The 72,089-nt window shown below is 30.6% G+C and overlaps 5 protein-coding genes and 1 non-coding gene across 10 annotated transcripts; 3 read left to right on the top strand and 3 right to left on the bottom strand.

Annotated features, from left to right (window-relative positions):
• Positions 1–1,727: 1,727 nt before the first annotated feature.
• Positions 1,728–7,152, top strand: LOC109802476 (AT-hook motif nuclear-localized protein 7). Of its 3 annotated transcripts, XM_020363862.3 has the most exons (7): positions 1,728–1,832; positions 1,976–2,106; positions 3,270–3,675; positions 4,467–4,522; positions 5,331–5,462; positions 6,042–6,203; positions 6,527–7,152. In XM_020363862.3, exons 3-7 carry the CDS (start codon positions 3,318–3,320, stop codon positions 6,824–6,826), a joined length of 1,008 nt encoding a protein of 335 aa, XP_020219451.1. In that variant the 5' UTR covers positions 1,728–1,832; positions 1,976–2,106; positions 3,270–3,317; the 3' UTR covers positions 6,827–7,152. The 3 variants fall into 3 exon arrangements, with proteins under 3 accessions (XP_020219451.1, XP_020219452.1, XP_020219453.1); XM_020363863.2 differs by lacking the exon at positions 1,976–2,106 and having other exon boundaries at positions 1,743–1,832; XM_020363864.3 differs by lacking the exons at positions 1,728–1,832; positions 1,976–2,106 and adding an exon at positions 2,582–2,763.
• Positions 7,153–16,330: 9,178 nt separating this feature from the next.
• On the bottom strand, positions 16,331–21,662 carry LOC109803057 (protein cornichon homolog 4). 3 transcript variants are annotated; one of them, XM_020364520.3, is made up of 5 exons: positions 21,420–21,662; positions 19,059–19,240; positions 17,465–17,587; positions 17,309–17,368; positions 16,331–16,745 (listed from the first exon to the last, which is right to left on the bottom strand). In XM_020364520.3, exons 1-4 carry the CDS (start codon positions 21,489–21,491, stop codon positions 17,335–17,337), a joined length of 411 nt encoding a protein of 136 aa, XP_020220109.1. In that variant the 5' UTR covers positions 21,492–21,662; the 3' UTR covers positions 16,331–16,745; positions 17,309–17,334. The 3 variants fall into 3 exon arrangements, with proteins under 3 accessions (XP_020220109.1, XP_020220108.1, XP_020220111.1); XM_020364519.3 differs by having other exon boundaries at positions 16,331–16,742; XM_020364522.3 differs by having other exon boundaries at positions 16,331–16,736.
• A 20,676-nt stretch (positions 21,663–42,338) lies between these two features.
• Positions 42,339–46,776, top strand: LOC109802330 (methylsterol monooxygenase 1-2). The gene is made up of 4 exons (XM_020363650.3): positions 42,339–42,731; positions 45,610–45,932; positions 46,179–46,326; positions 46,481–46,776. Exons 1-4 carry the CDS (start codon positions 42,402–42,404, stop codon positions 46,553–46,555), a joined length of 876 nt encoding a protein of 291 aa, XP_020219239.1. The 5' UTR covers positions 42,339–42,401; the 3' UTR covers positions 46,556–46,776.
• A 1,399-nt stretch (positions 46,777–48,175) lies between these two features.
• Positions 48,176–48,248, top strand: TRNAK-CUU (transfer RNA lysine (anticodon CUU)). The gene has a single exon. It is a non-coding gene; the product is annotated as a tRNA-Lys (tRNA).
• Positions 48,249–49,511: 1,263 nt separating this feature from the next.
• LOC109802560 (Transducin/WD40 repeat-like superfamily protein) lies at positions 49,512–57,518 on the bottom strand. Its single transcript, XM_020363965.3, has 10 exons — positions 57,136–57,518; positions 56,913–57,018; positions 55,425–55,485; positions 55,035–55,327; positions 54,376–54,515; positions 52,227–52,301; positions 51,685–51,775; positions 50,879–51,082; positions 50,727–50,771; positions 49,512–50,038 (listed from the first exon to the last, which is right to left on the bottom strand). Exons 1-10 carry the CDS (start codon positions 57,313–57,315, stop codon positions 49,953–49,955), a joined length of 1,281 nt encoding a protein of 426 aa, XP_020219554.1. The 5' UTR covers positions 57,316–57,518; the 3' UTR covers positions 49,512–49,952.
• Positions 57,519–66,083: 8,565 nt separating this feature from the next.
• On the bottom strand, positions 66,084–69,540 carry LOC109802944 (vestitone reductase). Its single transcript, XM_020364374.3, has 4 exons — positions 69,370–69,540; positions 68,284–68,811; positions 66,591–66,786; positions 66,084–66,383 (listed from the first exon to the last, which is right to left on the bottom strand). The coding sequence occupies exons 1-4, from the start codon at positions 69,488–69,490 to the stop codon at positions 66,242–66,244; spliced, it is 987 nt and encodes a 328-aa protein (XP_020219963.1). The 5' UTR covers positions 69,491–69,540; the 3' UTR covers positions 66,084–66,241.
• Positions 69,541–72,089: the final 2,549 nt, after the last annotated feature.

Genomic DNA, 72,089 nt, shown 5'->3' with positions numbered 1-72,089 from the left:
TTAATGGATATAATACTAACGTGTATGAGATTATGTAGATTCATAAACATATAATTCAATTCAAATATTATTAAATATTAATTATTATATTTTTTTACATATTGTCAAGTCATAATTAGTGTTATATTTTTTTTATGATTAACAAATCATTATATTTTATAAAATTTAAAGACTAAAATTACATCACATAATTAAAAAAATATAATAAATAAAATATTTTGATATTTAATATATAAAACTAAATCCAAAATTTAGCTTATATATTAAATATAAAAATATTCAAAAAAATATCATGTAAATTTTTTGAACCTTTTTCTTTTTTAATATGTAGAAATCAAATTCAAGAGAGTTTATAACAAATCATTCTACTCTATTCAACTAATTGAAAAATATTTTCTTGATAAAGGTTGTGAACTAATTGCTGTTAGTTTATAATATGGATTTAATGATGATATATTATTGATATAAATTTTTTTATACTATTAATCAATTAAAATTTATATTTTGATGATTTTTAAGATAATTAGTTTTTATATATTAAATATGAATTTTTATTTTATACAAAAATATTTCAGACTTTTTTTCAACACGATGATTTGCAAGATTTTTTTTGATTTTTTTTTCTAAATTGATTTTTATTTATCAAAAATAATTATAAATTAAATATTAATATTTAAATAAATTATCAATAAATAAAAATATATATTTTTTATTACAATACAAATTATTTATCATAAATCTAAAATACAATTTATATATTTAAAAATATTTATTTATATTAATTTTAAATAAAATTTATATATTTAAACATAATATTTATTTATATATATAATTTATTATAAATTTTAATTATATATAATAAATATGTCTCTACATTCACAAGCTAAAATATCAATTATATAAAAATAAAAAATTTACTATTTATGTAAAATTATAAATTATGGTTAAATAATAGTGTAAAGATCATCATTAAACTCTTATAATATATAACGTTTAAATGTTGGGAATTAAATACTTATAGTGTAAGGCATTAGTTTATATTTTTTTAAAAGAAAAAAAGACAAAAAGCAGGTTACCCGCCGTAGGAAGGTTGGCCATCCAACACTGACCTTGTATTGCAGCCTTACATGGAAAATCATATTAGTTTGTTAAAAATAAAAGGAAAATAGTTTTATTTATTTTTATTATTTTTCTAAACAAAATTACACTTTTTTTAAAAACAAATTTACCATATTAGCTACTAATAAAAATAGAATTTAGTCCCCCTTTATGGAGATAAAATTCCTGTATTTTGAGTTTAATTTTTATATATCATTCAAGAAAAGATTTATATTATTAAATAAATGGAAATAATTTTATATAATCTTAAAATGATTTTTATAAAATTTAATGATTTTTAAATATATGATAACTTATAATTAAATAATAATGCTATTAATGTATGCTATTTAAATTTAACGTATTCATGGGGTTTAGCAATTTATTTAAAATAAGGTTTTAAATATTTACCTACTTTATTGCCCTTGATTTGTTTTTATTTTTTTATTATTTTTATTTGATTTGTGATAACGAGGGTTTTAAGAAATTGATTAAAAGATAATAAATAAATAGATTGTTTAAAATTATGATAAAAGTACATTAAAATATTAAATATTTTATTGATATTTTTAACTTTGTAACTAATATACAACATTTCTATAATAATAATAATAACAATTATTATTATTTTAATGTTGCTGTTGCAGTATTTATTTTGAGCTTTACCAAATTTTTCCATTAAAAATTTTCAACTTTCAATTCAAGGTGCTTTGGAAAACTCAACCAGCCAACAGGTTTTTTTCAACTCTCGAAATTTCTATGTTGTTTTAAATTTCTGGAGCAAACGATTTTTAACTTTTTCTACTCTTTGGTTTTTCTTTTTTCTGTATTCCTTCTTTTTTATTTTTTCCTTTTAATTTTCACTTTCTGGGTTGAGTGTTCTGGAGGGAGCTGAAAAGAAATCTTAATAGAAGATTACAGCTTCAGAAGAGTGTTGCTGAAGTGTGTGGAATCTTTGTGACATGTCATGATCTTTGCATTCTGAACACTATTCAGAGTTTCACGTTGGTATGTAAAAAATAAGAGTTTTTCTCATTATTTTTTAAGAATTTTTTCCCTTTTATGTATTTTTCCCTGTTGAGTTTCAGCTGTCTGTCTTTTAAAAGTTTAGGTAAATGCTGGGTATGAAGCAGATTTATGCAAAAAGTGGAGTTTATTTATTTATTTTTTATTACTCTTTTTGAAAAGCCTTTGAAATTTTTGGATGTTTTTTTGGTTTGTTTAGAATCCAGGGCCAAGAAATATTTGAAGTTAATGATTGGTTTTTAACCATAAATTTTTTTATGATGCGTAGTTTGAGTTTGTTTGTTAGTTTTAAACATGTTTTCGAAGTTTTCTTACCCAAGTTTGCTTAAATATTGTAAAAACATTGCAAAATATTTACTATTTTTTCTTTTCCTTTTAATGGCTAATATATTTGTCGTCCTTTTTTGTTACAAATCTAATTTCTGGTTTCAGTACAAGAAAGTTGAAAACTTGTAACTGCGCCAGTACCCATTTTTCAGATATGAAACAGAAAAGGAAAAAATATTAGAAAATAACTGCATTTTTTTTCCTAGTGATTTTCCACCCAAACCCTAGAGCGCTGTGAATTTTGCAATTTAATACAAAGTTAAAGTTATAAGTGGATCTGCTAATTCAAGCTAAACAGCATGAAAATCCAAAGTATATGTCTTTGTTTTCTTTCTTCCTAGTTGGTGGGAATCCTTTGATGGGTTTTCACTTTGGTTTCTTAACATGTTCAAATTTTTGGTTTTGCTTAGATACTCAAATTTTTGAAATGGCATGTGGAATCTGTTTGGATACTATCTAGAAGTGTTTTTGAGAGTTTTTTTTTTTTGTTGGAAAAATCTCTTTATTTTTAGTAGAGAAACTCTAAAAAGCTTTTCAAAAACTTGTATCCAAATAGACTGTTTGATGAGCCATTTTGGTTTCTAAGTACAATGATTATTGATTTCTGGTTAAGATGCTCGAATTTTTGTAATGGCATGTGGAGCCCTTATGAATACAAGTTAGAAATTCTTTTGAGATTTTTCTTACTAGGTGAAACTCTTTATTTTCAGTAAAGAATCTCTAAAAGAACTCTTTAAAAGCTTTTATCGAAACAGACTGGAAATCTAATGCGCCATTTTGCTTTCTAAGTACATTGTTTGTTGATTTCTGGCTTGCAGATGTTGGCTTAATTGTGTGCACATAGGAGGGGATAGTTTGGTATATGCATGGAAGGAAGAGAAGGGATGAGTTCTGGGGTTACAGTGATAGGGGCAGAAGCTCCATCAGCCTATCAGATGGCACCAAGGAGTGAGGTTCCAAGCCAGGGTGGTCCTGTTCCCCCTGAAGCAGCAACTGGAACTATGGGTGTCTCCCCAGTGAGTGTGGGATTGGATGGAACAGCAGTTAAGAAGAAAAGGGGTAGACCAAGGAAATATGGGCCTGATGGGTCTGTCACTATGGCATTGTCTCCCATGCCAATCTCATCTTCAGCTCCATTTTCTAATGACTTCTCATCTGGGAAGCGGGGGAAGCCGCGGGGGATGGAGTACAAGCTGCAGAAGAAATTTGGAGTGGATCATTTTGGTAATGGAATTTGATGATTTTTATGCTAATTTGCATTGCTAGCAGATAGCTTAATTATGTGTCACTAACATGTTTTATTGTAAAATTACTTTTTGTTGTTAATGTTAAGTCTTAACATTTTGTTGAGTTTAGTTGTATCTTTCTGTTTTTGATTGTGAAATTACTTTTTATGCTTCTTAAAGTTTGTTTCTTGTCAAATTTTTAAACTTCTATGCTTGAATGCATTAAATAGCCCTCCTTTTTTTATTTGCAAATATTTAAAAGAAGTCATTCTTTTTGTGCTGTAGAATTTTTTTGAAGTAAGGTAAAACGATTTAGTTTTCTAACTTTGATGATGGTTCTATGCTTAGAAATCACAATTGTTGTTTGTTGCAATACTAAGGTTTTGGAGGTCTCCACAAACACATAAACTGCATTTGCATGCAATTTGTTTTTGCAATTTGAGGGTTTTGGAAGTTTCTGCTACTGCCACTGCAATGGCAAACTAAAACCTTCAATGCATTGTTTATTCTCTAAATATATTTTATATTAGTCGAATTTAATGTGTCTGATAAAGTACTCAACATAGGAAAATATCAACATGCTAATTGGATTTGGTTTGTGTTTAAATTTGCTTACACTGCTAGAAGATAATTCATAATTTATATTTATATCCAGTGACAAATATATGATTGGTTTTTGTAGATATTTTTATATTACTACATTTTGTTATTATATGACTACTATTAATAGAAATGATTAATTACTTTTCAACTAATTTCTGTTCATATCTATTATTGTTACTTCTGCAGGTGACTCTATTGGTACAAACTTTATGCCTCATATCATTACCGTCAATGCTGGTGAGGTATGCTTGAGGGAGGGGGAAAACATTTATTTTAACTTATTTTGGTACATGAGTTTGCTTTTAATTTATCTCTCAAAACTATCCTGTAGTATATATGGGTGTATAAATTTCTGTCATCTGTCATGTGTAATTGGTTAAGTCATAAAGTGTATATCAACTATGTGGAGAGGTTTACTTTGTTCAGTTTGTGTTTGGCAGGAAGTCTGTTTTTCTTCACAAAAAAAAATGCTAATTTCTTTGTTTGTTAAATGGATATACAGTATGTAACTAGGACTGAAATAGAAGACCTTTATAGATGCAAACTGACTGCTGTTCATTATAATTTGTTGTATCTTTTAACCCCTTTACATTTTCTTTTTCGTTTTTTGGGTTGGTGTATTGTGATATAAAAACATTGTTTTTTTAATAATGATCAAACATGCTGTTCTAGTTCCATCCATGTTTGGGTTTACCCCTTTTCTTTTGTCCTTGTTATTAACTTCTGTTTCATGTATGTACACCGACTGTTTTCTTCTAGATCTGTGTATAGTTTGATGAACAAACAATAATTGTACATGATTCTATCAATATAGGAGTTTCACCTATGAAGTCACTGCAAATTTAGCTATAGTTATTAAATTTCAAAACAAATTGATTGAGTAAAAGAGAGAAAGCTTCAAGTGTTTGCATGCTATTCTCCATTCTACAAGAAAAAATATTTATTTTGATGCTCTCCCTAGCATGTTTTATATATATTGTAATGCTAATTCTTCTAGCAGAAGAGACAATTTAATACAGTTATTTTTGCTCTACACTGTTGTTGTTTCAGGACATTACTATGAAGGTTATATCTTTTTCCCAACAAGGACCCCGTGCTATATGCATCCTATCTGCTAATGGTGTAATATCAAATGTTACACTTCGTCAGCCTGATTCTTCTGGGGGAACTTTGACATATGAGGTGCTGCAGTAAATCATCTCATTAGTACATATTTATTTTTTAATTTTCAAACCTTCCTTTTTGGCAATTACATTTTCGATATGTTGACGCTTCCGTCTTAATTTGTTTTTGGAAAACATGAATTAAGTAGGCATTATATGCACTATTTGGCACTCCTCTTTTTATGTTAAAATAGTTGCCCCAGGCGGGACTTTTGAATGCTTGACCAGACATACAAGGGAAACTAGATTTTGAGTCTAGCAGAAAATACACTAAATTTAGGCATGAAAAATGATAAACAGAGGCTTTTGGTGAAACCTTTGGTTGTTATGAAAATAATAATCAGATAGGAGGCTTAGGACGTCAAAATCAGGATAGAATTGCAAGGATAGAGGTTCATCGTTACACGGTTAGTTTGGCTGAGGATGTCAGAAACAAAATTGTGGTTCTAGAATTATGTTTTTGGTGGTATGTTATGGCAATTTGTAATAATGTATACATTCATCGTTCATTTGGGAAGTGTAGTTTTTCATTTGATTACTGGTACGAGGTTCATCATTTGTGCTATAAGATCTTATGTTTCACTTTTTTTTTTTCTAGGGCCGGTTCGAGATACTTTCATTGTCCGGATCATTCATGCCTACTGACAACCAAGGAACAAGAAGCAGGTCCGGTGGGATGAGTGTGTCATTGTCAAGCCCAGATGGTCGTGTCGTAGGTGGTGGAGTTGCTGGACTCCTTGTAGCTGCCGGTCCTGTGCAGGTAAACATTCCTCTCTCAATGATTCATGTGATCATGTGCATGGCTTGGGTGGTGGTAAGGACTATGAGGTTGGATCCAAAGTAGTCTTCAACATATCCCATATTTTCTGTGATGTTGAAAACTTTGCCAAATAACATTCCTCAAATACATCCTCAGGCAATTGAGGGTTGACAAATGAAAGAGGCCAACTTGCACGCCTTGATAAAAGGCACAGCACAAGGGAATTACCATAGTGTAGCATCTGGTGCAACATACTTTGAACTAGTTAGACATAACATTTTGTTCCTCAAATGAAGGATCATTTAGATACTTTATGTTATCAGGTGGTGGTGGGAAGCTTTTTGCCAAGCAACCATCAAGATCAGAAACCAAAGAAACCAAAGTCCGATTATCCACCAACTACTGTTACACCTGCCATTGCAGTGTCTTCTGCACCACCCCCTACTAATGGCGAAAAAGAGGATGTCATGGGTGGACACCTGCTGCACAACTCAGGAACAACCGTCAACTCAAACCTCACTCCCCCCTCGTCCTTTCGCCGAGATAACTGGGTTAACATGCACTCAATGACCGACTCGATGAAGTCGGCCACTGATATTAACATATCTCTACCTGATAGTTAAGTTGACGAACAACCTGCAGTGGCGGATCCTCTAGTGTTGCTGACAACATTCATGACTGAGCTATTTGTTTAATGTTTCCAGTGTTGTTATCTTTCACGTAGTTTCCACTTGTTTCAAACCTATTATCTGTTGTCTATGACCATAGGATGAAGTAGTTGACTAGTGTAAGTTGCAGCTAGGTTTCTATATTTTTCTTTGCCAACTAGAGTATCTGATTCCTTGGTTGATTAGGTAGATGCTGCAATGTGCAGTGTTGTTATGAGTAGGCTAATTCGGATGTAATGAAAATTTGTTTGCCTAATGCTGAATTTGGAGCTTTTATGTCTCATCCTAGCCCCTTGTTATTATGTCACTAGTATAGACTAGATATTTTCATCATATCTTATACTTGCTTTAATGAGTTTAAACTTTAAAACTTGCATTTGAAAATTCTAGATTTGGAAAGAATGCACAAATGTAGCTAGATTTTGAAAATTTTAGATTTGGAAAGAATGCACATGTGTAGATAATTAGTAAAAATGTTGGTATTTTCTTTATTTTATTTTAATCTAATGTAACGTTTGTTAATCAAAAGATTTTTTGTTGATTTTTGCAATTTGTGTGAAGTATTTTACGGTTTTCTTTATTTATGAAGATAGCAGGGAGCATGAAATTGTATATTCAATGAATAAGTTTTGTTTAGTGATCTTTTTCGATTCAAGCAAGATTGTATTTTTTGGAAGGTTACTCTTGGTTTCATAAAAAAATTATATAGGAAATTGGAAGACAACAATGAGTACAACTTCCAAGATTCAACCAACCTCTTTGGTTTAGATAATACCAATGTGATCCTGGCCCCAATAAAAAAATGTGGACTTTTAGCTCATTTGACCTGTTTGAGCACATTATTAAATTAGTTTCTTAATTTATCTAAAAAAGAAGTCTTTGAAAATGATAACTATCAGACATTTCGGTTCCTTAATGTTAAGAGCTCACAATTTGATCTCAAACTTCTGCAACTATCATTTATTTTGATCTTTGACTTTGGTGCAAGTCTATTAATTTGTCTTTTGACTTTATTTTACATTAGTCAATTTGATTTCTAGGATAAAAGACCGATTCTGTATTGTTAGGAATCCAATTGATCTTTATTAATGTTAACTAAGATATTAATCACTAGTATCATTAATACTTGATCTTTATATTTTTATTTATTAAAGTACTGGTTCTTGAGAACTAAATACCAAATAAAATAAACATATAAGGATCGATATTCTAAAGATTACAATTTTTGGATTGAACTTCATGCATAAGATCAAAAGCTTTATTTGAATCCCATTTAAAAGGTAGTCGGAAGAAGCCTTGTGATTCTAGTGTGGAGGGGCTTCTCAACTTTACTTTATTTGAAACCAAATTAAATGTGCTTGTTTGAGTTAATTTATTTTATATTTTAAATAGTTTAAATCTAAATTATAGTAAGGAATTTAAATAAACTATTTTTTAAAGAAAAAAGACAAAGGAATATTCCACAAAATTAAAATAAACCTAATCCGAAATCATTCTCAACGTAGTGACTTTCCGTTATGTCGTAAAATAATTGTTCTAACGGAAGTTCTTCAGATTTCTTGTGAAAGCATTGTTAGAATTCCTTATTTTATTACTTGAAATATAAAAGAAATAAATTTGTTTGGTGTTTATATTTAAAAAAAAAATTGCGTTTGGATAAATGTTAACCATGAATTACTAAAGTAGAAAGCGACACCTTTATATAAAGGGTAACAAGAGAACGTGTCTTTCTAATACATATTTCGATACATGATACTTAAATATGTAAAAAGTAAAAATAAAAGCATTAACGTTCGAATAGAAGTGCTGCATCGTGCCTTAAAAGCATTGAAGAAAAGATAACTTTGGTTAAAAATTTAAAATACTTGTTATAGGTCTCCGAAATAAGTAATAATAGGACTATAGGATAGAGGTTGCTTTTATCTCACATTTAAGTTAACCTAGTTATTGAAGTTAACTTATCAAGAAAAAAAAGGAAAGAGAGAAAGAGTAAGGTGTACTCTTTCATTAGAATAAATGTTACATACGTCAAACACTTTGATTGTTACCTACTCCCTATGAAGAAATTTGTGCCCTAATAATGACCAAATTGCATTATTGTCGTGATTTAATTTCCACTTTTCATGTTTCAACTATAATCAATGTGTTCTGTGAAAAAAAATTAACTACAATCAATCTATGATTTTAATTCTTTAATAATTACTTGAATCAATTTTTCTTTGTTTTTTAGTTATTATAATTAAATTCTACTAATTTATTACTAAAGTAAAAATTTTCAATCGTGTTTTCCTTTCTAAAACTCTTGAACTCTATTTTCATAGTCTATACCATTATAAATTGAACTAATTAAATTATTTTAAATTATCTTTCACTCAATGCATCAAAATAACATATTTCACCTTAAATCAAAAAGCCCAAATTTTTCATTTTCAAAATCATAACCTCAAAATTTATAAAACAATTCAAAATTTAAAATAATTGTTTTGACAGGCAAAAGAAATTTTTTAAACTTTTTAAAATCATTTTTCATCTAAAGTTCATCTTGAACTTCAAATTATTATTTTTTTTTAAAAAGAAATTTATAAAACAAGATGTAACAACTCGACAGATCCTACACTTACTATAGTTCAATCTCACTGTAATGGGAAGAAAAAAAAAAAGAATAAGCATTCAATTGTCTTATGATTAACATACACATTGATACATGTATAAGATAGAGAATAAAAAAAATTGTACACATATACAATCTACGTAAACAATATACAAGAGTATATAAATATTCATACTCGTTGGTCAAACGACTATACAAGACCTAACTACAATTAGAGTAGCTTAACAAAATGAGTCACCACTAACATGACTCATCATCAAGACATCTAAGCAAATCTTGCTAACCCTAACTTGCTTGCATATCAAGTATAATTATTCTAGTTCCAATCACAAGAAAAACATAGGGTAAACTTGTAAAAAAAAATTAACATAAAGATTGAAACTAAACAACTTGCAAAATCAAAACGTACATTCATTTAAGAAAGCAATGCATTCAGCAACACATACAACTTATAGCTCATATCATCATAACAATCTTATCACAACAACTTTATCATAACAACTTATAGCACAACACCACCTCATCATAAAACAATTTTAAACAGCTAATGCGTCATCACGCATATCAACTATGAAAATCTCATAACAAAAGTGAACAATTTAAGTGACTAGATCTTGTTGAACCACAACGTGTGACCTATTTGATGTAAGAAAATCACAAGTATACGGTTGTTATCAAATAATAAATTATCGTATCCGCATAGACTACATGTTTGACCTAATAATTATTAATATTTAGTTAAATTTAAACTAATAGATAAGAATATTTTAAAAATCAAATAGAGAATGATTAAGAATAATTGTGAATGAAATAGAAATTTTAATTGATAAAGAAATTTATAGGAATTAGGAGTTGCTCAATGAGTTCCTTTATGCTCAAATGATTTTATCAAGATATTTAATTGTTCCTTTTGAAAATAAATTAACCTAATGTATCCTTAGCACTCTCTCAAGATATGAAGGTGTGTTTAATAGAATTAACTCTTACTCTTGTGGTAGTTACATTCAATTAAATCCATTATGACCTGTGTTAATTTAGTTGATTCTCGAAGGATTAAACCTATTCTCGTGGTTTAAAACCTAGGTCTATTTTTTTAGGTTCTAATAATTAAGTTCACTTCTCAGTACTTCCCTGAACATCAAAGATTATGAAAAGTGATGGCTAATTGATTAACATATATAATTTGTAAAGAAATAAAATCAAAGATAGAGCAAGAATTAAATAACTGAATAATTCATATTAACATAAATGTTATCAAGGCTAAGCCCCTATCCTAGAAAAAGAGAGAATACTCACACATATTCATAGTAGTTCTCCCAAAAAGAAAAGAAAAATAACATAAAAAGAAACGAACCTAAGAATTAGAGGTATACCAACATGGATTACTCCTCTTCAATATATCTATCAAGCATGAAATCAAAAAGTACCTTTTCTAGCTCCAATAATCTAATTTATAACCTAGAAAAGCCTAAAAGATTGACTCAAAACAAAGTCTTAATGATAAGATAAAACAAGATAATCTAAAAGATAATGCTTGACAACAAGATCGTGCCATGGGTGTGACTAGTGGGCTAGATTTTGATTTTTGAACATATAGGCCGAGTCTGTTTTATAAAATTAAAGTTCAAGTCTGACTTATTATCTATCATAGACTTTTTTTATAAGCCTAACCTAGATTTTTTAAAGTTTGACTTGATTTATTAATCTATTTAAAAGTCTATTTTACATTAATAATGTTAAATAGATTAATAAAATTAATTTTTTAAGAACCAACAAATTTATTTTTAAATGTCATTGCAAACTATTTTTTAATTTATGTGATAAAATATAGTTTACTCAATATAATTAAAACTTAAATTTTGAAATATATACAATGTTACAAAGAGAGAAAAAGTGAATCATTTTCTATTAAAAGGGAAATGCATGTGTAATCATGTATATTGACGTACATTCATGCTGTAACCCTAATCTATAATGAAAAAGAATAATTGTATAAAAAATATTTAAATATTTCCTATATCTAATTTGGTATATTCTAAATAACCTAATCATATTTTAACAAACTAAAATAATTATGATAAGAATTTACAAACTAAAAGAATATTTATTGTACATGAGGTGATCTCAAAGGTATCAATTATATATACAATGTCACAAAGAAATGATAAATCATATTATTTTTTGTTAAAGGGATAGCTCAATTACATCTATGTACACTGACGTACACTCATACATATGTTATAATGAAAGAATGTAATCTTTTAAAAAAAATTCTTAAATATTTTAATTATCTCATTTGACATATTTTCAATAATCAACTCTTATTTTAAAAAATTAAAATAGTTATAATAATACACATTCAGATTATTGGTTTAACTATAACAAAATTTAGTAATTTAAAAAGATACAACTATTCAATAGAATCAATACAATCAATTTAATACTAATACCAAAAATAATGATTTAAAAATATTCAATAGAATCAATACTAATAGTTTAATACTACCAAAAAACAATAATTTAAAAGCTAACACAATTATAATATGACAACCAAAAAAGTGTATCAACACCTATGAGACTAATTCATTGACTATCCTCCGAATACTATGCTCTTTCAATACTCAGTTAGAGACTATGTCCCCAACTTTATACTTTACTCAGTTGGTCATTTTATACAAGTATGTCTTGAGTTTTCCCATATAAGGATACCACATAAAACTTAGAAGAGATAACTTAAAATAATTATTCATTTAGAAGCTAACTTACTTACTGAAAGGTTTTAATTGGGCTCTTGGAGCATCACAAAGTATATCCACATAATAAGATACTTTAATTTCGAAATAACGCTTACTCTCCTCTAATTTTTATGTATCTTTAGCAAAGACATGTATCTCTACAACATGCCTAATAGCTTAACAACTTAACAACTTGAACAACTTATCATAATACAACTTCACAACTCATTCAACTACAACATCTCACAACTTATTCATTAATCAACTTACAACTTAAAACATAAATATTGTCATATATTAAATCAACTTACAACATATGAATTTATCATCATACATCATTCATCACAACTTATCACTATCATTTAACTATAAAAGAACTTAAGACAACAAGTTTTTGATTATGCAACTCATGCTCGATGCCACTTAGAGGACATTTGACGCCATTGAGGTGGAGGACTCCTTGTCTTGTCCACTCCCGATGTCAAACTACCTGCTTCCAACATGGTTGAGACAAAAAGTCTCCCACTCTTTCGTGTCTAGCATGGCAATAGCCCACACTTGGTCCCAATGTGCAAGGGTCTTGAACAACTCACACCTAACACCACTTCATTGGTGCCTAACATGATTTCAACCCGAAATGATTCTCTCCCCTCACGTCTGATGCCATTCAAAATATGTCTAACATGATTTCAACTAGAGATGATTCTCTCTCCTCACGCCTGACTCCACCAACCTTACACATGACATGAACAAGATAAAATCCCTTGCTTGAAACCATGCTCAACACAATATCAGTTTTGCACCTATGTAGAACTTGATTTCGACTCAATTTACCTAAAACTTAGCCAATTTCAAACATGCAATACAAAAAAAAAACATATAGGCATCACAAACAGCTCAAAAACAACTTCATTCACAACATGCAACCACTCTAAAGCAATAATCACCATATTCAACACACAACCACTTTAAGAGAAACACCAACTCCATAAATCATCATCCCAATAAATTCAACAATAACATCACAAATCTAGTAATTATAGGCAACATTAATCAACATGCATCCAACACAGTCAACACAAGTTTTCCTTACCTCTTGTTGATCCAAACCAAGAATAGGAAGGAGAGAAGGGAGAAATGAACTCCGTACGACCTAGACTTGAGAATTCTAGCTCCAAATGTTTATAATCTCGAACACAACAAATTCAGTCAGCTACAAGGAGGAGAGGAGAAAAGTTTAGTATAGAAAGGCAGAGAAGATTCACTTAAGTTCGAGAAAACTTCTCTCTAACTTCTCTATAGGATTTTCTAAAATATGAACTTATAAGGTTCATATCTTAAGAAAATCTTATATATTTTTCCTTAGGCTGAATCAACTTATAACACTGCTCAACTACCTCAGAGACCAACTTAACTCATAGAGTCTCTTAACTTTAGAACTTCAAGACAATCCTACTAACAAAAATCATAAATTAATCATATGTCACATGTAGTTAAAAATTAAAACATCTAAAACTCATAGTATTACAAAGGAACCGATTGTAGTTATTAAAAAGTAAACTAAATTTGAGTAAAAAAAGTTAATTATATAAAAATCACTCATTATAGAAAAAAGAATACAATTAACCTATTGTTGGAGAACTCATAGTGGCTGTATAAACACTTTTCTGCACAAACTTCACAAAAATGCAAATTATTAGAGGAAAAAGTTCTTTGACCCAGCATTATAAACGTATCCAAGCAATTTTGGACCACTGAAGTTGTACCATGAGGTTTCTTAAAATTTCTGTCTATTGATCTTTTCTCTTTCGTTTTGTACTGGTAATATTAAGTTCATATTTTGTGACTTGATTTCACTAATATTACTTATATAACTTATATATATATATATATATATATATATATATAAATCACTAGTTTGTCGTGCTCTTTTTCACTCTCCTTTTTTTTTTTCTATTAATATCGAATTGATTAGGGATATAATGAAAATAATATCCCTAATCAATTCGATATTAATAGAAGAAAAAAAAAGGAGAGTGAAAAAGAGCACGACAAACTAGTGATTTATATATATATATATATATATATATATATATATATATATATATATATAAATGAAATTCTTTTCATCCATTAGTTTTTAGGCTTGACTTGGGTCTAACCTAAATTATAATATGATATTTCAATTTATCCTAATGATTTATAGATGTTTAATCGTACAAATTTTATATTCAAAATGTCTAATGTGTTTGATTATTTGAATTATCATTTGCAAGATATCAAACTTTTGTTCGTACATTCCAAAGTTCAAGTTCTACATAGGTAATATTAGTGAATTGAAAAAAAAAATACTTGAGTTACATTCATCCCAACATTTTCTAAGCACACTCCTAGTTATTGGCCTTAGGAATGACGTGTTAGAAATGTTACATTAACTAGTAATATAATTAAAATTAAGGTTATCAAAATCAGACCATTTAGATCCACCGATCCATACTTTATTTGATTGGTTCATAAAATAGTTTTATAACTAATCAATAGAAAACTAGTAGAATTGGTTAAATTGGTTTGATTCGGTGCAATTAAAAAATATTTGTAGTTTCTAAAATTTAATTTACATTAAAATTAAAAAATCATATTTAATAAAAATTCTAAATTAGAATAAATTATTTTATCAATTATTTTTAATACTTTTCTTATAAATATAATTTAAACATTTATATTAATTTATAATTTTTAATGTCTTTATTTTATAATTTATATTATATTAATTTAATATTTTTTATTCTAGATTAAACTTGTTATATTTTATTAAAATTTATACTTAAATATTATATATTACTTAGACTAGAATTTGACATATAAGAACTTATCAAATACTTTATTATAATTTGTGTTTTAAAATTATGATATTATATTTAATATATTTTTATATTAATAATAATAATTATTATTATTTTATTTATCAGACTGATCACAATTAATCTTGAACTAATAGTTAGACTAATTTAATAATCAGTTCAATTTTAAAAATATCGATAAAAATAATATATAATATCATTTTTTATTAGTTAATTTTGAAATTACATTAAGCCCTACTTCAATCCCAAGCCCATATAATTTTCAAAATAACTTCCTATTTTTCTCCTTTGTCTAGAAATTATTGTAAAATTTTGTTATATAGATAGCATTCATTTGATTTTGTTGTGTATCAAAAACCAAAGAAATTATGGTGCAATAAGCCGGATTTATATTGCAAAAACTAAAAATAATGACACGTGTGACTGACAATACCCAATGAGTGACTCATTTGAGTTTAGAAGTAACCGTTTCACTCTGTAAATCATTGCTTTTGGGAATTACGACAAAGTTGCAACGGTGATTATTTGTCAAACATCTATTTACTCTTTGAATATATATTATAAAGAGTTAATCATTTATATATCATCAGTCTAAAATTTTTTTACACCGACAATTAATTATATATTTTAATAGTGACATGTCAGTTACTTATATAATAAAATAATAATAAAATAAACAATTTTAAAAAATATGATTAACTGCTAATAAATTTTACACTAGTAATGTAAAGATGATTAACTCTATTATAAATTGACATCAAGAATGAAAGACTCATACAAAATCTCAATAATAATAATTTTTTTAATAACTATCTACTCTACTATTTTTATTATTTAACCAACTTTATTATTTAATAATCTCAATTTTATTTTATTTTTATTTTTAAATAAAATATAAAGATACTGAATATTTCATCTATTAGTAAGTATAAATGCGATACTTCTTCTTTTAATCTTTTTTTGGTTTTCAGTTTTAATTAGACACTTTTACCCCTCAGCCATATATCACTTTAACCTCTACATATAGATATTCTCAAATCCAATTTTTTTTTCTTCTATTACAATCATCATCTTCTCCCAAAACCCCTAAAAAAATTAATACAAATACACAATGCTCCTTTTCCCAGACAATTTTGAAGATAATAGCATTAAATAGGATAGAATATGTTAAAATTTATTTATATTTAAGTTTATCATTCACGAGTTTTTTTTTTTTTTTTAAATATTTGAGCATGCAAGGAATACAAATGCCTTGGATAGAATTTGCAACTCTTATAAAAAGTGTTTAAAAGAAAATGTTAGTAACGGTGGTGTTGCTGCTGCTACTCCTAGGATTACATGTAGAGGAAGCAAATATGACAGTAAAAATATGCATATTAGGCAAAAGCCATTTATGTTTGTAGCTAAACCACTATGAGCTCAAATAACTTTTTTTATGCCTAAAGCACTATAACTCTCAAGAAAGAATCTAAAAGAACTTCACTTAGAGAATCAGACCTTCTCAAGCTTCTCTCTTTCTTGCATAAGCACCAACATGGATTGTCACATGTTCCTCTCCAAGGAGCTCAGGTCATCAATGGATGGCTCTCACCATGGCTCTTGCACATGGAATTTAGCTCATAAGATGGATTTGACCACAACGTGTTGAATGTATCAGCCTGCAACTTCTTTGACATTTCCAATATTTAATTAGATGAGGGTATTTATAAAAGATAGATTTAATATATCATTTGGTTCCAAAATTTTTTGAAAATTTTAAACTGTGTCCTTAAACTAAAAAAAATTGTAATCAAGTTATTGGTCTTTTATACTTTTTGTAATTAGGCCCCTAGAATAAGTAAAACTATCACAAAATGTTACTTTTGTTATGATTTGAAACCACCACAAATTAATTACAAGGACTCAATTATAAAAAGAGTTAATCACTTATACACTGTTAGTGTGGCAATCAATCATATCTCTTAATAGTATCATGTCATTTGCTCATTTAATCAAATAAAAATAAAATAAAATAATTTAAAAAATATGATTGGTTACCAGTGTAAAAAACTTTATACTGGTAATGTATGGATGATTAACTTTTATAAAAATATAAAAGATTAGGGATTTAATTACAAACTTTTAAAGTTTAGGTATATAATTAAAAAAATTTTAAAAGTTCAGGGACTAATTGATATATTAAATGTAAAAGGAATAACGCAACCCTAAAGAAAAGGTAATGGAAACTTACAGCAGGCATGGAAAGCAATCCACCACTTAATGCACTTCCTCGGTAAGGGTCCATACCAAGCTAAAACACATTCAGATGAGAGAACAGTCACCAACTTTTCCTTTGAAATAGTACAGGACAATTCACAAAAAAAAAATGTAGTTCAAATGGTAATACCTTACTATAGAAATGACAAAAACCACAACAAGATATGCAACTTTGAATAGACGCCTTTTTTTCTCCCAATTCAGCTTATTGTAGATTTCAGTGACATCTGCTAAGTGCTCTCTTTTAATGTACCTGAATATTAGCTTCCAAGTCATATGAGGTGTAGTAATATAAATGGAAATAATGAGCATAGATAGCACATATTTTAGACAGATAAATTGTTGAAATGCCAGGCCTTCTGGATTACATTTTATTATTTCATACAGGACTGCACTATGCTGCAAATGTCCATTATAATGACAAGATTTTGAATTCAAAATTGCAATCTAATTATTCAGATCATTTGAATGTCAATTGTATTGTATGCTTAAGATATTTTTTGGGATGGCAATGCAGCCAATGTTTTATACCAAAAAAAAAAAAAAAAAAAAAAAAAACTCAATGCAGAAGTGTTAAATTTTTTCCATCTCCAAAAGGGTTTCAGACTCCCAACACAATCTAAACTACGATGCAGTTTCAACTCAAGTTGGACATACATAACTTAAGAAGTTATGCAACTCAAATTTTGGTAGTCCTTGATTAAATAAGTTAATAAGCATGTCTTTTAACTAATGAGTTGACAGTCTTCTTGTTTCACCATAATGTGTGTGCGTGTGCCAAAACTCAAAAGTATTTGGGGGATTTTCATCATAATTATTTATGATCATTGCCCTAAGTGTTTTTTCAACAGTTTCAAGGTCATCCTTCAAATTACAACAATAGAAACTGTTCAAATTCAAACAACTACTTGAAGTTATTTTTTCTTTCATTTTGCAAATGGCATCCTAAAAGTCCGAATACAAATCATTCAAACCTTGTAATCACAAACATTTTAGTCATTGTAAGCTATCAAATCACCCTTAAAGTTTTATCGCAAAATCTGAGCTAACATATTCATTCCAGTCTATTGAGTTTTGCTTCAATAATTTAAAATAAACACAAATTCTCTCAATAAGAAGATTGAGAAGCCTACCGAAACAAATTCAAAAATCTAAAATTAACAACTTCACAACTATATTAAAGAGCATTGAGTTATGGTATGTGAGCTTCAAAGTGAAATTTTGGTGATAAAATTGACACAATAAAAATGCTACCAACATTTTTCCTAATACACTCTTTTAAACATGTTTTCTTTTATTGACAGAAATTTAATGGAAATCACAAATTTTGTTGGGTCTCACTTCTCATTTAATGACCATTTCTTCTGATTTCATAATTTTCAATAATTTTTAACCAATAGAACGTGTGTTAGAAATGGTGTGGAGTGCTAGAGTGTGTTGCTAATACTCCTCATTGATTCAATTACAATTTAAGTGCATCTTTTGGATGCCTTTCTTCACTGCTCCAATTTTAAGTTCATGTGAAGAACTAAAGAAGAATTATTTTATCCTTTTACCAAGCTTTATGGTCTTTAATATATGAAATTATGAAACAACATATGCTCCTTTGCATTTTATGTTGCCTAGTATAGATATAATAAGAACCAGCAGTTTTAACAAGACAGAATTAGTAAAGCACAAACTTTTTGAGAAGGAAAGCTTAGGGGGAACAAAAGATAACTTACAATCTCACATTGTAATACAGGCAAGGGAGAGATATCAAGAATATAAACCAATGTCCACCCGTAAGATTGATGAAGCAGAAGATTCCATGGATGATAAACTCTGGTAAAACAACCTGGTTAATCCGAGAGGTTGAATCATATGGGTTGATATAATCAAACTCCAGGTCCACCAACAATATAAGCTGCAATGAAAAAATTCAGGGGATCAAGTTTGTTTGGTATAACAATAAGCAGCAATTTTCCTCACTTGAACTAATCGATGGCAGACAACAATTGAGCTGCAACAATTAAGCAGCCTGCAGGTTCCAACTTCAAAGACAGCATTATAATCTTTAACAAAAAAAAAAAAAAAAAAAAAAAAACTAGTAGTATATTGTACTATGTCAAAGCTGCTGATTAAAACTTAGTTTAAAATACCATCAAGGTAGTTTTGTAGACAAAAGTATTTACTAGCTACTACTAGTACACCAATTTTTTTTGGGAGTAGGAAAATTGTAGGAGAGGAATTTTGAAGGGGATTAATACACATGCCAATGATGAGATTGCAGAGTAAAAAGAACCAGGAATGCCAAAATACAATGGTACTCAAATTGAAGTAAAAAGTATAAAGCCAACAATTGAATAATATTTTACAGAGAGTGTAAGAAAATATCATTTCTCCATTTTGCTTTTAGTTACATGACTGTATTTTCAGTTTATATTTTGTTTAGTTATAGTTGACTTGCTGTCAGTTATAACCAATCTTAAGACCTGTTTATATAAACTTCTTTAGAAGCACTTCTATGAGGAAAAAAAAAAAGGAAGGAAAAATGAAGCAAGTTTTTCTTTAAACTAAAATTAACTTATGAATAACCTAATTTGTAGAAGTTCTCTCGTAGCTTCTCCAAAATATTATAAATTAGCTTGTGCATAAGTTAGTTTAGCTTATACACAAACTTGTTTCATTTTTCATTCCTATTTTTTTCCTCCAAAAAATGCTTCTGAAAAAGTTTATTCAAAGACCCTTAATGTAATCTTTGCTACCTGTAACTTCTACACTGAAACTTCTATTATAAATATCCTATTTTGTACAGAAGCTTGGTGCCTATTATATTTCCACATTTCAGTAGGAACAATTTCTTTCCCTGTCTCTATGTTTTTCTAATATGATATAAGAGCATAAGATCCTAGGGTTTCTTTTTTTCTTGTTGATGAATTCTTCAAATCCACCACTGCCCCCACCACACTCCGCTCCTATTCATTCTTCCACTCCACTCACCTTCTCTCAGATGATTACAGAGAAGCTCACCAAAGACAATTTTGTCTTATGGCAACAGCAGATCGAACCAGTTATCAAAGGCCACAAGCTACAGTCATATCTAGTTAATCCTCACATTCCTTCATGTTTTCTCTCTGAAGAAGATTGCGCAAATGGATCTATCAATCCTGCGTATCAATCTTGGGAACATCAGTTACTCTTATATGTATTTCTACCAGACTTCTCACTATCAGACTCATCATCATAGTTATCTATCAGCACCGCCAGGATTTTTGAAAACTCACTATCAGCCTCAAAACACTCAACAGCTTCAATCTCAGGCTATGATTGCCAACACAGTACCTACTCACAATTCTCATCAGCAAGCTTGGTATCCTGACTCTAGAGCTTCCCACCATGTCACCAACAGTTCTCAAAATATTCAGCAGTATCAGCCTTTTGAAGGACCTGATCAAACACAGATAGAAAATGGCCAAGGTTTGAGCATCAACACCTCCGGTGTCACTCTTTTTTTCTCACCTCTATGTCCTAACGTTCCTCTCATTCTTACAAATCTTCTTTTAGAGAGGCATGCTAAGAGCCAACACAAAAGGAAAAAAGAGAAATGAACCTTGACAACAGTGAGATTCCAAACCAATGCAGTCCTTAGTGTGCGTTTGGTTAAACTCAACTTCATAAATTAATAGCTTTTTTTTTCTAATTTTATCAGTGCTTTAAAAAATAAGCAATTATTTTCCAAAATTAAATCTTTTTTCCCCAAATAAATGGCTCACTTCCAGAAAATTGTTCTAAAATCCATACACCAGTACAGGGTAAGCAAGCACTAAGCACTTGCCACCACAAATCTGAAAGGCTCTCCAGTCAATTTTTTTTTTATTTTAAAATCATGTATATGAAATTAAGACAAACAATTTTTCCAATTAAAATTGAAATCTTCCCCCCCGTCTCCTTCTGCTTCTATTTTTTTTTTTTTAAGGGAAGCCTTTAATTGGGAAAAATAAGCAGCGAAAAAGCAATAAGAATTGAATTAAAAAATGAAACTTTGAGATTCAAGCAGAATCTAAATAACGAAAATCAACAAAGGGGTATGAAGAAATGCAAACCTGGTAACCGAGGATGCAAAGAATGGTCAAAATGAGAACAAACGTTAAGATCCAATATAACACCTCCGCCATAACACCCACCACCGCATGCCGTTCTTTATCGCTTCCTCTTCCTCTTTTCCTCCTACGCTTTGCTTTTTCTTAAACGGAGTTCCTTCTTTTTTGGGAAATATAATCTTAACCTCGTTGCTTTTGAATTTCCCTTTGCAGAATGAATCTTTTCTATAAAAGGGTGCTTAATTCATTTTTCTTCCTCGTATAACTTATATAAACACATCCTTAAATAACATACTATTTTTTTTAAATGAATCAAATTTAAATTCTAAAAATAAATAAAACATTTTATTTACCACCAAAAATGTGCATGAACTTAATATGAAACCTAACATAAATGTTAGTAACTCTATTTGAATATATTATCTTTAATCGAGTGAAAAAAATATATAATTTTTTATCGGTCCCACCTCATATTTAATTAATTATAAAATTAGAATATTTATATAAATTTATTATAAATATTAATTATATACAAAAATATTTAACAAGAATATTATATAAGTTAAAATATTAGTTTATTATAAATCTAAAATAGTTTATATAAAATAAATTTTACAGGTCAAAATACTGGTATATATACACATAGAGGTTTTGATAATTAAATTTTAAAAAATTGAAATTCAATTTAAAAATAAATGATATTAAATATTCTCTCAAAATTACAAATGTAAGAGTACTTTAGATTGTATTTGGATGAGAGAAAAAAAATCTACCTGATTTTGTCTCATAAATGCTCTAATGTTACACCTCAATACAACTAATGCATTGCAAATTCACTTTAAATTTTAGACAAGAGAACAAACGAATGATTCTCACTATCACTACATGTTGCAATCTCTGTCTCAAGATCATTATGCGTCACAATAGAAACCTTACAACGCATTACTCTTATTCCTCCTCAACTCCATATTTATTTTATTTTATGCATAGAATCAAACTCGACATTATAAGATTTACAACTCATACACTCTTCTCAATTTTCATAGTCTTCCGTGTTGCCAACCACATCTTCTGTTATGATATTAGCACCTTATTACAATTTTTGCAATTAACATCTACATTGATGAGGATGAGTGATGGGTCTTGTATCATCCAATATAATGATTTCACAAATCATCTATGAGTTAAGTTTCTTATGATCTTGGGATACCGTTATTGATGCACATGTGAGGGATTCTTCCAATTTCTCTAACATACGATTAGATTTGTTAAATAGGTTCAGTCCACTCTTCAAAGTTTTGGCCCATATGGATCAAGGTCAAAAAAGTTCATAGAACTAAAAAGCTTATAAAAAAAATTTACAGGATTAGAAAAAACCCATAAAGCCCTTAGGACTAGGACTAGGACTAGTCCATTAGCCAATTTTTTTATTATAAAAATAATAAATTAACTATTAAAAATTATCACATTCATTTTATAAATTAACTTATTTCATGTAACCACTAGCGTGGGTGGGAAGGAGTTGGGATAGTTAGAAGTATGAGAACTTAGGTTCAAGACTCATTTGACCATTTTTGTAATCTTTCCTATCTTTACCAGAAAAAAAACTTATTTCATGTACTAATTACTCTATTTTATGAATTAACTTCCAATTTTTAATTTTTTAAAGAAAATTTTCAATTAACATATATTTATTTTAAAATATAAATAATATTTAACTAACATTAATGTTTAAAAAGTTAACATTTAAATTAAAATTAAGATAATCACATTTTCTACAAAATTAAGATAAAAATATTAATTAACATAAAAGAATCATTAATTAATTAATAATTACATTCGAAATTGTACATGGATTGAAATGTGCAATTAACTAACATAACTTACATAAGTTATCAAAATTAAGTAACATAGCATATACCAATAATAGATAAAAAAAATTAGAGAATATTTAAGTTCAACTTATAATATTGAGTCATGATCTTGCATGTCAAGTAGTCATATTCTTTTAAATAATAAATATTTTTTAAATTCTTCTAAAATTGCATTGTATTTAAAAATATTGTAAAATTTCTTAATTTGATAGTTAGCAGATGGGAGACATATAATAATTTGTAAAACGAGCTTAATTTTTTTTATATATTATTAGTATAAAAAGATTATGCCATCAACTAAAAATTATTTTAAATAAAAGAATATGATTTTTAAAGTAATTATTATAAAAGTAAATAATTTTATCATAAATTATAATATATGATCATATGAAAATTCAAAAATTATTTAAATTCTTATAAAATTGTATTACATTTCAAAACATTGTATTTTATTTTATGTGGTTAATTTTATTAAGGTGTATTCTATCATGTACCATCATATGAATATTATTTATTTTATATAAAAAATAATTAAAATTAAAATTAATGATATGTGAGTTTATTATCTACATATAAAATAAAATAAAAAAATTAACGGTAAAGTCAATTTTTTTACTTTGACTTTCTAGTGTTTTTAAAAAAATAAAAAAGGAAAGAAAAAGTTCATAAACATGAAAAATCATGTAATACCCTGAAGTTTTTCTAATAATAATAATTAATTAGGGAGATGATCATAATTTTATTTTATTTTGTGGATAATTGATTTTATTTTATACATTTTAATAGATTTAATCAGTCAGGGGAACATTATAAATATCTAAGATAAGAGGGGATTTAGAGAAATAAAAGTTGCATATTAGAAGAGAAGAGAGAAAGGGAAGATTATTATTCATTTTTCATTTTTCAATGACGACATATGCTCTAAAGAAGACGCATTTAGAGAACAAGGAAAAGGAATCATCAGAGAGGAGTCAGAGGCAACATAGATATGATATTTTGCATCACTCCAAGTAATGAAAAGTGAGAACACTAACTTTTGGAAATTGGGTATATGCATGATGGGTAGAGGGATTGACCCCAATCCCATAAGTTTTTTGTTTGATGAAATTATGTGTGCGTTTGATGCGATTGGTCGAGTAGATTCAGAATATGTGATTTAATTAATGATCATATGTCACGTAGTAATTAATTGAATTCTCTGTAAAAAGGGGTTAGAATCCTTAGGAGAGAAATTTGATGAAATTAAGGGGGAAAATTTGTATATGCTAAATTGGTGAACTTCTTGGATGTAAAACGAATTTCTGGTTGAGTGTAAATTGGATGAATAATTTGGGTGATGTCTGTTTCAAAATCGTGTTTTCCATTGATGTGTTTGGGTCCTGGAACGCATGCAACGCCGAGCTCAAATGCTTGACGTCAGGTGTGCCTTCAAGTGTATGAAGGCACTGCCCAAACGTGTTGGCGCCGAGCACAAGACCTTGTGGTGCTCTCTGTTTTAGCGTCGGGTGTGAGGTGTGGCGCCAAGTGTGAAAGGATTTTGGTGCTCTCTGTTGTAACTTAAAGTCGGGTGTGAGTTTCCAAGCCAAACGTGGATGGTCAGAAGGTTAATTGTGATGTTTTAAACGATGTTTATGATTGTTTATATGATGATGGATGTACATACATACATACAAAAAAGGGATTTAGAAAGAATGGTTGGCTGTCGGTGTTTGGGTTCAAACAAACATATCCCTTGGAAAAAAAAAGTACACATCCTCTTAGTCGTCCTAGACTGCATGCTTTGAACTCTGGCTGGATTCTTCACGGGGCTGCAATTTCTTGATAGGGTGTCTAACTCGCGTTTCAATTTTTGATCTCGATGCTTGTCACTTGCTTTTTATATTATCCCTAACTTTTATCTAGGACGTATCTTAGCGGATTTTTTTTTACAAGCGATCTTGTTCAAGCGTAGTATTTCTTCACGGTGTCGGAGTTCACCGAATAAGTTAGGTCCTCACCATCTATGTTGGTAAGGATCAATGCTCCGCCAAAAAAAGTTTGTTTAACCACATACGGACCCTCATAATTCAATGTGCATTTCCTTATCTTGTCCTTCTAAGCTAGTAAGAGTTTCTTAAGCATGAGATTGCCTTCTTGGAAGTGTCGAGGATGAACCTTCTTATCAAAAGCCTTCTTGATCCTCCTTTGATAAGTTTGCCCATGACAGATAACATCCAGTCTTTTTTCTTCTATGAGGTTCAGCTGATCAAATCAACTTTGTACCTATTCAGCCTTGGGGAGTTTTGTCTTCATGAGTAGTCTTAAAGAAGGAATTTCCACTTCTATGGGTAAGACTGCCTCCATACCATATACCAAAGAGAAAGGTGTAGCATCAGTCGTTGTACGAACATATGTTCTATACCCATGCAAGGCGAAGGGTAACATCTCATGCAAATCCTTGTAAGTGACGACCATCTTTTGAACAATCTTCTTGATGTTCTTATTGACTACTTCAACCGACCCATTCATTTTAGGTCTGTAAGGGGAGGAATTGTGATGTTGAATTTTGAAAAAGCCACATAAGTTGGTCATCATCTTGTTGTTGAAGTTGGACACATTATTTGTTATAATCTTGTCAAGAATTTCATATCGGCATATTATATTTTTCCTGACAAAGTTGACCACCACCTTCCGGGTTACATGTTCATATGAGATTGCTTCAACCTATTTGGTGAAATAGTTGATGGCTACGAGGATGAAGCTATGTCCATTCGAAGCTTTGGGTTCAATGGGCCCAATGACATTCATGCCCCACATTGAGAATGACCATTGTGATGTCATCACATTGAGTTCGTTGGGTGGGACTTGGATGTTATCTACGTATACTTGACATTTTTGACATCTTCTTGTGTACAGGATACAATCATTCTCCATGGTTGACCAGAAATATCTTTCCCTCATGATTTTCCTGACCATGGTGTGTCCTGTCATATGGGTACCAAAGGTTCCTTCATGGATTTCTTTCATGAAAGATTGAGCCTCCTTGTGATTGACACATCTTAACAAGATTGAATTGAAGCTTTTCTTGTAAAGGACTCCCCTATGTGATGATAATCCGATAGTTCTACGTCTAATCGTCTTCTTATCATTGTCGGATGCTCTGGTTGGATATTTTCCTCCTTCGATATATTGCTAGATGTCAAAATACCATGGGTGGCCATCATCTTTTTCGTCTATCATGAAGCAATGGGCTTGTACTTCATGACATCAAATTCTAATGACCGATATCTCGCTTCCTTCTTTTATGGCGAACATGGAGGATAGTGTGGCAAAGGCATTCACCAACTAATTTCCTTCTCTTGGAGTGTGTTCCAAGTTAATTGATTCAAACTGGGTATTAGGTTTTGGATATATTCTCAGTAAGGCATTAATTTGGAATCTATGGTTTCCCGTTCGTCCCTTAACTGGTGTATTACCAAAGCCAAGTCCCCATAGGCCTCTAATCTCATGATGCCATTGTCGAGAGTGGCCTGTAAACCCAATATGTAGGCTTCATATTCGACCATGTTATTAGTGCAATCAAAGTCTAATCTTGTCGTCACCAAGATGTGCTTTCCATGGGACAACATTAGTATGATGGCTATCCCATGTCCCATCAGGTTTGAGGCTCCGTCGAAGAACATGGTCCAAGATTTCTCCTTGGTTTGTCCTTCTTCCTCATTTCCTAGAGCTAAAACCACTTCGTCGAGGAAATCATCCTTTATCACATAGTGTTTATCCGTTGGTTCATTTTCTAGATAGTCATCCAAAGCGCTGCTCTTGATTGCCTTCTGTGTGACATAGGTGATGTCATATTCTGATAACAATACCTACCATCTGCCAACCCTTCAGTGAGTATGGGCTTCTTAAATAAGTACTTGATGGGATCCATTCTTGATATCAACTGAGTGGTATGCTTTAGCATGTACTGTCTTAATCATTGAGCAGCTCATACCAAAGCACAACAGGTCTTTTCTAAAGATGAATACCGCGTCTCGTAGTCTATGAATTTCTTGCGTAGGTAATAGATAACTCTTTCTTGATTGTTGGCTTCACACTATTGACCTAGCATACATCCCATGGAATCTCCTAATATTGTAAGGAACAAGATTAAAGGTTTCCCCTTAACAAGAGGCATCAATATCGGCGGGTTTTCCAGACATTGTTTGATCCTGTCGAAGGCGAGCTGGCATTCTTCATTCCACTCCATCGATTGGTTCTTTCGGAGTAGTTTTAAGATGGGAGTATAAGTATCGGTCAATTGAGATATAAAACGAGCTATGTAATTTACTCTTCCAAGAAAACCTCTAACCTCATTTTCTGTCTTTGGGGGTGACATCTTTATGATAGCCTTGGCCTTATTCGGATATACTTCTATCCCTCTTTCACTAACAATGAATTCAAGGATTTTTCTAGATCGAACTCTACAGGTACATTTAGCAGGGTTTAACTTCAATTGGTACTTACGAAGTCAATTGAATAGTTTTATTAGATGAACGAGGTGATCAAGTTTGCTTTTTGACATAGTGATCATGTCATCCACGTACACTTCAATTTCCTTATGGATCATGTCGTGAAACAAAATTACCATGGCTCTTTGGTAAGTTGCTCTAGCATTTTTCAATCCAAATGACATCACTTTATAATAGAACGTGCCCTAGGGTGTAATAAAAGAAGTTTTCTCGCAGTCCATGACAACCATTTTGATCTGATTATATCTCGAATATCCATCCATAAATGAAAAGATGGTGTTTGTGGAGGTATTATCGACAAGTATATCGATGTGCAATAATGGGAAATCATCTTTAAGACTAGCTCGATTTAAGTCTCAATAGTCCACACAGACTAATACCTTCCCTTTTTTCTTCAACACGAACACTATATTCAAAAGCCACTCAGGATAATGGGATACAACTAAGAATCCAACATCCAACTATTTTTTGTATTTCTTCCTTTATCTTGAGGGACCATTCGAGTTTGACTCTTCGAAATGTTTGCTTTACAAGACGAATCCCCCCTTTTATGGGAAATTTATGTTCGACAATTTCGGGGGTCTAATCCAGACATGTCGTGATAAAACCAAGCAAAAATGTTGACATATTCTTTTAGAAGGTTAATCAGTTGGCCCTTGACTTCATCCTCGATTCATGTGCCAATCAGTATTCCCTTTTATCCTCTCCTTGTCCCAAATCAACTTTCTCGGTTTCCTTTTTATGAGATTGGATTATCTAGGCCTCTTGATCCAATTATCTTTGCATTTCTGAGGAGAAGTCCTCCTCGAGCTCGAGTGATGCATTGTAAATGTTCAAATTTTGTTTAATTTCATTTCCTTTTGTCATATTTACTTCTTTTAGGTTCTATATTTGGATTTTAGAATTTTAATGCGTGAGAAAAATGAAGAAAAGAAATGAAAAATAGACAAATTTATAGAAATGGCGTGTTTTATTATTAATTAAAAAAAATCATTACAAGCCTTTTATTATGGAAACCCATGACTTTGGACGAGAGTTGTGGGTAAAAAGAAATAATAAATTTTAAAAAATCAAAACAGCCCGCTAGCGGAGTCCTTGCTCTAGCGGCCTTTCAACAACACCACTCTAAGGTCATTACTCGTCATGCTTGGGGAGCGGCTGCTTATCAATACTAGGTGTATTGGTGTCGAACCTCAACCACCCAACATCTATAAAGGCCTTGCACACGAAGCTATAAGGCCTTGCAATATTCTACTGAATGTTCGGGGGAACCAGAATGGTAATCGCACCGCTCCTCATGCCTATACCATGTTAGGTAAGGTGGATCCAACGTCTTCAATAGGGGAACTCGTACTAGCATTGAAGCCTCCAAAAGCTAAGGTAGCAACTCCGCATAGGTAGTAGGAATTTTATCGACCACCCTCTCCTTCCTAGGCTTGACCTGTGGTTCAGCTCGAATTCTTGAGGGGTCGGTTACAACAATGACAATGTTGACCCCTTCCTTTTTTTTCCCATAGGACTTCTTATGATTGTGGTTCATTGGGGTCTTCCATATCTTCTCGCTCTTTAGACCTTGCTAGACCCTTTCGCCTATAGTAACTATGTCGGCAAAGAGGGTTGTTGTATTCCTTATCATCTTGTCGTAATAGGGTTCACTTAAGGAGTTGATAAACACCATCATCGTCTCCTTGTCGGATAGTAGGGGCTCCACCTATGTAGCCAATTCTCCCTACCTCTACGCATAAGCCTTGAAAGGCTCGTCACCTTTCTTGCTCAAGCTTTACATATTAGACCTGTAAGGAATTAGGTCAATGTTATACTTGTATCTTCGAAGAAAAGTGACGGTAAGCTATTTCCATGTCTAGACTTTCCCTCTGTCCAGTTGCATGTACTAGTTAAGAGCAACATCAGATAGGCTCTCCTGAAAATAGTGTATCAAGAGCTTCTCATTACCTATGTGGGAACCCATTTTCCTATAGTACATCGTTAAGTGTCCTTTTAGATAGCTAGACCTAGTGTACTTCTAGAAATCGGGGATTTGAACTTGGTGGGGAACTAGATGTCTTGCACCAAGCATGTTTCTACAACTTCCTAAATGTCAAAGTTGTGGCCCTCCACAACTCTCAGCCTTTCTTCCAAGGCATTTAAGTGATCCCTGGAAACATCCCCAACATTACTGGCACTATTATTGTCATTCTGCAGCTTGTTCATGGCTTCGAACATCTTACCCATTTGTTCCTTGAGTTGCATGAGTTCTTCATTAAGCATGTGGTTCCTCTCCTCTAAGGTTTTCATAGCTCTTATCCTTTGAGCCCTTATAAGTACGGAGTGTTGAAAAGTCACCTTCGAGAGACAACGGTAGCTTCCTATTAGGCTTATTGAATAAGGATGTTTGAAGGAGGTCTCTAATAAAGACTTGGTGACTCACCTTTGTGAAGGTGAGTCATCGGTGTTCCTTTTCGTAATATCTTACGACGTGACAAAGGTTACACTGATTTGTTTCTTATTTTTGTTAGAGATTCCTTGTTAACCCTATATATGCGCACCATACATGTTTTCTTTTGCATATTTACATTTATTATTTTTATTTTAGGGGAATTAAAAAAAATGAACAATAGTTTGAACAAAGAACGATGCAACAATCATATGCTCAAACAGCTCGCGAGCAATCACGTTCAAATCCATGGTCTTGGTCCCTGTCAAAGAAAGTGCTTTGTATAGGAAAGTTCTAATTATCCTCTATCGTTGTCACCTAGCAGACATCTAAGGTTTGATGTAGTATTTCGAGCTAGAGTAACTAGTTATCACCTTGAGTGTGATTTTCCACAAGGCTTGCAGGCTCCAAGCCCATTTTTGAGTAAATCGTACGCCAATCACTTCCTATGTTTACACGCTCATGCCCCCGTGTATAGAGGGGAAATGTTGTGTGCAAAGGTTTGTGTACAATTATTTATTTCAAACAGGTGCAGAATTTAAACAAACATACAGGTATCAAAGCCAAATAAAAATGAATACATACAAAGCAAACAAAGTAAGGGGAAAAAATAATTGAACTATTATTCTTATTTTGTCAATTTTATCATTTATTTGGGTTTGACCCTCTTTAAGTTTCCCTAGTAGAGTCGCCATCTGTCGGAATCCAAAAAATTATGATATTGCCCATAGATGATTTGAACTTCCATTTTGAAAATTTCATCGATTAGGGAATGCTCGGAGACCAAACTAATCCCTAATTAATGGTTTTAGAAAAGAGTTCAAAGGAGTCGCCATCGACATTTTATTCAAAATATTGGAAAAAGGATAGATTTTTAAAATTACCAAAATGACCCTCATAGTCAGAATTGGGTTTAGGGGTCGATTACGTGTAAGGAATGTATTAGGCACTCTACAACGCCCTATATCAACACCCTATGATGAAATTAGCACGAATGAGAATAAAAGTTCAAATATTTAAGTTCCTTTTATTATTAGTTATTTACATGCTTAAATTTAAAATTACATGATTGATCCTAAGATGTCTACATGGTCGCTTTTATTTATGATAATGTTTATGATAGAAATAGTAAATAATAGAGAAATAATTTGATAGGAATACCTCTTGAACGAGCTTTTATAAAAAAATGCTTCCAGCTTTTTGGCTGCCTTATACACTATAGTTTACCTCACAAATCTTAAGAAATATAAAGAGAAAGAGAGAAAGATGTAATACCCAATTGTAACGCCCAATTTATATAATAATAATTATATATATTCTTATATAATATTTTCGCAATTAAATCATTAACAATATTTTTTTTAATAAAGATAAAGATAAAGAAAAAGAATATTTTGTGAATTTAAAACATGATATATCGTTCTAAAATATTTACAATAACGTACTATTTTACACAATATTCCTTTCTTTCACTTCTATTATAATATTTACATTAATAGTGGAAAGAAAATTACAATTGAAATAATATGGTTGACAAATAAAATTATAACAGATCCATCAAATAGCCTCCATATTCCAAGTTCTTCCAAGTAGGACAGCAGTAACAACAACTGCAAAATGATCTGGAATCTCAAGTAGATCCATCTATTTTATAATATATTTAATTTTAAAAACAAAGAAAAGAAAGGAGTAAGAACAATATCCAATAAATATAATAACTCAAAAGAATATACAGAATTATTTATAATCAATATTAAACATATATATATATATATATATATATATATATATATATATATATATATATATCAGATCATATATTAAATTTTCATGATACAATAAAATTTGAATTATACTTGTAGTGACTAGTCAGGATAAATGAGCATCATTATAATATTAACCAATAAAAGGATATTTCACCTTAACCAACAATAGGATATTTCACCTTCATTTCTTACTCATTTAAATCCCCAAGGTCAAACCTCCAGCTACAAATAATTCAAACTTTATCTTCTATGGCCATAGAACAATATTTATCTTCATAAATACGTGAAGAAATAATAACAATATGAGTCAAAGAGACTTTAACAAAACTATATCATAGTTAATTATAAATATATTTACAATAAATATATTTACGTAAAAAGAATATATTAATAGTACCAATAATATAAATAAAAATGACAATCATTATAAAATAATGAAACAATATAAAATATGAACACCTTAATAATTATTATAGACAAAAATAATCAAAGGTTAAGCAAATAAATGAGGTTAGGGACACCCCACTAAATAAATATACATAAAAAATAACATAAATAAATAAAAATAGTAGTAGATAAAATTTTAAAGAGATAAGGTTCTCCTCCCCCTTACCTGAATAAGCAGGAACTAAAACTTGAGCAGAACCTCCTCCTCTAGATTCCCTCTTTCTTTCCCTCTCTTTCTTTCTCTCTCTCTCTAAAATTTTCACCTTCTCCCTCAGTTATAATTTTTTCTTCACCCCCTGCCTCCTATTTATAGGCATTCTGGCGTACCCGGAACGGCCCGTACTGATTTCGGAACGGCCCATTCCGGAGCCTTCAAACGTGGGCAAATTTCTCAACTGGAACGGCCCGTTCTGAAATCAGAACGACCCGTTTCCAAAAAGCAGAACGGCCCGTTCTAAAATTAGAACGGCCCGTTCTGGAGTTCACTTTTACACAGGTTGACCATAAGGAGAACGGCCCGTTTTCAACTTTGGATTTTAGGCCATTTTGTTTATCTGGAAAGGCCCGTTCCACTTTTTGGAACGCCCGTTCCGCTTTTAGGAACAGGTCGTTCCGCTTTTTGGAACGCCCGTTCCGCTTTCTGGGAACAGCCCGTTCCGCTTTTCGGAACAGGTCGTTCTGGGCCTAAAAAAAATCAGAATTAATTTTTTATAAATAATTTAAATTATTACAAACCTTTAAAATATTCTATAAATTATTACAAACCTTTAAAATATTCTATAAAGCCCCTTTTAATTAACTAAAATAATAATATTCATAAATATAAAAATAAATAATAATTAGTAGCCTATTAGTAGAAAATTCGGGGTGTTACAATTCTCCCCTCCTTTTAGAAATTTCGTCCCCGAAATTTTCTTGAAAATAGAAATAGGTATACTCCTCGCATCTTACTTTCTAATTCTCATGTTACCTTATTGATGTACAACTCTATCAATCTCTCCAAGGAATATCTAATATTAATAAGTACAAGGTGAGCAAACTTAACGAACCTATCCATTATAATCCAAATAAGATCGAATTTCTTAAGAATATCATACATAACTACAACTAAGTACATAGATACAGAATCTTATTTCCAAATTAGGACGTCTAAAGATGGTAAAAATATTAAAAAAACTCTAGTATTCCGCCTTAAACTTTTGGCATACTATATACTAGTATCCAAATTCCTCTACTTCTCTTTTCTCCTAAGACCATGCTTCCGCTGCGCCACTCTGATATATTTTAATATTTCCTAAATGAATACTAAAAGTACTTTTATGTCCTTTCTCTAAGATCATCTTCCTTAATTCGAGATTATTAGGTACATAGACACCATCAACTTCCAAGCGTATATACCTCTACCAATATTTTCCATTTGGTTTACTAAGAAAGAATTTAACTCCTGGGTCCTCTATATATTAATCTATTAGTCCTTTCAACATACTCAATTCAATGCTCCTAAGGGTGAGCTTACACATCACGCTTAAGTTTCTAATCTCCTCAATCAAATTCAACCCTTACATTACCAAAATGATAGATGAATGATCATCCTACTTAAGGTATTTGTCACCATATTACTTTAATTTTTTATGACTCTCTCCAAGGATCAAGTACTTAAGCATAAGTTTATTAGGTACGTTTAATCAATCTCTAAGTCTTACCACCTTATCTATACCCAAGGCAACCTCATATTTACTACCTTGTCTTATGGTCTCATGTCTTGTCATCAAAATGAATCAATTAATGATATTTTTCTAATTTCCTTCAATAGTCCATTCTTTACTCGAGTCATACCTAGTCTCATACTACTAGGAATAATTCCACAAGTTGAACTTAAATTTCTAATTTGAGCCAAAAGATACATCTCTTTAACCATAAAGAAAGATAAATATAGATATTTCATACTCAAAGCTTCGACCGCTACTTTAGATTTACTCAGATAACAACTAAGATTAAAATTTTAATCCTTAACAGTTTCCAACTATTTCTTCTGTCTCATATTCAACTCATTTGGATCAAACAGATATATAAGATTCTTATGATCACTAAATATCTCAAACTTAGAATCATATCAGTAATGTCTCCAAAATCTCAAGCGTAACTATCACAACCTCTAATTCAAGGTCATGGGAATAATCCACCCAAACCTGTCTTCAAAGCATCACTGTATACCACAGATAGATCTACATTATGTTTCCACTAAAAATTACAAGACCTAGAAAGTTCACCTCATACAATAGAAATTCATACTTAAATAGCTTGGTGTAAAGTTATTTTTAATATATTTTCATCCTCAACTCCAATATGATGATATCACATCCTAAGGTCAATCTCACTAAACACACAAATATTTTTTAATGGATCCCTAAGGTCATCTATCCACATATCAACATACATGCATATCAATTAGAATGTCTACTTTAAACCTTCATATATATACCATCCTTAAGCATTTATGAATCAATTACCGTTTACTCCGTATAGCCTGTACATGAACGGCCTTTTCCCCATAACATCATACAACCTTAAAGAAACTTTTGATCCACAATACAACACCTCAGAATATCATAATAAAATTGATTTTCTACAAACATCATGATAACTTATATATCCCTTTAACAACTATTAAAGAAAATGATACATAGAAAATTATACTCATCCAAATGATCTCAAACCTATCACCAAAAGAAAGCTAACAGGATAAGTTATCACTCTTATGAAGACTTGAAATTCTAAAATGATCATATACTTAGCTAAAAATTTCAAAAATTGTAGTAGATAAAATCAGCGCTTAACAGCTAAACCTTTGCTCACTAAAATATTCATAACGAAAGTTCTAGATCTTCATTGTACCTGATTTTGGTGCCCTTGACAAGTTAACATCCAAGACTACAATTTTTATGAAGATCATAAAATTCAACTCTATCAATATAATACTTGTACTGGCACAGTAAAATTGCAGCTAAAACATTCCCTGCACTAATCACTAAAAGAGCGCACCAAATTCTAAGGCCACAAAAATACCTTAAAATATTTCAGAACCATTATTTAAGCTTCTTCCTACAATTCTAAATCAAAACAACTCACATATTTAACACAAATGATTTAAAAGTTGAAATAGAATCCTCATGTAACTTAATAATAATAATTAACATATAAGCATCAAAGCTCAAAAATCATATTAAAACAAATTTAAAAGTAATAAAGAAAATTATAAATTCATTCCAGTAAAGGTGGCAGAGCCTCTTAGTTAGGAATAATTTATAAATTCTAAATCATAAAAATAACAGAAATGCACACTCTAGCCTTTCATCAAAACATTCAAAACCTCATTAGATTCAATCGCTAAAAAAATATAGACTTCGTCTACCAAACAAGCATAGTAAACTCATAACTCACGGCCGATTGAATCGACCTACTCTGATACCACTTAATGTAATACCCAATTGTAACGCCCAATTTATATAATAATAATTATATATTCTTATATAATATTTTCGCAATTAAATCATTAACAATATTTTTTTTAATAAAGATAAAGATAAAGAAAAAGAATATTTTGTGAATTTAAAACATGATATATCGTTCTAAAATATTTACAATAACGTACTATTTTACACAATATTCCTTTCTTTCACTTCTATTATAATATTTACATTAATAGTGGAAAGAAAATTACAATTGAAATAATATGGTTGACAAATAAAATTATAACAGATCCATCAAATAGTCTCCATATTCCAAGTTCTTCCAAGTAGAACAACAGTAACAACAACTGCAAAATGATATGGAATCTCAAGTAGATCCATCTATTTTATAATATAGTTAATTTTAAAAACAAAGAAAAGAAAGGAGTAAGAACAATATCCAATAAATATAATAACTCAAAAGAATATACAGAATTATTTATAATCAATATTAAACATATATATATTATATATAAATATATATACAGATCATATATTAAATTTTCATGATACAATAAAATTTGAATTATACTTGTAGTGACTAGTCAGGATAAATGAGCATCATTATAATATTAACCAATAAAAGGATATTTCACCTTAACCAACAATAGGATATTTCACCTTCATTTCTTACTCATTTAAATTCCCAAGGTCAAACCTCCAGCTACAAATAATTCAAACTTTATCTTCTATGGCCATAGAACAAAATTTATCTTCATAAATACGTGAAGAAATAATAACAATATGAGTCAAAGAGACTTTAACAAAACTATATCATAGTTAATTATAAATATATTTACAATAAATATATTTACGTAAAAATAATATATTAATAGTACCAATAATATAAATAAAAATGACAATCATTATAAAATAATGAAACAATATAAAATATGAACACCTTAATAATTATTATAGACAAAAATAATCAAAGGTTAAGCAAATAAATGAGGTTAGGGACACCCCACTAAATAAATATACATAAAAAATAACATAAATAAATAAAAATAGTAGTATCAAGAAATTTGTTTTCACACCTCTAACATGTGATAAATAATTTTTTAAACTTTTAGATTGTAATTATAAGTTTAAGACTCATTATATATTCTTTAATTGTTTTATTTCTAATCGATGTGGGACTTGAGAAAATTTTATACCATTTATTAAACATTACTTGCAAATTTATTTTAACAAAAAAATCCACAAAAAATAAGATAAAATTGTTACAATATTTTATGCAAATTTTTAACATAAAAAAATATTTCTATGATGATTAAAATTGTAGCAAAATTTGTATAAAAAAAATATAGATTATTTTTCATAAATTTTTTTTTAAGAAATTTCTGTAAATTATTTTTCGCAAATAAATTTAAAAAAAATTATAAAATTATTATTACAAGAAAATTCGTAAAACAAAATCTGCAAATACTTTTTTTAGAAAAATTTATAAGAAAATAATATTTTTTTAATAATGATTTTTCTGATAACATAGAAATTTGATATTGACACCGATTAGAATAAATGGCATATAAAGTCACATGAAAGGAAAGTGATTGAATTAAGTGATGCTAAACATCCATAAATAAGTCATAAAAACGATCTATATCCACTCATCCCTACCCTACTCCTAGAAACCTGTTTGAACCAAACGTTACGTTAAACTTGTCATACATGTAATGTAACTGCATATCAAAAGACACAATACTAAATAATAAAATTGTTCATAAATATCATCGCATAATTTTTTGCTTTCAATACTCAAAACAAAACACAAACGCAAAACACAGAACTATAGAAGTAAGCATATATATATATATATATCTATTAATAATATAAAAGGAACCTTCCCTTCAAATCTCCTTCTACATTTTTATATATATAATTATATATAAATTCTATTATAAAATAAATTAATATTAAAAATAATTAAAAGAAAATAAATATATCAAAATAATTAATACCACAACAATTATTAAAAATATTATAGCTTTCACCTCTATAATTAATAAAAAAAAATTACAATGTAAATGATCGATTGGATAAAATAAATAAATAAAATTGAATAAAAATAGTTACAAATTTTATGTCAACAATTAAAAGAATTAAATTTTAAAAAAATAAAAAAATAACTAAATTAAAATAATTGAAATCTATAACATTAATCAAATTATTTTTTTAAAATATATTTGTTAAATCAAATTATTCTCCTAAAGTATATTTTAAAGAATATTTAAAAAAAATCATGTAAATTATTTATATTAATTGTAAATATGTAACTGAAAATTTTACATTATAGACAATTTTATAATACAAGTAATTTAATTTGTACATAAAATGGAACGGCCCGGCTGGCCACTACACTCACAACCACAGCGCACCGGAAACACTAGACAGAATAGAACGAGTATATAAATATAGGATCTAGAATATAAATATATACAATGTCCCAATCCGACTAGAGTTAGGGTGTACAATACAAAAATACATCCAAAACCACTATATCAAGCGGCTGAAACAAACAAAACATCAAAAGGAGTCAGCTCCGCCTGCCAGCTACAGACTCACCACTAGTCACCACCTATCCCTGCTCTGCTCCCATACATAGTATGATCATCGCAGTCCAACCACATAGAAACAACAAAAGGGTAAGCTAGCATAAAAAGGAACAACATAAAGGAAGATTTAAGTAATATGAACAAAATACAACTATCAACACATCATCAACATACATTTCATCGGTTTTACAGCATAATCATCAGCTTAACAAAATCAGCTTAAAATACCACAACATTCAGCAATAATAGCACACATCTCACATCATCAACATACAACTCATCAGCTATACAGCATAACAGTAATAAAACATACAATGCGTCGTCACGCATATCAACTCGGAGATCTCCTACAACAACTCAGCCTTTCGGCCTACAACACCTCAGCCTTTCGGCCTACAACACCTCAGCCTTTCGGCCTACATCATCCAATATCAACACACAGTTCAACACAACTGTACAGCTCAACATATCAACTTACAATAATATACAACTGGTACAACTCAGCAAATCAACTTACAACAATATACAACTTACCAACATACAACACATCTCAACATCTTGCAACACAACTAATTATAGCTCAACATTATCAACAACATTATCTACTAATCATCACATCATATCCATCATTTTCAACTCAGCTCAACAATCTATAGTACACAATATTTTAATTCATGAAAATCATCAACAACAGCTTAAAACAGCATGATCAACAACTTCACAACGTAAAACATGTTCAACACATAATACGACCCAACCATCTTGTTTACAACTCATCTATCTTGTCAAATTACTCACCCAAACAACACCAATCAACCTAAGCACCTAAAACAACTCTTAGCTTAACCAAATCACTAATGTGAAATGGCAACCTTCACAGAAAACAGCGCATCATGAGTTATACTACTCCTACCATACTCATCCTTATCTCATATGAAAGATAAGAAGATTTCCTACAACTCTCATGAAGACACCAAGTCCTAATTCCTTCATCTACCTTGTGAAAAATTCTAAAAACCGCAACAGTTATAACCAATGCTGGCAGCATGACCTCTCTTCACTAAAACAGCCATATCGGGAGTTCTAGAACTCCTTTTTGGGTGATTTCAACGCCATTGGAAAGATAATATCCAAGGCTACAACCTTCATGAAGACTTTGAGACCAAATTCGGTCATCAAGACCCACCGCTGCAGCTCTCAATCCAGCGCTTTAGCTTTTAACTCTGCCATTTCATTTTCCCTTCCACAGCTATGGCTGCAAATCCACGGCCATAGCTACAAGTTTTTGCCACTTCAATTTTTTTTTCCACAGCTATGGCTGCAAAACCACAGCCATGGCTGCAAGTCTCTGCCATCACGTTTTTCCCCTTCCACAGCTATGGCTGTGAATCCATGGCTATAGCTGTGGGTTTTTGCAAGTGCATTTTTCTTCCACGGCTATAGCTGTGATTCCACGGCTATAGCTGTGAGTTTCTGATCTTCCAAAAACTCCATGGATTTCACCTCCGTTTTCACTCAAAACCTCCATGAACCTACAATTCAAGGACCCACAGTCCATGCTACAACTCAAATGCAATACTACCAACCACATGCAACCCAAAAATATCAAGAATCACCACATGCATGCATCCAAAACTCAAGAAGAAAAATCATCAATGTTCAACCTTCCATCAAGAAATCAAAAACCCCAACTTTACCCACATGCAACCAACACAACCAGAAAATCCCCAAATTTTATCCAACCCTGAAAACACCCAAAAACACATTTTTCTTCAAGACAACCCATGAATCAGCCAACATCAAACATCTCATGAGTTTCTAAACTCATTTCCAACCAATCCAAGCGAAAACTAGCTTCCCTTACTTCGGTGAGACGATTCCGAGCTCCGGGAAGAGAAAGGAAGAAAAAGGAGAAAAGAAATCCACACTCGGCTAGCTCCGCACGGCTTCACTCTAGAGGAAGGATGAGAAGAACCTCCTAGGTGCTCACGGCTTCAGCTAAAGAGAAGGGAATTTGAGAGTGAAAATTCAAAGTGAAAGGAGAAGGGAAAGTATAAAGTGAGTGATGAGAGGGAGAAAAGAGAGAAGAATGCCACGGGGTCTCACATAAAATACAAAATATTAATTTAAAATAAAACTGATTTAAAAATTTAATAAAAAAGAAAAAAAAAATATTAATTTAAAACATATATCCCTCAAAATTTACATTAAAAACTAAAAATATTTTCATATATATAAAGCATAAATCTTCTATAGTATTTCTTTCTCCTAAAATCTCTCACCAAAACATTCAATAATTATATAAAATTAAAATTATATATATATATAATAATAATAATATTCATAACACATTAATATAGAAAATTGTAACAAAACATCATAAAAAATTAATTTCATCAATTATTATAATTTTAAAATAATTATAAAAAAAAACTCACATAATTTGATTAAAATCAATTATTATGTTAAATTTCATGTAAAATATTTATACTAATTATTAATATTTGACGGAAATTTTTTTTATTAAAAATAATGTTATGGATAACTTTCAAATACAAGTAATTTGATTAGTAAAATGTTTATAATGTAAATGATAAATTGAAAAAATAAATGAATAAAATTGAATTTATATCAACAAGTAAAAAAATTAATTATTTTTCAAAAAAAATCCACTAAAACAATTAAATTAAAATAAAATAAATCTATATTATTAACTAAATTAGTTTCTTGAAATATATTTGTTAAATCAAATTATTCTCTTATAGTATATTTAAAAAAAATATTTTTTAAAATTCATATAAACAATTAGTTATTAAAAAATATTAATAACATGACATAATAAACAATTGATCATAATGAAAGATTAATATAATTATTTAAAAATTATTAAATGTTTTAAAATAAATTAAAATTATAAAATTTTACAAAAATTATCTTAAACATTGTGATTTTGTTATCCACAATTTTTAACACTTGGCTTTATAAAATTGATTTATTAGTAATTATTTTTTGTTCATAAATTTTTTTAATTAAACAATAAAATAGACTTTTGTTAATGATACACTTTTTTCATATGGACAATAATAAAATATGACAATATTAAATTACCTTTTTTTTTTTGTTCGTTCCTAACCTTGTTTAAGCGTGGATCAACTCCTACCGCTAAACTACACGCTTGAGGTTATAAGGTTTGTCTTAAGATATAAAAGTTAATTTAATATTTTTAATTAAAATATTAAATTAACTTTTAAGATATAAAAGTTAATTTAATATTTTTAATTAAAATATTAAATTAACTTTTATATCTTAAGATAAACCTTATAACTATAAAATTAAAAGGCTTGATTATATATTTACTAGTCTTTATGCTTGTGTAATAATATTTTTTTATGTTGAGCATAAATTATAAATTTAGTTAAATTATAATTTGTATATTTTGTTTATATTAAAAAATATTTTGTAATTAAATATTATTGAATAAAAGTAAAAAAAATTGATTAAATATTTTATTAATACTTGAATTTTTGTCAATTTTTATTTTTAATTCTTAATTTTTTTGTAGATTTTTATTTTGTAATTCCTTAAATTTTTCTTCCATCAACATTTTTGGTCTCTCACATCAAGATTTTTTATTTATAAAAAAATTATTAAAAATAAAACTAAATAAAGTTTGTTTATAAACTAAACATAAAAATTGATAAAATTTCAGATACTAAAGACATGTTTAATTCTTTTAAAAAAAATTATTTGTAGAGTAAGCTATAACTGTTCATCAAAAATTTAGTATTGAACATATGTGAGATCAGGATGTGGCATTTGTAGAATCAACCAAATTCTATATCTTTACTTCTATAAATTAAGTCATATTTCTTTTCCTCTCTTCTCCATAGTCTCTTCCTCCTCTCTCACAATGCTCCCTTACCATACCCTTCAAGAAGCACAAGTTGCACTAGGGAGAGAACTATCTCTTGCTGAGACACTATGGTTCAAATACTCAGCCAATAAATCTGATTTTGTTCTCCATTGCCACAACACTCTATTCTTGTGCTTATTTTACTCTATATTCTCCATTCCACTCGTGTTAATCGAGCTTAGTGGGTATGAGAAGTTAAACAAACACAAGATTCAGCCAAGGGTGAAGAGATCCTTCACAGAAATGTTCAAGTGCTACAAAGATGTCATGCAAACCTTTGTCATTGCTGTTAGTCCACTTCAGATCATTTCTTATCCCACCATAAAGGTATACTCTTGTTGACTTCATGCATAGAGTTTAGTTTTCACGTACGGTGTATCTTAGTTGATAGATTTCCATTTCTATACTTTCAATCAATAGAATTCACTGGTCTAAATATGATTTTAAAACAATTATTTTAAAAAATTAATACTAATTATTTTATAATCACTGATCTATCAATTTTTATAACAATTATTTAATTTTATTAATTTTAAAAAAATGAAATATTATTTCTTTTCCTGTTTAATATAATATTTTTGCATATCATTGTTTAATGTTTAAAAACAATTAATATATTAAACACGAGTGGTAGAATTAATTTTATTAGTGGAAAAATAAAATTACTTTTAAATTATAAATTTCAATATATTCCATGCTTGTTACTCTTAGAGGTATATTGGATTGAGATTTCGAAAAATAATTTTAACATGAAAACCCTAAACCTTAAAAGACTTTGTAAGAATATCATGATTTTTTAAGAGACTCTTAAAATTTGAATTTTAATCAAAACTTTATAATTGATATTTTAATAAATTTATATTATAAGATTCTAAAGAATTTTATGTATGTTACTAGAAAACATGGATTTTTAATACTACAAGATTTAATAAATAAATATATATATATATATATATAATATAAATAATAAAAGAAAATAAAATCAACACAATTTATCTTTTTTTTTTTTACAAATAATTATTTCTATCTTTTGACAAATAATTGACCTTAATGTTCTCTTAATTAATATTTCTCCACATATTTAAAGTTATACTAATCTTCCACATATTGACATATTCCCTTTCATGTACTTGAATCTGAACAATATGTTTAAAATTATAATCTTCATTAACTGGTAGTATTAAAAATGAAGATTCATCGACTAATTCAATTGAAAATTCATCATAACGACATTCTTTGTAAAAAAAGTTATATAATACTACATGTTAATATAAGTTCATCTTGTGTCATAATTAAAAATAGAGGTCCTAATTTAAAATTATGAAGCATGATTTAAAATATCAAATATTCTTTTAATCACATTGTTTGAGGATATATGACGTTCAAAATTTTTATTTTCTTTTTGAAGGTCATTACCATAACTTATAATTTTTTTTAATATATGTTTCAAAATTTTACATTTTAATATTAAATTTTATTAAAATTAAATAGTTATATTTTAAGAATTAAAAAAATTAAAAATATACAAAATTTAATAATATAAAAATCATTTTAAATATTTAATGATTAAAAAAATAAATATTGATAAATTATATATTAATTAATAATAATAAAATACAAGAGAAGAAAAAAAAAAGAAATAAATGAAACAGATGAATAAAAAGACAGACAAAAGAGAGATAAAGAAGAAAGAGAGAGAAAGAAAAAGAAAAAGAAAAAAAATCGAAAGAAAATGATAAAGAAAAAAGAATACCAGAAGGGAAAAAAAAAAGATAAGTGAGAGAGATGAATAAAAAAAATGAAAAAATGAAATTGAGAAAAAAAAAAAAAAGGAAGAATGATGAGAGAGAAAAAATAATAAGAGAGAAAAGCAACAAATGCCAAAGAAAAGATTTAAGAGAGAAAAAAAAGACTATAAATAAAAAAAATATATAAAAAAGTCATAAAAAATTTCAAAAGTCTCACAAAATTTACTATTTAAAATAATTTATTAAAATTTATATTTTTAAATATCAATAAATATTTTTTAAATAAAAAATCTTAATTAAATATTATCATATTTTAGTGGACTTTAAATTTTTTTTATTGTCTAGATTTAATATCACACAGTTTTTTTATATTAAAAAATATCTTAATAATTAAATACCATGACTTTTTATCATTATAATTTTTTAAAAAATTAATTGAAATTATAATTTAATACAGTCCTTGATTGGACATTTGAAGGCAAATGTGAACCAGCGTCCCTTCAAGGCTTTATCCCATTTTAAGTAAAAATGATGGGTCATCATAAACTGAGAGTGATTATACAAAACAAAGACGTAACGTAAGTTGGTGAAGTGGGTCACGTGACGCAATGTGGTGGGTAGCGTTAATTTGAAATTTCTAAAATCTGATAGCATGTATGGGTCAATAAATTCATTACAGCTGATTCGTTTTTTTTTAGAACAAAAGGTAACTTTGGTGGAACAAGTTATTTATTTATGTTTTACCATCTTTGTTGGAAATTGAGATTCTCAAATGTTTAAATCTCACCCTTAATTCTGCCAAATTATTTCTTTATAATAAAAATCTTATATATATTATATTTATGAATTTTATGAAATTTTCTTAATTTAGTTCCCCTCCCCCTTTCTATATGAGTTATGTATATTTTTGTCATATATTATTATATTACTCGTTCCATCTTATAATAGATATTGTTTTATATTATTTTATGTGTTAATCACTTATACATTGTCAGTGTAAATTTTTTTTTACACTGACAATCAATTACATCTTTTAATATCATATCACTGTTAAAAATAAATATACTTACAGTGACATGACATAATTAAAAGATATAATTGGTTGCCAATGTAAAAAAAACTTTATACTGGCAGTATATAGGTGATTAACTCTTATTTTATATAAATTAAAAAGAGTTAATAAATAGATAAAAATAATAATAATAATTTTATAAAGTTAACTTTATGGTTAATCATTTTTATTATAAAAATGTAACAAAATAATTATTTTTAAATAATATTATGAAAGATATAAATAAAAAATAATAATTAATTTTATATTAAAAAGTTAATATAATACTTATTTTAAAACTTATTTTTCTTAGAATATGACATTTATTATGCACTTTGTTTTCATTTTCTTTCGCTTGTGTTATATATAGTGACTAAATATTATGTTTCTTCACAATTTTATTCAGTGGATTGGGATCAGAACAGATTTGTCATTGCCCTCAGTTTGGGAATTCTTTTGGCAAATATTAGTTTACTTTGTGATAGAGGATTTTTCACATTATTGGATGCATAGGATGCTTCATTGCAAATGGGCTTATGAGAAGATCCACAAGGTTCATCATGAATACACAACACCAATTGGGCTCTCAGCACCTTATGCCCATTGGGCCGAGATTATCATATTGGGTATCCCCTCATTTCTAGGCCCAGCACTAGTTCCAGGGCACATAACAATCTATTGGTTGTGGTTCATTTTGAGACAACTAGAAGCAGTTGAGAATCATAGCGGGTAAAACTTTTATTTCTCAAGTAATTACTATAATACTCTTTTAACAAATTCACACTTATTAAATCTATGTAGTATGTACATAATGTCAGAAAGTATCAATGTAAGTACAAAGAAGAAAACTTGTATTCATATGTTGGGAACAATTTGCATATTTCTTGATTTTGACCTAAATTTTCCTTGACACTAATATTTTCTACACTAAATTTTTTACTTTTTAATTCACATTCATTTTGTTACATGTTAAAGGTATGATTTTCCTTGGAGTCCCACAAAATATATACCATTTTATGGAGGGCCTGCATATCATGACTACCATCACTATGTTGGTGGAAAAAGTCAAAGCAACTTTGCCTTAGTGTTTACCTATTGTGACTACATTTACAGAACTCATAAGGTAACCTTCGTCATTTTAAATGATTGATTTAAGCATCACTTACATATTTTAATATATGTTCTTCTACTTCAAAATTTTTAATAAAAAAATAATTTATAGGAATTATTCAATATTTCGACAAAAGATAACAGAGCTATAATATCTTATTTTGTAGGGGTACCAATACAGAGAACAGATGTGCAAGAAAAATTCATCTTACAACATTGCTCAAAATTACAAGATGGAGTAGTTGTTTGATAGGAAGGGCCTAAATATACTCGATAGAGAACAAAAATTTAATGATTAAAAGATTTTATACGATGGAGTTAAATTATTATTATATTTACCTTTTAATATAATTTTGTTTTAATCTTCGAAATCAGGATGAAGACATGTATAAAGTTATTTTTGGTAATTATTTGGTTATAAATTTGTATCTTAGGACATCAGTGAAAAATATCAATATTAGTATTTATTTTCTCTATAATTTTCTTATAGTCTTTTAATGTAAATTCTTGGAGTAGTGATAATATATAGCTTCCTAGTTTTTATGTTTTCAAAAGGTTTTATGATAAATTAATAAACATGAGATAAATAGTTATCATCTATTTGAAGTTCATGATATATAATATGAAAGTAAGATAAAATGTGATGCGATAGACTTTAACATGAGACATATTAGTCATTTCATCACTTTTATCCTCATTCTTCTAAGTTCTTGTCTTGATAATCCTTACCTATTCCTTGAATAATAAGCTTGGTAGCCCTTGGATTTATTTGTCCAAAGAAGAAAAAATGAGAGTAGTTATAAAAAGCACTCCAACACTCAAGTTAGCATTTAGATGTAAATAAATCAATGACAATTAATGTTGTAATAAATGCAAAAATATCTTGTTCTATTTCTAAATATCATTATTTATACTAATTTTACTGAGTCTTGACCTATCATTAATATTTATAATACTTTTAATAATTCTTTAGACTTTATTAATCATCGAAACATATCTAAGAGTTTTCAACTTTTCCCTTCTACTACATTTATTTAGTATAAGCCCTATCTAATGTTTAATATACATTAAAATAATAAATCAGATCACATCATTATATTATATATAATGTATTTACATATATCAATAAAATATTTTATAAGTTATGTTTAATTAACAAAATTACGAAAGTGATAGCAAAACCCAACCTACAATGGATTGATTCACGCTTAGGCAAGGTCAGGGATTCGAATCTTGTCTTGTGTATGCAGTCGCGTTAAATCTTGGGGCCAGCTATCCCACCATTGAGGTACCTCCAATGTAGAGAGGAGATTAGTTACTATTATCGGCAGTGGATACTCCAGGAACGAATCAAAAACCCAACCTACAATAAACATAAAGTTGAGTATTAATTTACAGTGAAATCTCAAGTTTAGTAATTATCTACTACATTTGAATGAAGTAAAATTAAATGCAAGATAAGTAGTATTAATAATTATATTTAGTATTTACAAACTATTTTTTATTATATGATTTTTAATGAACAAAATAAAATAAAAAAGCACATTTAAACAGTATTTTAAGTCTGAACCTAACTTAATTTGCTCAATCTCTTTTTTCAAAAAAATAATTTTCTTTTATATCATCCAATAAATTTTGTATGACTCCAAAGGTATTGCTTTTAAATTTAATATCATGATTATAACTAAGTATCTGTAGAAGTTAAACAACAACCACAAGTATATAGTAAGCTATATTTGATTCTCTTGTTATTTTAGTTTGAGTTACGTATAAAGTAAATGGTCCAAACAAATGAATATTGTTTGTTAAAAACATTTCATTCTGTAAAAAATATGTATTTTATATAATTCATTAAAACAAAAGCCCGTCTAGCTCAGTCGGTAGAGCGCAAGGCTCTTAACCTTGTGGTCGTGGGTTCGAGCCCCACGGTGGGCGTTTCTTGTTGTATTTCTTTATTGTCCTTAATTCTACTAATGGGTTTTTCAGCTTTTGTAACTGGCCCAAAACAATTATTAAAGCCCTCTTAGTAACACATTAGTTTGTTATTTTTCTTTGTGCCTTTTCCTGTTTTCATAACTCACCAAACCATTTTTAAAACCTCTCTGTTTTTTTTTTGTTTTTTGTTTAACGTTTAAGTTTATGCACAAAAATTATGAAAATAATTGATATTTTTATTTTTCAAAGTATTTATTACTTATTTTCCTGTTATACTTTTTAGATGGTTAGAGAAGAAATAAATATATTAAAAAATGAATAAACACATTATTCAATAAAAATACATTAATCATCAAAGATAAAAATGAAGAAAAAAATTAATAATTCATTAATTTTTAAAAAGTGACAATAAAAAAAAATAATATCAAAACAATTATGAATAAAAAAGGAGTATCACTTTAGGGTTTTTTTGTGTAATTTTTCTATGGTCCAGAATTCTTGTGCGTGGTTTCTTTTTGTAACTCGCCTAAACGATTTTGGAAGCTTCCTACTTAACACTTTAGGTCGTACCGTTGTTGTATTTTACTTTTTCATTATAAAAAAAAAGCTTAAATATGTTTTTAGTCCCTCAAATTTAAGACAAATTTGTTTTTGATCTCTCAAATTTAAAACTGTTGTTTTTAGTCCCTGTAATTTTCAAAAATTTTATTTTAGTCCCTTAGATTACCAATAACATATTTGAAAGTGACTAATTAAGACAGTTATGCAATATCAACCAGATTAAATATGATATTTTCACTAATAGAAACACAAATAGGTAGATTTTATGCAATAATGTTTGATAAATTTCTTAACAAAATTTGAATATAAAGACTAAAATAAGATATTTTGAAATTACAGGGACTAAAAATAACAATTTTAAATTTGGGGAACCAAAAACAGATTTACCTTAAATTTGAGGGACTAAAAACATATTTAAGCCTAAAAAAAAACCCGCATAATTAACCGAAAGTCATCAGTAGAAATAGTTTGATAGTTATATTTCTTGATTAAAAATCAAAATTCAATCTCTATCTTAAATTTGAAATTATAATTGAAAATAATACTTTATGGGAACCAATCCGATGAGAATCACACAGTTAAGAAAAACAAACCCATAACTAATCTAAAACACCGCTGCACGTTTTAGATTTAAGATGTGCACCAAATCTCGTTGAAATTCAGAGTTATTTCCCAATATAGCCATTTCAAAACCTTCAAAAATGGATGGAATAATACCCTGAAAATATTTTAGCTGAAAATATGAAAGTTATTCTCTTTTTAAATAACAAACTATAGCCACTAACATGTCTATTATGTTCTCTCCCAAAGTTACTAATAGACTATTCTCGCATCACTTGAATGACGTCAGCCTCACTAGCACAACCAAAACCAACATCATTATCTAAAAGTCTATAAAAATTATCACAAAAATTCGGAAAGATCCAAGTCTAAGCAGCAAGCAACTAAAGGCTTGTGTCATTTCAGCTCATCCTAGTTTCTGATTCAACTTTCATATGATACCGTGCAGCTCTAATCAAGTTGTAGAGTGACTGAACCAACGAGAGAGAGCAAGTCCCAGAACTTTTGAAGAGTGCATAAATTAGTGGTCAGTACGTGCACGTGCATTGGCATTTGGCATGCTACTAGTACGATGGTGGTGGATTAGGAGGAAGGAAGAGATGGAGATGCCCACAACTTCACTTTCTTGTCAGCACTGGCTGTGGCTAAAACCAAGACTTGTTCATTTCCTGTAAAAGTAACCATAATAATTAAGATGACAAAAAATGACGTGCTGCTTAGCATAAGATACCTTGTAGGCATCATAATGAGTAGAATTTGTAAAAGGTATAGTAATGTTTTTTGGTCCTCCAAGTAGTATTTTTTTTTTTATTTCCTAAAATTTAAAACATGATTTTAGTCCCCAAAATATAAAAAGTTATTATTTTAGTCCTCAAATTTAGAATAAATTTATTTTAGACCTTCAAATTTAAAATTTATCTTTTTAACTCTATAATTTCAAAAAAATATCATTTTAGTCCCCTTAGGGCCAATAATAACATAATTGAGAGTGACATTGAGATAATTATGCAGTATTATTAATTTAATGTGATGTTTTCACTGCCAAAAACATTAGTAAGAGAATTTTGTTCAAAGATTCAGTATTAGATGAGTTTTATTTGACGGATTTACTAAGGAACTTTGAGTAGAGAGACTAAATAATCATTTTTTATATTTTGAGAACTTGGTATTTTCTCACAGTTAATATCAATTTAATTTTTTAGTTATCTACATAACTTTGCCTTATCGTAACACAGATTAGCAAACAGGATACAAGAAACAGATATGTCAGAAAATTTGTGTCAATGATGGAAATTTGTTGACAACAATAAATAAGGTAAGCAACCAAAATGAATCGAGTCAGATTAGCAGCTTTACCCATTGGAATTGTTTTAGGAGCCCACGTAATGCAAGAAATGTCACCTGCAAGTGAAGAAAATAATCAATGACTTGAGGATCATAGATAGAAAATTACTTGACTTTTTAGTTGCAAAGTAAAGATAAATGAAAGGGTTGAAGCTTGGACATACTATCATGGGCTTTCTCAGCTGTATCCAAAACCTTTCCAGTCTCAACACATAACCACTGCAATGTGGAACCATGGGTCGCAGCCAAAATTTTTCCATCAGGGGAAATACTCAGGTGGTCATAGTGCAATGTAGTACCAGAAGAATCATGAAGAGGGATTGGGAACACCTTCAGCGTCTTTGGATCCTCATCAAGATGATAACGAACTTCAGGATACAAGGAAAATAAAGGTGAGAAGAGTTGAATTAGTTAACCTAGTCCTTAAGACAGCACATACGAACATTTAAATAAGAACCCTACTCAAATCCCCTGGAGGGAAGAATACCTTTAATTGATCAAATAACAAACACATTTATCAGGCCAAAAAAACATGCAAAAGGAAGCATGCCCATTTTCAGCCATAGAATCTCGTCAAAGTACTATTTTGAATTCTTCATTAACAATATCACGTATCTTTTGTCTAGAACCTTTAAACTACTTGCAACTGAATGTTGACATCAAGAGTTTGCTAGAAAAATAAAATCAATTCATTAAGTGAAAAATAATCATTTTTTAAAATGGAGTAAATTACACTAACTCCCCCATGAGGTTTCTTGAGATTGTACATAACTCCCCACTTTTTTAACATTTACAACAACCTTCTTATGGAGGTACATGGTGTAATGTTTTTCAAACAATTAAAGAGTGTTTGTACAATGTATAAGCAGTGTCAGTGTAGTGTTTTTCAAATAATTAAGAAGGGATATTGGGGGATTAAAAAGGATTGGGTATCAAAGAAAATTTGACAAAACTTTTAAAATTTGCTTACCATTGATATTCCATATTCTCATTGAACCATCCTTGGATGCGGTGATTATTTGCTCAGAGTTTGGTGTAAAGCATAACCAAGTCACTGCACTCTGACACAAGTAATAAACATAAATCATGGTCGAAAAGAAGATAAAGTGAACATCATCTTTATTCTTCTTGTTTAAATTGTAAGTCTCTAACTCTCTTACACACAGTTAATATGCCTACATGCAAAAATGGGAACATCATATTTATTCTTTTGTTTAAATTGTAAATCACACACAAATGCGTCTGCAAGTACACATTCATGAAAAAGTGTCATGCACAACATGCTCATGAAATTTCCATTAATCCAAGATATTCTAATGTAATACATGAAGTTATAAGACTGTACTGCATCAAAATATATGAAAATTAATTAATAATATAACTCTTATATAAATAAAAATATAATGCATTTGAAAGAAACTATAATTTTATGGCTTGAAAAATCTACATATGTAAAAATAGATGTTTAAATTAAATTTCAATCACCCCAAAATAATAATGCTAATATTAAACCTTATGCCCCTTCAGCTGCATGACATTCACAACTTCCTTCACAGATCCATCCTTGGCATATACAATCTCCCAGATCTGCCATACATAGTAAACAAGAAAAAGTGGAGAATACATTACAAAATCTTTCAAAACAGAAGCAGTAACATACTGATAAAAGTTCTCAATCAGAAAATATAATAAAAGGTGAATTTACTATACTAATGATGTATTGAGAGGCTCCCTGAGGTCATCTAACAAATTATTAGACAATTGTATTAATCTCTATTAATGTCAAGGATGAACTAAAAATGGTTTCAGTATTAACCTCAGTTTGATATGGCTTACAATATTAACCGTCCATTAATTTCAGTCACACAAACCATACAAAATCAAGTATTCAGAGGATATTTAATTTAACTGATTTTAACTTTCACAAGTTTTATTGTACAGTGCAGCTTCTAGTGATATATACTTGCAAGTTGCAACTATCTTGGTTCTGGAGGAGGCAAATTTATTGAAAGATTACAAACAAAACTTAAGAATTAACAAATTTGTTGATCATTACACACAAAGCTTTCCTTGACAAGCTAGACCTGTGATCTATTGTGTTTGCATTACTTCAACAGAATATTACTTGAAATTATTCTAAATTTTCAATTGGCGTCAACCTTTTAAATTTGTCTAGATCATGCACTGCCTAAAAATATGATGTCTTCTGACATCAGGAAAATTGTTGACTTCAAGAATCCATTTTCTTCTTTCTCCATCCTCTAGTCTTCAGTCATCCCCCAACAGACTCACTAAATGTCTCCAAGTCATCTTAATATACCCAAAGAGTTGTGAGGGTACATGTCAGGTTTGTGAGTCAGATCCAACCCGATTGCCCATGCCCAATGGCTTAAATAGGTAAGGGCCCGGGTTTGAGTTGCGTCTTTCCTAATGGCTTAGCTTTTTGGCATTGTAGTAAGCACTCTTACAGGTCAGGCTCAACCTGGCAGCCCTTGTTCAGTGGCTTAATTCTTTAATAGGGAAGGCCCGTGTCTAAAGCATAGTGTTGCTAATAGCTTAAGCTGTTGCCATGGTGGTAAACGCTCTCAGTCATAACATTTGGTATTAGCCCAAAGGATTGCAAATTTGCAAGGGTGCATGTTAGGTCTGTGGACTAGGTTCAACCTGATGGCCCATGCCTGATGGCTTAAATAGGAAAGGACTTGCATATGATGCAGAGGGTTATATGTCAGTTGCGCCTTTGCTAATAGCTTAAGCTTTTGGTATGGTGGTAAACACTCTTGGTCATATCATTTGGTACTAGCCCACAGTGCTGCAAGGGTGCATGTTTGGTCTATGGGTATGGTTCAACCCAGTGGCTTATGACCATTGGCTTAAGTAAGGCAATGCCCACATCACAGGGTGTCATATATCAAGAGTTGTGCCTTTGCTAATAACTTAAGCCATTGGCAAGGTGGGTAAGTGCTCTTGGTTATATCACATCCCCTTTTCTCTTTTTTGTTTTCTGGAAAATATTCTTCACAATCCCAGCTTTTACATTTGTTTTCCTACGTAAATAGATGAACACAGACAACTTGAGTCTCTAAAGTCAATCTTCTTCCTCATTCATTTTTCCTCATTGGTCACACTAATAAAAATCATTTGGGCAAACAATTGTTGATAGACTGTTGATAAAATTAAAGTAAAAGGTTTTGTACATATATATATGTGGAGAGAGAGAGGAAGAGAGAGAGAGAGAGAGAGAGAGAGAGAGAGAGAGGACAATAGACAAGGAAGGTGGTTGGATATAAAAACACAAGAAACATGCCATGTTATTTTTAAGTTAACATGCTCAAAGATATTTTACTGTAAGATTTCCAACTTGTTCACTGAACAACGTTTATAGCAGCCTTGTAACATAAACTTCAGACACACAATAAAAATGAAGAATAACTGTTACTAATCGGTTAAAATATTTGCCATGTTGCTTTCTCCCTTTTTCAATTGAATTGTAACAAATACAAGAGGTCATTCCTTAAGGCCAGCACCAAACGGATGGTTGGCACAGCCTTGTTGCTGAGGTGTAATGATACTGACTAAATAAATCTGGCATTCAACCCTAGCTGGTAAGATAGATTAGTAACTTTTAATAAATTAAACACACTTGCACATTAACGCTAACCTTCACGTCTGCAGTAAATGCTGCTGCTGCAATAAAACGACCATTGGGAGATATAGCAGCCATGGTATTTTTCAATTGATTTGTATCCACATGCCCCACACTCTTCCCAGATTTTCCATGCCAAAGAATGATGTCAGTCCCTGAATTAGAAATCAAATTTAGAACAGGTTGTAGAAAGCCAACATCAAGCATTATATGTTGTCAGCATAAAGACAGTGGCAATAATTTCATTAGCAAATAGAAATATTAGTATAAGACAGTGCATTTGGTTTAACGAGCAGCAGAAATCTCAAGCAAGATTCCAATTTTAGTTAATAACTTATTTTTTTTCTTACTCAGAAATGCCTCATTAGATGCTGTAAGACAATATTGGTAGCTGAGATGTTTTCATTTGCAGTATTTAGAGGTCAAATATATATTGTAGGTTCAGAGAAGCAAACACAAAATAAACAAAAACGTATACTCCATTTAAATCACTTTTTGGACCTTAACCTTTACCCATACAAGCATTTCTTTTTTCCACAAGGTACTTCTAATTAAAATTGAACTTCCCTTCATAATTGCTGCATACTATTAGGTAGAAGACCCTGAATATATAAATAAATTACGAAAGAAAACTTCCGTTATAGATTCTAATGGGAATGATGTTGTAAAGATACCTTCTGAACATGAGGCAATAATTGTACTTCCATCTGCACTGCCATAAGTTGCCGAGGTTCCAAACATAGTTATTATTGACTTTTTATCATGAACCTTGTGATGCTCCCACTTAATTTCCGGGAGAGGAAGCTTTGCTTGTGGTTTATTTTCAGAAGTTTTTGGCTTCTCTTCTCCATACATGTATAGTGAACAACCAGAGAGAGTATGAGATGCCACAACAATGGAGGATGCATCATCAGAAAATGTAACTGCTGTTGGATGACCACCGGCAGGCAAATTAATCCTTAGAAACCTGCAAAAGAGTTGAGATAATAAATTTATAAATATGAAATATGATTGATATTGAGTTGATATGCATATGTATCAAGAGGCTCTTGAAATTCACATACTTGAAACTTTTACTTGAAGCATCATCCAACTTAAATACTCTCACAACTCCATCAGCACAAGCTGTTTTCACAGACAGTTTAAGGTAGGAATGTAAGAAAAAGTTTAATATAATGCTTAATTGCTTGTACTAGTAAAAATAAATAAATCATTATAACAGGTACAATCTAAGGTGGAAGAAACATAGAAAGGAAATTAGGAAACAAGATGCATGAAAAATACAAGTCAACACATGCGATGACTTTGAGACAATAAGGAACATAAAATAAGGAGTCTGCAAATGCTGAGCATTATTTGCAGTTTCTTCATGTCATTCGCTGGAGCAGTTTGTCCACAACTTCAATGGTATATCTTCGCCTCTTAAACATGTTACGGCCAATGGGACAAAATTATGATTATGGCTGCTCAATTCATGGTGCTTTAATTACATATAGATATAGCCCCTTTTTATGCAGAAAGACTGATCAAATCTGTTGTGTTTAAAAGCCATTTTGGTCTTCTTTTGGTTTTAGTTTCTTTATTTTGACAGGTAATTCATTATCCATTTAGTATTTTCTCTCATCTCCCTAATGATATTTCTTGTTTAACAAAATAATAATAATCAACAAGTCAACAGTAGGTCAAGATGGGCTTTTCTCAGTACACAAAATGAGTATAATTAGAATTTTTTTAATTAAGAGATGCACATAGAAGTGGCAACAGATAGGATACTTGGGAATTAGCTCTCAATTCTCATACCCATGTTCAATAAAAGCAAATCTCCTCAGATATATACTTCCATGCAAGTAGCAACTTTAGTACCCAATACCCATAACCATATCCTGTAGACCTGTACGTACCTATATATTCATACCTAGACATATACTTGCATTTAGTCATATGAAATATGTTTTCCTCATAAATGTATTTTCCTTTGAAAAAATAAGCTATACATCGACAGTGCAAAATATTACATTGTCATCCAACAATCACATACCACCGCATCGAGTGACCTTGTTAACTTTTACAATAAATAACTAAAACTTCTTAATAACGAAGAATTGTAATTAGAAGATAGAGTAAAAATATTTTCCACTATCAGTACATAGTCGTTAAACTCTTTTCCTTTTGACAATCTAGTAATTAGGAAAGAGTTTAATAGCTATGCACTGTCAGTGTAAAATTTGTTACACTTACAACCAATCTTAAAATCACCATTGGTAAGATTTTTAAGGTAATTATCGCAACGGTCAACAAACTTACCATACATGATAGTTTGTAATCAGATGATAGTATAAAACTACTTTAGTCAGACAATGCATAGCTTGTTTTGTCGTGAAATAATGCTATACTAGTAAAATTAATAAATAAAAAAATAATTGCATCAATTATAATGCAACATCCAACTGGTTTTGATATCTAACTACAAAGATGAAAGACCGATCTCGTGAATAAGGAAAGCAAAGGTCACAAACGAAGTAAACTCAGCATTGGCATTCAAAGAAAGAAACCTGTGGCCAAATTTCGTCCATCGTGAGAGAAGCATATCCCGGTGACTGCATCACCGTGGCCCTTCAAGGTATTCAAATCCAAGGGATGATGTCGCTTGTTTTGGTCCTGAAGAAAAGGTGAAGCCAAAGTGTAAAATCAATGATAATCAGAAAAGCGGGAAATCGTAATGGATTAATTGAGAAAGCAAGTTGAAGGTTGGGCGAGGGTGGAATTGGAGAAGACCTTGTCGGAGGAATGGGGTTTGGAGAGAGGCTTCTTGGGAGGGGGTTTAGGTTTGGGATTGGGATTGGCGATGGATCGGATTTCGGATTGGCGCTTGCGGAAGTAGGAGTTGAAGAAGAGGAGGGCGATAATGGCGCCCAACACGAGGGATAGCGCTACAATGGGTAGCAGTGGATCCATTCCCGATTACGAGAGTGTGTGTGATGAAAACACGAGACGAAGAAGGGTTTGATTTTGTTAAAGTTTAGGCTTGCTTGGTTTGGTTTGGGTGAAGTTGCACTTGCACTTGTACACCTGGATTCTTAATTAAGTCTCCATCTGGCATCTGCACGTCGTGCCTTCTCACTCTCAGTATTCACTATTCAGTATGCCAATCGCCCTGTGGAGCTCTTACTAGGATACCCCTGGTTATTCTGTTAGATCCAAATTTATTTTATATAGAATTTTATAAATATATGTACATATTTATGGAATTTTGATAATTATTTTTAATAAAATTTTAATTTTATGTTTTATTTTTATATTAATTATATTAAAATATTAAAAATAATTAATTAATATTAATTTATCATTTTTTCTATCATTATCGTTTATTTATTTATTATTATTTTTTTACACTTTAACGTTAAATTCAATTTCCAAACTTTCTATAAACAATATTACTTTTGCTTATATTTTTTAAGTTTGTTTTACGCTAGTCTTTAAATAAAAAATACGAACGATCTCTTTTTTGAGTTTTTTTCTATAATTATTATAAAGAATTTAATAGTTACAATACCCATCTATTTACAGGGTAAACACAAGAGGAAAGGCTTGAAGAAAAATAGTATTAAAAAAAACCAAGCATATTTTAAAAACAAATAACTGTGCCACCATGCACGTTGGACGACTCTAACCATAACCATCGCTCCCGACAAATTCAAGAGCTAATAAAAATAAATGGAAATTCACAGCAAAGATGTAGAGTGTTGATTTTAGTTTTCAATGACTGTGTTTGTTTTCCCCAACTATATGGATAGGAATGTGTTCTTTTAATATTTGTTAATTCTTTGTTGACGGCAATTTTAGCATTTATTTATTTTTTTTAAAATAATCGGTGTTCTCAATTTATTTAATATTAATTATCTTTAATTTATTCTTCTGTAAATTCTTCAAAATTATTGTGACACCCTTACTACCCCAACACATATATTGTAATAAATCTTTCTTATTACAGTAAAAGGGTTCACATGAGAAACTTCGAACAACCACGTTAGCAGAAATATAACACATAACACACAAGAGTTTTTACAAATTGTTTTTAAAATAATATTACAGTACCAAATTCACACGAATATTTCGCTCCTAAAAATCCTTTGCCCCGATGTCACAATATCAGAGCATTTCCCAAAATAAAACTGTTGGCATCCTATATGCCACTTGCAGCCGGATCCTCTCCACCTAAAATATCCACAATTTATACGGTGAGAAAAGAAGATATCTATATGCAAAGTACATCCAAACACACCATGTTAAAATCTCATCATATTTTCTTTATTTAATAAAATATTTACGAGCATGTATCATAATTTATCAATCCATCACAATCCACTTAGATTTTATAATTAACAAAATCATTTATACCTTTTCTCATTCACATCATTAAAACCATTATTTCACCATTCATAACTCATGTCAATCTCAACATCATTTCCACATCAATAATTCATGCCAATCTCAACAATTAACACTATGCCAAGACCTCGCCACATCTGACACAAGTGATACGGGTTAATTGCCTCACTCAACCCACACCAGACCAGGGTCATGCCCTCCCTGTAGCATCACTTACCCAGGGGCCATGCCATCCCTAATCATTTGGTGTGAGGAAACACAATCACATTACAATCAATACAATCTCTTGCAATTAACCCTATGCCAGGGCTGCCATAAACGACATAAATGGTGGTGTTAACTGTCTTACTCATCCCACACCATGCTAGGGTCACGCCCTCCCTGTAGCACCACTAACCCAGGGGCCGTGCCGTCCCTAGTCATCGATGTGAGGCACCACAATCACAATCAAAATCACATTCATACATCCTTTCATCTTATAACTCAAATTCATATCACGTACGCAATTCCATATCACATAGATAAGCTCAATAAAATAGGGTTTACATACCCCTCAAGCAATTCACATCAATATCATTAATTCTTAACAAGTAATATAACAATAACTTTCATTAATATAATAATCAATAGAATAATTAATATAAACAGTAAAACCCCTCATTATTCCAAAATCTAGCTCACCGCATTTTCCTTACAATTCATTCTTCTTCACAGATCATCATTCCTACACTTAGGCATATTTATAAACCTCAACACAGATAATTTTAATAGAACCAATAATTCTCCAAATCAAATAATTGTAAAATCAATCATAATCCTAAGGAATTCTTCCTCTACCCAATTCCCTCATGTACTATACATATAAATAATCCCCTTTTCCCCCGTACCTGGATAAATAGGAACTCAGGCAGAACCTCCTCCTCTTTTTCTTAAACCGGACCGGAACTAGAGTAGAACCTCCTCTATCTTCCTCCTCCTTTCTCTCCTTAGGCAGAACCTCCTCTACTGGATTCTTCTTCTTCTCTCTCTCCTTTTCCTTCCCCTCCTCTCTCTCTTTCTCCCTTTCTCTCTCTTCTTTCTCTCTCTAGGACCTCTTCTCCAAGTTATGAATTTCCAAATACCCTAGGGCCCTATTTATAAGCATTCTGATGCACCCGGAACGGCCCGTACTGAATTCGGAACGGCCCGTTCCGGAACCTTCGAATCTGTGCAAATTTTTGAACTGGAACGGCCCGTTCTAAAATCAGAACGGCCTGTTCCAAAACCCAGCAGAGCGACCCGTTCTCCTTCCGGAACGGCCCGTTCTGCAAGGAGAACGCCCCGTTCTTCAAGCAGAACGGCCCGTTCTCCTTTGGAGAACAGCCCGTTCCAGACCCGTTCCGAAACTTAAAATTTAGCCACTTTCTTTATTTCGGAACGGCCCGTTTCACTTTTGAAACGGCCCGTTCCGGGCACGAATTGGGCCTAAGGCCCAGCAAAAAAATGGACTGTTACAATTATCATAATTAAAAACAATCCATTTATTAAAAAAATGTTATTTTAATAAAAGTATAATTTTAAATCTGTGTAAAAAACCTGAAAACAATCATTTTAATATAAAAAGAGTACAAGATTACAAATTTTATTTTCCATATAATATTTTAAAAAATTCATATTCTCATGTTCTTAATTTTTAAGCAAAGTGAGTGTAATGTTTTGAACTGATAGATCACTAATTGAATTATGTGTCTTGATGTTTATTAATTTTTTTAAAAAAATATTTATGTCATATATATTTTATATCTATAAATTTTAATAAAATTCATTCCATGTTTAAAAGAAGACTCTAAAAGAATTGTAGTATTGAACAACCAAATTATAGACTAGTTGATCAACATAAATAATATAGTTTTAAATTAAAAATTTATTATATAAATTAATTAAGTAAATTGTATAATAATAGAGCATCTTAATTTAATAATCACTAATATTTAAATAATTATATTCATCTGGGTTAAGTTTCACCTTATTTAAAATTATAAATAAACTACAAAATAATTTAATTATATAGATCGTATTTATCAAATTACCCCAGTAGATATACTAGTTTGGTTGAGTGGTAAATCAATGATAAATTCAATTGGTGGGATTTGGGATCAATTCCCACGTGCTACCATTTTACAACATACTTTACTGCATGTTTATTTTCTAAAATTTGACTTGAAGAACGCACTGACATGGAATAAACTTGGAGCTTCAAATATAACATTCAGCAGAGTCTCTGAAGAAGCCCCACCTTAGCAAGATAATCCACACGTTGGTTTGCTTCCCAGAATGAATGCTCCACCCTATAATCCCAATTTTCCTGCAATAGTCGTTGGACAAGAACCACCTCATTCCCAAACCGGTGGGAAAAAGAAACTAGACTAGTTACTAGTGAAACAACCAATTAGAGTAGTAGACCACCTTCATATTAGTATAAAATTACTTAAACATTTATATTTTATCGTACATTTTTTTAATATTTTTTAATAAAAATATTGGGCTGAATATCACTCAGATGTCTAACATGACTTACATGTCCTTGAAGCAACATATAGATATGGGTCTCACACTCGGCAAAAAGTTCAGATTCCTAAGCTTAAAAAAGCTTATCCGGATAAGCTTAGGACTAGATCACGAAGAGTTCCAAACTATCTTGATGTTTTGTTTGAGTTTGGTATTTGACTAGATTTCATACTTTGATGTTGTACATTGATTTTGGCCTATGATTCATTTGTTTTTTCTTTATTTTTACTTTACATTTTATAGTGAGTTTTGGTTTGGTCCTCCACTTGTACCTTTACATTTCTTTATATTTTAGTTCATTCTGATATGTTACAGATGAAAGATGTGGGCTGAGATACTAACCTAGTTAGGATCTCTTGCCCGCATAATGATGCATTAACATATCTATCTTTTCTAAAAATTGTATTACTAAAAAATAATGACATTCTAACAATGTTAACATCTCAAAATTTAACAATCATTTATAGCATATGAATGTATATATAAAACGGAAAAAACAAAATGAAAGCAATATGAGAAGATTTAGCCAAAAACCCAAACAAAAATTAACAAAACCTAAAAAATGGAAGGCTCTAATGATTACCAAAAAAAATCATCATTAATTTATTTATACAAAAATTTCATTCTCAATGACAAAAAAATATGCATACTAGAACAAAAATGACAATAATGCAACCACTTATTTTAAATCTCTCAAAGAACTAAAAGTCTAAAACATATTCTTAAGAGTTGATAAAATAAGGGTAAAATCACTTTTCAGCCAAAAATTATACCAATCCATCTCATGGGTCGTTTTAATGGCCAAAATAGTAACCATTGATTCAACAAAAAGAACATATTTAATACCAATAAATGTGGAGAAGACCCCAAGAAATGCTCCACCAGAGTAAAAAAAATAAAAAATACCCTCACTCGCAGCAAGCCCTGGATAGCCGATCGAAATAGAATTTTAAAAGGCTGCCTTAATGTCAGAATTAAATTTATTTTTACGTTCTTCATATTTTAACTTTCATAAAGACATTTCCAATATTAATCAAATCTATTTTTTTAAATATTCAAAAATGTCATTCCTATCACCATATTCTCAAAAATGAGTAAATATTTAATACTTTTAACCAAATCTAGCTAAATTCTAAGTTACAATTATTATGTATATATTGAACCTTTGACCTACTATTTCATTTTAATTTGAACATTTTTTTAATTGATTGAATTATCTTGTTTTTTTTTTTTTTGGTAAAGTATGAAACTAAAAAACAACAAAGAAGCTCAAGACATAGAGTCTCTTCCTAATGGTAGCAGGATAAAATCTGGAGGACTTCTCCAAAATACAGTGGAACCTAGGTTCCGTACACCCCAACTAGCAAGTGTATGAGCTACTGAATTTAGCTCTTTAGGGATATAGGTTACGTACACTACCCAGACCCAAGCTAACATTCGCTTAACACGACGAATGACATCATAGTGTTTATGTAGGTAGTCCCTATCTGGTGACTGATCTTGCAGCATCGTAACAGCTCCCAGGCAATCACATTCGCAGCTCACTTTCCGAAATCCTCCTTCCCAACAAAGCAATAAGCCCTCCTCCAAGGCCAACAACTCTGCACGTAACGCATCTCCCTGTGAAGCCCCACGCGAAAAGCCCCCCGCCACATACCGGCCCAATCACGAATTACGCCACCCATCCCCATAGTAGCAGACCCACTCAACCAACTCCCGTCTGTGTTTAACTTGACCCACGGGTGCTCTGGGGGCCTCCATAGTGCTTGCTCCACCCCTAAACGCCTCCTAGCATTATACACATTGTTCTCCACCGTAGACAGCAACACTTTCCGACGGATCATCGGAACCCGCCACAGCTCGCCATTAAACAACATGTGATTCCTAAACCGCCAAAGCCACCACAAGGTGATGGATAGTTCAATAACATCCTTGTGCAGAATAATTCCCTTCAGCCACTGAAAACAGTCCATTACTGAGAAAGACCACCCCACGCTGACCCCGCCAGACATCCACACCTCCCGCGAGTACGGGCAGTCCCGAAGAGCATGTAAAATGGTCTCACGCGGGCAAGAACAACGCGAGCATGCACCTGACTCGGCCAACCTCCTATCAGCCCGAACTTGATTCGTTGGGAGGGCTAAATGAAGGCATTGCCACAAAAAAAACTTCACTTCTCAGGGACCATTACCTTCCAAAGCTTCTTCCAAACTTCATCCCCCTCCGATGACCGTACCGGGGTTAGAAAGCGATACCCAGATGCCGCTGAGTAGCAACCCGAGATGTCACCCCTCCATGCAAAGTGGTCCAGCCTCAAGGAGGAACTTACGACACTCAACTGACAGACCGAGTGAACCAATTCAGTAGGGAGGACAGTGTGCAAGATGTTGAAGTTCCATTCTCCACTCTCCCAGCAGTCTGCGACCGTCTTGTTGGTGTCCGCAATGTGAACAAAAGGGACTTTTTCGCACCAAAGCCCAGTACCTGTCCAGTCCGTGTACTAGAGGGATGAGGCACCCGACCCTAGGTGAGGCTGGAATCCCTCACGAAGTGAAGGTAGGGCCTTAATAATACTCGACCAGATTGGAGAAGCACCCCGCCTGGTTTGAGCACACAGGATAGAGTCACCATGAAGGTATAGATTACTGAGGAGATGCACCCAAGGCTTCTGTGGAGCCGATAGCATATCCCAAACTAACTTTCCAAGAAGGGATACATTCACCCTGCGCGCCTCCCTAACCCCAAGGCCACCTAACTCTTTGGGTTGAGTAACAACCTCCCAACTCACTGGAGACCAAAACCTTGTATTGTCAGGCTTCGTCCAGAGCATACGTCGACACGCTTGGTCAATTTTACTACACACTGCTTGGGGAAGCCATAGTGATTGCATACTATAAATAGGGATAGAGGAGATAGTAGACTTCACCAGGCACAACTTCCCTGCCTTATTAAGAAGCTTGGACTTCCAAGCCGCGAGTCTACCCTGGATCTTATCCATCACATCATAAAATTTTGCGCATCTTGGCTGACCATGCATCATGGGGACACCCAAATACCTCCCGATCCGAGCCGTATGACTAATCCCTAGCAGTCCCTCCAACGTATCGATCCTCCTCTGAGAAACCCTTCTAGAACTCACAAACTTAGACTTAGTCAGATTAACTCTCAAACCTGATGCGCGCGAAAACTCCTCCAGGATTGACGCCACCAAACAAGCTTGGTCTTCGGAAGCTTGACCGAACAACAAAATATCATCCGCAAAGAGAAGATGTGAAAGCGGTAACCCCCCAGGAGATAGCTGAATTGATTTCCAATGACCCTCCTGGAGCGACTCAAATATCCTAAGGGCTAGACGCTCCATGCAGAAAACAAACAGGTATGGAGACAATGGGTCTCCCTGCCGAAGGCCACGGGACGGAACAAAGGATGGTAATGCACTTCCATTCCAAAGTAGTGAGATTGACGAGTTCCTCAGCCCCCACATGATGAGTTGAATTGTGATCGTAGGGAAACCAAACTGCACCATCGTAGACTCCAAAAACTCCCACCTGGCCCTGTCATATGCTTTCTCAAGGTCAATTTTCAAGGCCAAAGAACCCCCACCTGAGCCGTCTTTCCGAACAAAATGGAAGGCCTCCTGAGCAATAATACTATGGTCACGAGTCCCCCTCCCAGGGATAAAGCTACCCTGGAAAGGGCCAATGACATCCTGTAGTGGGGGATGAACTATAGCGTACTGTGAAGGACGCCTTTCGGTTGGGGTTCTCGGACACATCGCTTTTGGAGACACAAATGGTGTTAATTCCAAAGGTCAATCATCCAGTTCGCCTCAAAGATTTTCGTCCTATAAGCTTATGCAACGTCGGCTGGAAGGTTATTTCCAAGGTCATTGTGGCTCGCCTTCGACCTATCTTGTTATTTAAATGCATGCAAGGAATTGATTGATTTAAGTATTATGATAGTTAATTAATTGTATATGAACAATATAATTAATTAATGGAACCACAAGTCGGTACAGTTTATAAACTTGCATGATCAAACTGATTTTCTAACTTTTGATTGTGTTAATTTTAAATTTATCAATCTTTTTGTTCTTCATGTTTTGCTCGTGTAAACTATTACTATATGACAAATTTAAAAAATAACATAGCATAAAGAATGATAATTTTCAAGACTAAAAGTGATTAATAACTTGACAAATAGAATTGAAAATCAAGATTAAGGTTAGGAGAACCACACATATCATCAATTATGTGTTGAAAATAATTCTTTTATTAAAATGCCTTCATCAAAAGAGTTAGATTATTATTGTAAATTAATTAGGCATATGGAAATAGAAATATTTTTTAAAATAAATAATATTTTAATTTTCTAAAATGATAAATATTTTAAAGAATATATATTTTTAATATAAATACTAAAAGCCCTAAATATTAGTTAAGAAATTAAAACGGTTTTTAATTAAAATGTTATTTTTGAGCCCTCAAAAAATCATGTTATTGATATATTTTATGATAATTTTCGGTGTATATATCTTAACGTAGCTTTTAATAAATACTTTCTGATTATTAATTGAGTATTGATACGTACGACAATTTATACAACTATATATCATCTTTTATTCTCTCACTCTCATCATTTATTTTATTTCAAACTTTATCTTCTCTATCTTAATTTTATTTTTTTATACAAGTATTATTTATTTTATTAATTTAAGATGCTTTGACACATTAATAGTTTGTAATGAACATAAAAACGTGAAAATTAAATGGTTTAGAAAAAAGACAAACTAAAAATATTAGTATATCCCTGATTGACTTATTGCAAATAACATAATGCATTAAATAGTATACATGCCACTTGAGCTATCATTGCCAGGGATCAAACTAACAATCATGTTCCACAATTTTATTTTGTCAAACTTAATGGCTATAAATAAAATCGATTAAAGATATCCCTTTTCCTTGCAGCATTCAATTGCATCCACAAACATGTCCTCGATGCTATACTTGAACTCAAAACCAGCATCCTCGAGTTTCTTGGAGGTTAAATGTGGTAACTTGGCACCTTTAATTTGCTTCAGCTCTCTAAAGGAAGAAAATAAATTAAATATTAGACAATGATATCAAAATGAGATAGTAAATATCATGGTTCTAAAAAAATGTTCCACGACTATAATTGTGATCGCAACATTATGATTTTTGAAGTCTATTTTGTGACCATAATTTGTACCTATAATATACATTTAACAAAACATTTAATTTTACAGGAAGATGGAGAATAGAATTACTCACTCTAATACCGTTGGCATTTTATATTCAGGGTATTTGGCAGAGAGAATTTGATAAATGTCTTCAATGGGTACAATGAATGGTGAACAATTATATCTCCCTTTTGGATTAGGATGCTCAAGCAAGAATATATGTGCTCGAGCCACATCATCCCCGTGTACCATATGGTAACGAGTGATACCAATTTCTTCCTTCTTTCCTGCACAACATCAATTTCATTTTACCAAAAACTTAAAAGGATCTTGAAGTATATATTCATAAAGTATTTTCCATGTAGCCCACATAATGACTATTGAGAAGACATTTTAATTGTAAAATCTTTATTAGTATATTATTAAGGTGCAACTTCAATTATATATGATACAACAGTACAAAATAACTTTTAAAGAACCGAATATAAGTCTTATATTTTCTTGAAGCAAGTGTATAATCTTTTTAAAAATAAAAATAAATAAGTTTAATTACACTTTTTGTTATTTAATTTTTAAATTTTTACATATTTTACCACTTTGTTACTTATTAATTGACTGTCTAAAATTGTTAGTTAATTACTAAGTTAACACATTGATTATTTAAATAACATATTGATTGTTGATGTATCATGTTAACTATTGATGTGATATATTATATCATAACAACAATCCAATTTAGTAATCAATGTGACACATTAATAATTAATTTATCATGTCAATAATCAACTAAAAATATAATACTCAACAAATATGATGACAAAATATGTGAAAATTTGAAAGTTAAGTAATAAATATACGCAATTCAAGTGTTATGTTACGAAATTCGTGATATTGTGAAACAAAGATTGCAAAAAAATATAATCAAGTCTATGGAATATAACTAAACTCTCATCTTAGAGTCATAATTGACCTTCAAATTATTTAAATCAAATTCATCTTACATGTGAGTTTGAGTCTAACTTAACTTAAATATTTTAATAACAGGTGATCTAATAAAATAACTGCTAAAATAAATTCTATTATCTTAAATATAAATTTTAACTTAATTCAATTTTATTAAATTGATTTATAACACTAAGATTATCTTCTACTTATATACACTATTTTAATCTGACATCACCAAATGACAAATAATACAACATCAATTCTTATATATAAGACTCGTATACATAATTCACAAAAACTAAGAAAAATAGTCAATTTTAATTGATAATAATAAATTTGTTATATTTTTATATTTTTTTTCTAAAACTATCCTTGTACAGCTTTTTCCGATTAATTAATACACAACTCTCTCTTAATCAATTAACCAATCAGAATGTGCACTATACTACCTTTTTTTAAAAAAAAAAAATTTATACTCAATACTTACTTACTCTCTTAACCAATTAAAATACATATTTTTTTAAAGAGTTTATATAATTAATATATTGTGTTGAATTAAAAAAACATATTTTAATTTTAAAATATCAATAAATAAAACACTATAAATTATATGTTATAAGTTATATCTTAGAGTATCTGCAATGGGGGTTGCTTATAAGTAACTCCCTGTGCCACATCAGTGCCATGTCAACTCTGGTCCACTTTATGAGTTGCTTAAATTTTAGCAGAGTTGCTTGTACAAGCAACTCTGCTAAAATTTAAACAACCCATAAAGTGAGTCAGGACTGATGTGGCACAGGGAATTGCAGGTGCTCTTATAAATAAGAACGAGTGTATACCTACTACCAAGACCAGTGCCTTTTCAATGGAATCAGGAAGCTTGGGACAGATGAAACGTCCAACAACAAAGGGAGGAATGAGAGTGACAACATCCAAGCCATGTAGTTCGCCAAACTCAAGTGCAGCCTTCTCAGTCAACGTCTTGGAAATGGCATAAGACCAACCATAGGGCTTCCAACTTCTAAGAAAGTCGACATCACTCCAATCCTCCTCATCCACCACATCTTTTGGTTCGGGGCCAACGAAGGAAACGGCAGAGGCACTAGAAGTGTAAACGACCCTCTTCACGGTCTTTGACTTCAGGCACGCTCTCAGAATGCCTAGGGTTCCATCCACAGCTCTTTTGGTCAACGCTTCTTCAGGCTCCGTCAAGTTGAAGTCGATTGGGGTGGCTGTGTGGAAAACCCCAATGCAACCCTCCACTGATGGACCAAAGCTTTCTGGGTCGCTCAGATCAGCTTCGAAAATTTTAAGCTTTTCCGATGCATCAGGGAGGTTTGTCAGGAAGCTAACATCTCTCTTGCGTTCTGTTAATGTCCAAATACAACAACGCTGATGATTTTATATTTAAGTCTCTATATACAAATCATATTTTTATACTTTAGTCCTCCTTAATTTGTAATATGCTTTTACAACGCGAGAAAACTAATAAATTATTGGTATAAAGCTTGAAGAGGAGAGTTATAATAATATTGGTGTAACTTTTACTAAGTATTATAATTTTATATTAAATGTAAATTTTGTAAATTTCAACCGTTAGATTGAAAGTTTATATCATTTTATATGTTTATATTAAGTTTTGTTAAAATTAAACAACAACTTGAAAGTAATCATAGTGTTTATATTTTAGTATATTTTAAAATATATATATATGTTATGTCAATTTTATTTTATAAAAATAAAATATAAAATTTATATTTAATATAAAATTATTAAATTATGTAATAATTAATAAAAGTTAGGTTAATGTTATTATAACCCTTCTCAACTTTTTAAGATATAGAAAGTAAAACAAAAATTTTGAGGCAACACAAGGACTGAATAGTTAATTAAATCTAATAATAAGAATAATAAGTGTTATCTACCTGGATCTGGTCTAATAGTGGTATTAACAGCGTATCCATCTTCAAGGAGTCTCTTGATGATCCATGAAGCAATGAACCCTGTGCCTCCGGTCACACAAACTCTACCTTTTCCCTCAGCCATTTCTGTCAGTGTTTACTTTTCTTTGTGAAGCACTTCTAATACGATTCATGTGATTTCTCTGTATGTGTATTTATAGCATGACAATAATATTGGTTTGAATGTTTGATTGGTCTTGCTGTCACTTGAGTCATGTTTTTGTTTTTGCTATTGGACTATTCTTCCAGTCAAACATCGTGATATCATGTTAATCGGTTTTCTTCATTCAAAGAGACAACATCAGTTATGGTTATCCAAGATCACCAGACTCTTAAGAGATAAGGTTTTTTTAGCTAGCTACAATTTTTAACTGCTCTCAAATACTGAACTCACTTATACAGCTATAATATTTTAACATACGTCTCTTTTTTTTTTTCTTCGTCTTATTTATTATATTTTTTTTTCAGTTTTCTATTCCTTACTTTCTTTTTTCAAAGTATATTCTTAAAACAAGTAGTTGATTTTATTAGAATTAAATTTGATTTTGTTATAGTTAAGATCTTAATTCAAATTTTGTGGATGAAAAAATTGTAAATAAGGTTAGTCTTGGATGGTTCCAATGAAATAAAAAGAAAAGAAGGAAAAGAAATGTATTTGCCCTTTTATAGTTAGCATTTAAATAAGAAAAAAAATTTGGTAGACTCCAAGAAATTATATTATTTTTTAATTTGAAAAGAAAAGAAGAGAGAAAAAGTGAAGTTAAAAAATAAAAAAAATAAAAAAAAATCTTTGGCTAATTTTTATTATTAATTTTGCTTTAATTTTATAATAAGTGTAACATTGTCATCTCATTATCCTGTCATTTGATTTGATAGTTACTACTGATAGTTTTAGGGTTAAGGAGACTCTAAGGACACGTTAATCTCTAGAGAGTTAAGACTAGAGGTAAGTAGAGCTGGCTCAAGAAAGATATAGAAGGAAGATTTTTCAAAGGAAACTCATAACTTAAAATTCTTAAGAACTTTAGAGAAAAGTTAGAGAGTTTCTTTCTTTCTCCCTTTCTTAATTTTTCACTTGAATCCTTCCTTCTCTACCATTTCTCAGCTGATCATAAGAGGTGGTGAAGAAGTTCGAGCTCCAACCACAGGAACCTCAAGCCAATGTTATGCGGAGTTGCTTTTCTTCTCCTCTTGCAGATTTGAGTCTCCAAAAGGTAATGAAAGTTGTGATTTCGAATTAGGTGTGCAATTTGTGTTGGTGATGATTGGAATGAATCAATTTAAGGTGTTGAGTGATTGAACAATGAAGTTGAAAGGGGTTTTGTGGGTTGGGTGTTCATGGAGGTTCATGCTTGAGTTTGATTGATTTTAATTGCATGTTGCTTTTGATTGTGAAATCATATTGTATATATGCATATTATTATGTTACATGTTGTTGGAAATTTTTGATTTTCAAGAAATTGGGTTCTACATAAGTGCAAAATCTGATATCACATTGAGCACATCTTCAAGGCACTAAGCGTGGTTCTAAGGAGGGGCCTCTATCTCACTCATGCTAGGCGCAAGATTGGTGGTACTAGGCGTGAGGAGAAAGACTCGTTTTTGTTTGAGTTACATTAGACATTAAGGTGTGTTGCATCGGGCATGGGTGTTGTCATGTCGAACGTGAGAGTGTGGGACACTCTCTGCCTCAATCACGTTCGACACGAGTGGTGTGATGCCGACATGAGCGAGATAAGGAGCTCCTTGCCTTGGTGACGTCGGACGCCTAATAAGTGGCGTTAGGTGTGAGTTGGATGATTAGAAATTGTTATTTAATAATGTTTTATAATTGATTGATGATAAATGAGTTGTATGATGTAAAGTTGATTGTTTAATAGTTGTTTGACAAATAATTTATCATGATGTGGTAAGTTGAACATGTTGTGAAGTTGTAAATTGTTTTACGTTGTCTTCAGTTGATTTCTGATGGTGTTTATTTACAGTTGTGAATCTTACAAAGATGTATGTAATTTATGTTGATTAAGTAATATGTTGTATAGTTAAAGGTTGAACATTGTGTAAATTGTATGTTGTTAAAGTTATTAAGTTGATAAGCTACAAACATGTGAGTTAGATATATATCTTAGTTACGATACATAAAAACTATAGGGGAGTTAAAGATGTTTTTGAACTTAATATCTCATTGTGTGAATATATGTTGTGGTGTTTCGAGAATCCAGTTGAACAATTTAGCAAGTAAATTGGCCTTTGAATGAGTAAGTTGTTTTTTAGTTATCTCCTCTAGGTTCTTTCTAGTATCCATGTGAGAGCAAGGTTGAGACACGTGTATAAAATGATCAATCGAGTAAAGTATTAAGTCAAGGACTTAATCTCTAACCTAGTATCAAAGGGTTGTGGTATTTAGAGGGTAATCGATGGGCTAATTCCATAGATGACCTAATTTTGCAAACTAATGTCGTGGTAGATCCGTACCCAAACTGTTTTATTTTAATATAGTACCATACTTTCTTGTTTAAGTACTGGTGAAACTTGAGAAATCAATCTAGCTTATGCTAGGCGTTATTTCTAGTCTTATGCTAGTCATTGTTCCTACCACAGTGTCAACTGTTACTTCTGCTATTATACCAGCTGTTGTGATTCGGTAGAATCAAGCCACTTAAATTGTTCATCATGTATTGTAG

The sequence above is a fragment of the Cajanus cajan genome, chromosome 4 (assembly GCF_000230855.2).
Source record: "Cajanus cajan strain Asha chromosome 4, NIPB_CcT2T_4, whole genome shotgun sequence".
Classification (NCBI taxonomy): Eukaryota; Viridiplantae; Streptophyta; class Magnoliopsida; order Fabales; family Fabaceae; genus Cajanus; species Cajanus cajan.
This window is presented reverse-complemented; position numbering and strand designations above follow the sequence as displayed.

Bases quoted from the DNA above. Each gene is read 5' to 3' on its own strand.
- LOC109802476 (XM_020363862.3), top strand. From the start codon at position 3,318: ATGGAAGGAAGAGAAGGGATGAGTTCTGGGGTTACAGTGATAGGGGCA. The intron at 4,523-5,330 runs GTATGCTTGAGG...TTGTTGTTTCAG, and splicing joins TTACCGTCAATGCTGGTGAG to GACATTACTATGAAGGTTAT. The intron at 6,204-6,526 runs GTAAACATTCCT...TTATGTTATCAG, and splicing joins TAGCTGCCGGTCCTGTGCAG to GTGGTGGTGGGAAGCTTTTT.
- LOC109803057 (XM_020364520.3), bottom strand. From the start codon at position 21,491: ATGGCGGAGGTGTTATATTGGATCTTAACGTTTGTTCTCATTTTGACC. The intron at 19,241-21,419 runs GTTTGCATTTCT...TTTTCATTGCAG, and splicing joins TTTGCATCCTCGGTTACCAG to CTTATATTGTTGGTGGACCT. The intron at 17,588-19,058 runs GTAAGTTATCTT...GCTAATATTCAG, and splicing joins CTGTATTACAATGTGAGATT to GTACATTAAAAGAGAGCACT.
- LOC109802330 (XM_020363650.3), top strand. From the start codon at position 42,402: ATGCTCCCTTACCATACCCTTCAAGAAGCACAAGTTGCACTAGGGAGA. The intron at 42,732-45,609 runs GTATACTCTTGT...AATTTTATTCAG, and splicing joins TTTCTTATCCCACCATAAAG to TGGATTGGGATCAGAACAGA. The intron at 46,327-46,480 runs GTAACCTTCGTC...CTTATTTTGTAG, and splicing joins ACATTTACAGAACTCATAAG to GGGTACCAATACAGAGAACA.
- LOC109802560 (XM_020363965.3), bottom strand. From the start codon at position 57,315: ATGGATCCACTGCTACCCATTGTAGCGCTATCCCTCGTGTTGGGCGCC. The intron at 51,776-52,226 runs GTTTAATATTAG...TACTTGTGTCAG, and splicing joins TGCAGCTGAAGGGGCATAAG to AGTGCAGTGACTTGGTTATG. The intron at 50,039-50,726 runs GTAAAGCTGCTA...TTACTTTTACAG, and splicing joins TCCTAAAACAATTCCAATGG to GAAATGAACAAGTCTTGGTT.
- LOC109802944 (XM_020364374.3), bottom strand. From the start codon at position 69,490: ATGGCTGAGGGAAAAGGTAGAGTTTGTGTGACCGGAGGCACAGGGTTC. The intron at 68,812-69,369 runs GTAGATAACACT...GGACATTAACAG, and splicing joins CACTATTAGACCAGATCCAG to AACGCAAGAGAGATGTTAGC. The intron at 66,384-66,590 runs GTGAGTAATTCT...TTCTTCCTTTAG, and splicing joins AAAATGCCAACGGTATTAGA to AGAGCTGAAGCAAATTAAAG.